This window comes from Nuphar pumila, chromosome 12 (assembly GCF_984573655.1).
Source record: "Nuphar pumila chromosome 12, dmNupPumi1.hap1.1, whole genome shotgun sequence".
NCBI classification, from domain to species: Eukaryota; Viridiplantae; Streptophyta; class Magnoliopsida; order Nymphaeales; family Nymphaeaceae; genus Nuphar; species Nuphar pumila.
Window position 1 is genome coordinate 90,400,223 of NC_143260.1, and position 72,089 is coordinate 90,472,311.

At 36.3% G+C, this 72,089-nt stretch overlaps 1 protein-coding gene across 1 annotated transcript; it reads right to left on the minus strand.

Annotated features, from left to right (window-relative positions):
- Positions 1 to 7,994: 7,994 nt before the first annotated feature.
- LOC149821174 (putative glutathione S-transferase DHAR1, cytosolic) lies at positions 7,995 to 37,115 on the minus strand. Its single transcript, XM_089983884.1, has 6 exons — positions 36,999 to 37,115; positions 36,810 to 36,900; positions 36,554 to 36,697; positions 36,194 to 36,311; positions 29,001 to 29,141; positions 7,995 to 8,230 (listed from the first exon to the last, which is right to left on the minus strand). Exons 1-6 carry the CDS (start codon positions 37,072 to 37,074, stop codon positions 8,144 to 8,146), a joined length of 657 nt encoding a protein of 218 aa, XP_089840010.1. The 5' UTR covers positions 37,075 to 37,115; the 3' UTR covers positions 7,995 to 8,143.
- Positions 37,116 to 72,089: the final 34,974 nt, after the last annotated feature.

The window sequence follows — 72,089 nt, forward strand, 5'->3', positions numbered from 1 at the left end:
CAATATAATGGTATACAACTTTATCTTACTCTTAAACTTTTTCAAGAAAATTATTGCATTGTCGTCTCGTGGCTTTTCAGGTTGCACTCCATTAAAGTACACCGAGTGGTGAATCAATTTTTTTAAAAAAATTCTTTGTCAAATGTTTCATGCAATATCCAATATGACATGTAGGTTATATGAGGGGGACAAAATGTTTTATCCCTTCATGCCCATTTGAGATAACTGTAAATTGTACTCTCTTTATATTCGCTGAAGATGAACACTTCCTTTATATGCTCAAAAAACATGCCTATGAATCTTTTGACTCCTTATCCACAATTGTAAAATGCTACCGAAAATATTTGACCACAAAAATCAATACTATAGGCTAACAATAATATACCCATGCATCTTCCTTTTAGAAATGTGGTATTTATCATAAAAACTGCAAGACATCATTTCAAAAATCCATTAATGCATAAACGAAAGGATAAGAACAAGTACTTAAATTGATATTTCTGATCGATCTTAATATATGCTAGCGATCATCGATTAGCCTTCATCAAATGATCCAAATAGGCGAGAACCATCCTAAACGACTCTCCAAATGAGCCATATAGCGCCTCCTTTATCTTTTTTTATCGACACCATGCCTATTTGTAAGTAACTTTTACACATTCTTTATGACTAATGCCATTCATGATTTTTCTTAGAGTCTATCTTTGGGTTATCATGCATGCATTACTGAATAACACCTAAAATTCATATTAAAGACACTTTTTCTACTATAAGGTTGTCCAATGATTCACCATACATATGCTCACTTTTATACTTCTTTACTTGAAAGAACATTGCTCTATATACCTTTGTGCAATGGATATTCTAAGGGCAATTAACCATAGCTTGCAAGTTCTTTATCATGCATACTTCATAAATTTTTGCTTTATAGTTATTAATGATCACATGATCTTTTAAAAACTCGTGACAATGCTGAACATCATTAAACCTTTTGCTAAAGCAATTTCTCTATAGTTTGAACCTCATATTTTTAGCCACTAAAAAGATTCACAAACATTAAGTTTTTCATTATGCAACTCATCATACAACTGGGATGCCTTAATTTCAATGATTTTCAATTGCCCTTCATTATATGAGAATCCATTTAACAAGAACCTATTTAACCACATCTCATTAGTGTAAAAACATAAAACAGATCTACTGCACAACAAATGCTAATATAACTTATATAACATGTAATACTTAAGAATTTTATATAAATTTTTCATGATTGATAAATAAATAAAAATAAAATTTGGTCATAATGGTGGTTTGAAATTGTACTATGTATTTAAATTAGTATTTGATTTTAATTTAAGTTTAAATACCCATTTGGAGCTTAATTGGGTCTAATATGGTGTTTGGACCCAAGTATGGGATGCTCAAAACATTATCATTACTTTTCTAGTGAACATTTTGGCCAATCATTAGCTCATCAATTAAATTGAAGTTGACCTTGACTTTTCATATTTAGAGAGCATTAAAATCAACTATCCACACATCCAAATTGGTGTTCATTTGAGCATTTTATTGTCGGCCAAAATTCATTCATAATTGCAGCCTAAAAATCAATATTTTTTGATGTCGACTAAATTTTATAAATGATATGTGCACATATAATTAAATCTAAGATCACCATGATGAGCTATTTCTTGAGAGCTATCAGATCGACTATTTAAACGTCAAATTCGGTTGAGTTTTGATGTCTCTAAGCCTCTTAGAATGATAGAGTTATTATAGAAGTAGGAGTCTTTTTCAGAAAGAGATTCTAAGGAAACCTATAAAAGGAGAGGAGGAGACCCCTCACTCAATTTTGTCCCTCCCTCTCTTTCTACCTTCTTCTTCCTCAAACCTTATGTCCAGACCTCCATTGGAGATTAGAGGTAGGGTTGTACATCCATTGGTAGTGAAGCTACACATCTATATCGAATATCCAATGATTTTTTTGTTTACGCGATTTCAGGTAGGGAACCTTCAACATGTGCGTGTGTATGCTGGAGTATAGTTCCAGACATGTATTAGAGGTGAAACCCTAAAAATATACAGGCCCCATAAAAATATTTGACGGACCACACAAAAATATCTTATGGGCCCTACATAAATATCCCATGGAATTATTAAGTAGGCCCCATAGGGATATATATGTCATTTAATTATTTTGCCATTAAGTTTGGATCTTGGACCAGGTAGGCAATCTGGATCAGAACCAGATCCCATGTAGATCCAAGATCGACTTTTTTGTGTATAAATAAGAGGAGACCTCTCTTAGAAAATTGTCCCTCCCCCTCTCTCTCCTCTTTCTCTCTCTAGCCACTCTCCCCTCTCTCATCTCTCTTGGTTTTAGCCTAGACCAAGCCCACTTGTAGTGAGCTTGAACTTGCCTAGCCTAGGCTGAGCCCAATTGGGTCAAGTCAACTTGACCTACTAGGTTATCCTTTCTCCCTCTTCTCTTATTTTGGTTTTAGCTTAAGGTCAAGCCCACTTGACCTAGACTAAGCCTATTTGAGGTGAATTTGGACTCACCTGACCTAGTTGAGACAAAACCCCTTAGCCCTAACTGATTAACCTAATCTACCATTTTCTTAACTAGGTCCAACCCATCTGACCTAGCATAGCCCACTTGAGGTAGGTTCAAACTTAGTTTGACCTAAACTAGGTCCAATCTGTTTTTTGTTTAAATCTAGTTGTTTCACTGCACCGTTGAGTTTTGCAACAAACATTCTTGGTTGTGACCGTACCGAATGTAAAGGATGTGCTGGCCATGACTTAGGAATGCCTCAATGCCGCGTTGAGCCACCGACATCGATCCTTAATAGGTTTACGCACCGAACAGTGCCAAGACTCCTACTTTCCTTAATATATACTTTGCTTATGCATTTTGTCTTGCCATCACACTCTATGATGCTAAGGCTTCTGCTTTTTGTAATATATATGTACTTTGCTTATGCATTTCATCTTGCCATTACACTGAATGATGTCAAGTTTTCTGCTTTCTGCAATATATACGTACTTTGCTTATGCATTTTGTCTTGTCATCGGGTCGAACGGTGCCAAGGCTCCTATTTTTTGCAATATATATGTACTTTGCTTATGCATTTCATCTTGCCATTATGTCAAACAGTGCCAAGGCTTTTCCTTTTCATAATTTACTTGGCCCGGTTTCACCCATTGGGCCTTGCTTATGCTTTTTACATTGTCATCACGGTGTTATGTGCACATGCTCCTGCTTTTACTAAATATAACTGCACAAAAAAAAAATACAAATAGAGACTGCTCCCTATTGCCAAAGCAATTCCAAATAACCTTCCTCGTTCAAGATGTTGTTTGGTAAAGAAACTCCTATTGAAAAGGTTTCACAATTTATGCAAAATAGTTGTTACGTAAACATCCAAGTCACTAGCATATGACCTAAATAAGGCTTGAGTTTCCAATAAACTAGGAAAGATGCAAAGTATGCACAACGATACACATCTATTCTCAAATGAACGTAGCACTTTCTCTATCAAAGAGAGGTGTTGCCAAAATTTTTGACAAGATGCAGGACCTCGCTCTCAGCATCTATGACCAAAGCATATGAAGTTGTTTGTCTGAACTCTGGCACAATTCTCTTGTTCCAACCCAGGCTGTCAACTGGTAGTTGAGGTTGCCCCAAGGAGGTTGGCGTAGTGGGGGTGGAGCCTTGGCTGCTAGACTGGCAGTCAAGGTTTGATTCTCACGGTTTTCTCCCCTTTGTGCAAGCCGATGTCCAGTATGGGCCTTAAGAACGGGGCCCTAGCCTCGGAGTTTTATGCTGTCAGCATGATGACTGTAGGTATGGCGGGCTGAGGTCAGGGCCGGTAAATGAGCTAGACAAACCAAACACACTGTACTGTTCAAGCTCGGCTCCTTTACAGTTGGGCACTGCATGAGCTCAGGTCATCTGCCTTGTGCAAGTAGAGCTGGGTTCGAGCTCCTACAACTTCAAGCTCCTCTTATTTACAGTTGGGCACTGCCTGAGCTCAGGTCATCTGCATTGTGCAAGTAGAGCTGGCTTCAAGCTCCTACAACTACAAGCCCAAGCCAAATCACTGGAGCCAGGCTAAGTTGGCGCATTTAAATAAAAACAACTTTTTTTTTAAATAGCATCGACAGTGACAATGGAACCCCTAACCTGTTGGTTTCAAGCATGCCCATCTAACTAATTGAGCAACCATGTTCATTTTAGCATTCATAAATACTAAATAAGTATTCTAAGCAAGCCCGAATGGGCTGAGTCAATTGGAACACTTATTGTTGTGCTTACCTTACATTATATAAGCTGCATGTAGCTCAGCTCACCAAGCTCATTTAACGAATTAAAATTAGCTTCCTATGAGCTAAGTTGTCAGCAGTTCAGTTTGCAAGCCTTAGTGGAGGTAAGAATCGAGGAACTGGGTTGGAGTTGGGTCAGACTATTTTAGCTATGTTTGTTTAGTGAAAGGAATTGAAAAGCCATTTAAAGAGTTAAGAAGGTGTTACAGCATTTGCTCGCTCAAAAGTGGAATTAGTGCCATTTCCAGGAACTCAGGGCTTTCATATTTTCAATTCCATAAGCTCACTCGGATGCCCAATTCCCAGAAAAAACCACTCATATGCTTTGGCCACAGGTGGGATGAGCAATCACCCTTGAGAAAGTTCAAGCTGTGATTGTTGATTACTAGGTCAGCTTGTGACCAACTGTCTCAAGATTTAAGGGAGGAGCACTTTCAAGTGAGAATCACAATCACAACTTGCACTTTCTCATGTTTCACTGAACATGAGAAACTTTTGTGGCTGTGATTTGCATATCACAGAAACTTGCGAGAATCAAACTTTCACAGGGTATTGCAAACGTGTAACCCTAAAGGTTTTTGAGAAAGATTACACATTAGATCTTTTAAGAATTGCCTTAGCTTGATAAGAGTCTATTCATGGTTCTGCATCCCAATCTGGTTGGCGTCTCTTTTGGGACCAAATTGTGGAACTGATAATGCAAGATCCAATCAGCTTGGATTTGGTATTTCCTAGATCCAAACTAATGCAGACGAGGTTGACAGCCAAGGATCCTACATAAATTCAATTACTGTAGAATTGCTGTCTGGAACAGCATCCACACTTGCTTCACTATCCAGATCCAATTCACTAAATCTCACATATGGACCTGTTATTGTTGGGCTCTAATGAGTTCTGAACCACATCCAGACCCCTGGCAGCCTGCAAATTGTGTGTGCCATTCCGCTTTCAATATGGTTAAGGCTCTCCTGCTGAAGTCTCAAGCCTGGATTGACAATGGAAGATCTGAGCAGCTTGGTTGTGGTTGTTTACGGTTAAATATTTCCGGCTGAAGTCTCTAGTTTGACCTGATAATGCAAGATCCAATCAGCTTGGATTTGGTTATTCCTAAATCCAAGCTAGTGGACATATCACTATCTTCCATGGGAACCAAGGAGAAGAAATACATGGTGATTTTCATACTTAATTAAGCAAAGTCCATCTCAAAGTACCAAACTCAGATGCCTACAAGGGCTACATACACTTGGATTGGTGAGTCGGCTAAAAGTGTTCAAGTTGGATGTCGCGAGTTCGACACGTAGGGTGTGCATCCATTGCATCAAGGTCGCAACCAATGGGAAACTATCTCCAATGACTGAGAAGGGGAGTACTTGTTACACCTCAGATACCTTAAAGGGCCACCATCAATGTGGTACCTCTTGGCCCATAAAGGGGTGTTTGATTGCGCAGACAAAACTGTGTAGAACAGGTCTCTCTGGACATTGCTGGCCGACAAGTCAAATTTTGGTCCCAAGTGCTCTATTTTTTTTGTTATTGTCCTAGGTCCAGATACCACTGCTTCAAGGGGAGGGGTAGAACACCACGGGACACCAAAAAGGTGCCCGGCTGGATGCCTTAGACACCATGTTCCAAGTGTTCCATGAATCAGCCATTTGTCTCAGGCATGTGACGGGTGGACAGCAGTGACCCGCAGACGCTGCTGTTCGCGCAATCAAACCCCCCCTAAAGGGACATTCCAACCATAATAGTGGTTTCTCTTCGTTGTTGACAAAAAAAAAATCTTCGAACAGTGAGGCCTTGGCTGGGGGAACTTTTCAATAATAAAGCTAGGGATTAGATGGATGCTGTTTGGCTCATGCAGGTGGGTTTTCCTTTTCTCCATATTTTGTCTTCATTGCTGTTCCAACCAAACGAGAATAGAGCTAAAATGACTGGAACCGGTGATTTGCTAATCCTTAACTTCTTGTGCATGTTGTTTTTTTCCAGTTGGACCCAAGCCCTACGTGGAGCAGAAAAGCATGACTGCCTCATTTTTGGTCCCCTACAACTAGCCCCTCTCAAGAAAAGGGGCCTCCCCAAAGAATGCAGGACAAGCACCAATGAGGACTCTCCAAGTTGAGTGACGAGGTTGGAAGAACCAGGCAATTGCTAGAACAATGTGTCTGAATCTCCATCATCAGGATTATTGCTTTTAATGACCATATGTGGAAGTGGACAAAAAATAGGAACCAGGAAACATGGCTTGAAAGTTGACCAAGTTCATGAACATTAATGGATCCTGCTCCATGACAAAATTGAGCTAATCATGTATGTCTTGGCAATTCCCTTTGAAAGAATGGGTATTTTTTAAGTTGGAAGATTACCATGGAATTGTCTTTTAGGAGTCTCATGCCTAGATTTGATTAAAGGCAAATTTTCAAAATCTCAAAACTTTTTGGTCCAACTCATGCACATCCCAAAAAGTTCTGAGTTTGCAAATTACCGTCAAAGTTTTCATATTGTTTAATCAAATTTTCTCAATCATAAACTGACATTGTGTTGACAATAACTCATGTTTTGAAGTTATCATTTTACCCCCTACAAGTCTAAACAAAGTATACGGGACTTGAACCTGTAATTTCATATGTACGTAAAAAAAAATTAACAAAAAACAATGATACTCGAACCCTGACTTCCCTAACAAGAAAAACAAGACATTAACCACTAAACTTCTTATTGGCAATTTATAATAAAACCTTTATATAATAAAGTTTAAATTCCAGCAAGCCAATCAACCCATCATCAATCCAACATGTTGATGGCAAAACTGGTTCCGGGTTCAATCTAACTAAATGTATCCTGTTTTGACACAAAGCCAATCTCTTATAGTTGATAAGACTTGTACTAATTCAAGATCACTTAGCTATTGTCATATATGCAAGTTGTGTAGTTTTCACTTACACCTTTAGAGTCTAGACAACCGAATCCGCTTAAGGGAGCCGTTGGAGAGAGAGAAGTAAACTTTTCTAAACACTAGAGCCTCTCATATGGATATATGAGTAGCATGGTCATTTTAATAAATATATAATCAAATTCGATGGAGATAACCAAACCGGGGGTGTTTGTTTGATGATTAACTCATGGAAATTTGCAAACTCTGTTTTCCTGATTACTGTTTTTTTTTCCTTTATTGGGTGAAGTCGATTTGCTGAGGCTGGTGAAGGTTCAGACAGGAGCTGGGCTATGGAACAATTGGTGGGATGTCCTGGAGGACTGGACTGGTTCACTGTTTTCTGTTTTCATGTTGTTCGCCTCTTCTCTATGCATTTTATGTTCTGTTGTTTTTTCTGTTTCTGAACTTGGGTGACTGCTCGTCACCGTTTCCAACCTACTGTTACCGTTATCACTTATTAATGCTATTACAATTTCTCTCAAAAAGAAAAAAGAAAAATTCCCTTTGATTAAAGCAGGTAAATGCATGATTAGTGAGTGAGTGGGTCAGATCAGAGCCTCAGATCTCAAGCCTTTTTGACAGTACACTTCTCAACATGAATTTCAGCCGCTCTTCATTAGTTTAAGTTACCCATGTCAGGAGCATTTTTGTTTGAATGCTTGTGTGTGTGTGTGTGTGTGTGAGACAGAGAGAGAGAGAGAGAGAGAGAGAGAGAGAGAGAGAGAGAGAGAGGTTATCTAAACATGAGTTATTATAAATATTAAGTCCATGCAGGGCAGGCTACACAACGATAACGATTCACACAAAGTGAGAACAAAATACGTCCAACAAGCACACATCATTTAAATTCTATCTAGGAGGTAGAAGACATGATCGTGTCCCTCAAGCATTAACCTTGGGTGCCCACCCTGCCACGACGTGTTCCTTTGCAGCTTTTGTCTTCTCGAATGGCTCCCGAGAGAAGAGAAGCTGAAAACCAATTGAGCAGAAAAAATGAATGACAACAGGTAAGTAAAGAGCGCATTTGGTGACCATTAAGGTTCAGTGCAGGATAAAAGTGACTGCTCATTTTCATCAATCATCTTTTAAAGGCCAGATTGATGTCCACTTACATCAGCAATGCTTAAACAGTAAGTCTAATTTGATGCATCTTGCATCAGAGTGAGACCTGAAGCACCTACCCGGTTTAGTGACTTTGGCATTTCAACTATAGTTCTGATTCACATTGGCCAGTAATCAAGAAAGTGAGTCGCATTTCAACTATGGTTCTGATACACAGTTGCCAGTATTCAAGGACCTGGGGTCTGTTTGAAACAGTACCAGGTGGTCCATCCAGTTCACTTGGTTTTATGGTTTGATTTGCATTCCCACAAGTGTCAAGATGTACAAGCAAGGTGTGTGCATATCAATCTCAAGGACTTGTCAGTATCTTGAAAGGAGTCAAAACTTTTGTTTTTCTCAACAAAATTTCAGGACGGTTTTGGCAGATTTCTAAGCCAAAAGGAAAAGGATAAATCATAGGAGATATCCTTATATTTAGGGAATCTGCAATCACAGGTGTAGTTTTCAAGGATCTATCAGCAAGTGATATCTTGGGAGATTTCAAAAAAATTTATTCTCAACAAAATCTCAGAACTCGTTTGGCAGATTTCTAAGCCAAAAGGAAGGAGACAGAACATAGAAAAATCAGGTATCTCTATATTTACTTTTACAATGATCCCGTCAATATGAGGATGAGTTCACAATGTTATAACGAAGAAAATCAGCATGAAGTTCTATCTTTGTTATCTGCAGTTGTCAAGGTTTCAGGATTTCTTTCTTTTGGTAAATCGCAGCAAAATAATGCTATCATCAAAAAATCAGAGAAATTTGGGACAGGGTAAATGCCCATATCTACTGGGTTTGATACCCACAAAAACCAGATCCAGTTTGAGTCATATATTTATATTTGATAAGATATGGATCCAAACCTGTCACAGTTTTGCCAACTATATTCAGGCACAAACAGCCACAATGATTCTGTATGCATCTAACATGCTTTATGTGCAGACAATCAAGGATTCTTCAGAATATTGAAATTTTAGGGCCAATTAAGATGTTTACTGAACACAAGATTCTTATAATCCAAATTTCTGTAAATTCAAGGATCCGCGTACACTCAACTTTCCCAATCTCCTAGAATACAGAAGTAATGCATGTGACATGTTTCGAGCATTCCCCTTTTAAAAGTCCATCTCGCCAACTAAATCCACATGAATCTTAACACTGATGTACTTTCTGCTTGAATTTCCTTCAGAGCTTCCATAGTTCCATTACCTATCCCTTGTAGCTGTAGAGTATAATCCTCATACTTGCCCATACTTGTATGCAGCATTCTTTTACAGATAGCACAACAGCGTAAGGACAACCTGCTTCAACTATATAATAGCCTTACCTAGACTTCTGTTTCATATACACACGCCAATCTAAGGTACACAAGTTTGTTTCTAATGTCTTCTCAATCCCAAAACCAATAACTTTTTGCTTGCATTTATATTGTCCTTTAGACCTACTGTCAGAGATAAGCCCACAGCTAATGATTTTCTACCCCTCAGAAAATGTGATTATGTGTTGGGACTAAAACATTTTTTACCAGAAAGAAGGCTGTTGCTGCAAATGGTTCTTGAAAGGTTCTGAACAGTAAGATATGTCTTGAGAGGTACATGGTCAGTGAGAATGTGTTTCTAATTATAGGACTACTGATACTCCTAGACCACTGAATACTAAAAACAGTGATATTTGTGCCACACTCTGATCCAATTGTGCATAGCAGTGACGGTAAAACAGATTATCTATCCAAAGGAAGAACCTCAAAAAGTAGTGACTGGAGATTCTGATTTGTGAACAACTGCAACAGGAACAGAGAACAGTGTAATCCAGATTATCATAAGTTTGAACACATATAATGTAATATCTTGTAAAAAAAAATCACGGGTTTTAAAATTTAATAAATATAATTTTTACTTAAATAAACAAAGCTTTTGATGTCTTGGTTTAATATAATATATAATATATCCTTAATAGGGGCTGACACAACTTTTGATCCCGATATGGATCATGGACCCATTGGCCGAGATCCATGATCCATCTATGTTAAGATAAATTAGCTTTAATAATAAATTATAATAATAACAAAATAAGATATATATATATATATTATTTTTTTAGAGTTTTGTTAGGAAGGGACTTTTATTTCCTAAGAGAAATAGAATTCCTTCTATTTCAGGAAATAGGGACGTCCCCTCCTTAGTGGGGATTCCTATTTCTTTAAATAGGCATGACCCTCTCCCTCTCAAGTCATGACTTCATCGTTTCCTTCTTCTTTGTTAAGATATATATATATATATATATATATATATATATATATATATATATATATATATATATATATATATATATATATATATATTCAATGTAAACCAAAATACCCATCAGGGGTATTTCGGTCTTTTGCTGTAATAGGCGTCAGCCCATTAGGGGCTGACTATTCTCCTTTTTATTTTTTATTTATTTTTGCTTTTGTCAGCATTTTTCAGACTGAGGGGACAGCTCAAACTAGCTGTTGGAGCTGCCCCAAACGGTCACAAATGTGACCGTTGGGGGCAGCCCCAACAGCCACTTGGAGCTGCCCCCTCTCTTGCTCATATATAAATGAAAAAGTGTATATTGTTTCGGGTTCAGGTCTGGATCCTATACCAGACCCGAGTTCATTGTAAAACTTAAACTTAAATGTTTTTTTTTCTTCTGGGTTGGGTTCGGATATTATATTAGACCCGACCCGACCCATGTACACTTAAGTGTTTTATACAATGCATTAGGTCACGATTTCTGATATACAGAAATCGTGACAGCCGCAGAGTCCCCTTTTCGGTTTTCTCTTCTCGTCTCTCTCTCTCTCTCCCTCTCTTTCTCTGTTTTCTCTCTTAATGCAGGTGCAGATGAAATTCTAACATGGTATCAGAGCGTAGATCCTTCTAGAGGTGACCACGATCAAAAAAATTTGAGGTTTTCCCCTTCTCATTCTCTTTCTGTCCTTCTTTCCCTTTCGCCTCTTTTCTTTCCCCCTTTCTGAATCTCCCTGTGTACTCACACCTCACGTGAGTTGCATTTTTGTGAATCTGTGATTCACGGGCCCCCTATCCACGTGAATCCAGATCGTTGATTGACTACGTTTCACGTGAACTGGTTCACGTGAAGGATCGGTCTTCTCCCAGATCGTGGGTTAACGTCTCTTCACGTGAATTCGTGAACTGATTCACGTAAAATGTTAAATTTTTCCTATTAATCGTTTGATTCTCTTTTCATTGTCTTTTCCAAAATATCTCTGCATATTCGGATGTTATAGTGCTTCCCTTTGATTCCCTGTGCTCTGCTGCATCTTATCATTCCTGATTTCCCTTTGCTGAAACAGTCAAAGGAGGGGTTTCTTAACGTGTGATTATTTTTCACGCAAGTTTTTTTGGTGCACAGAAAGGACCAAAGTTTCTTCATATTCTGATTTCAAGAGACTACGATTCTCTGACAGCAAAAAAAAAAAAAAAAAAAGAGTGTTGGGAGAAGGTTGATTTTTTGTCTGTTGATTCTTATTCTCTATGGATCCCTACCATCCTCAATCAAATCTTTCCTCAAGTTTTCTCAACCAACTTGTTTCTGAGAAGTTGAATACCTCAAATTTCTTGATCTGGAAGAGGCAGATTATTCCTTTCATAAGGAGTCAAGGCCTCTTAGGTCACTTGGATGAAACCACTTCAGTTCCACCAGAATTTAGCCCGAGAGAAGAAAAAGATGACAAAGGGGTGAGTTCAATCGTGTATGTCAAAAATGTTGAATTCCTCAATTGGGAAAGAAAAGACCAATCAGTTGTTGCATACATCACATCCACCCTGTCTCAAGAGATCCTACTTGCCATTCCTGACAATTGTACAGCTCTACAACTCTGGGAACGACTGGTTCAGACGTATTCGCAGGTTTCTCAAGCAAGAGTAGTTTTTTTAAAAAGAGAATTTCAGTTGTTAAGGAAAGATTCCATGACCATCATGGAATATTTGAACAAGATGAAGACCATTACAGATCAACTTGCAGTTATAGGGTGTGCCGTTAGTGACAGTGACATGGTGCAACAAACCCTGAGTGGATTGGGATCTGACTACAACATGATAGTCACTTCACTATTGTGTCTCCCTGTTCTTCCTACCTTTGATGAGCTACGAGCCAAATTGATCCAATATGAAATGACTCTGAAGGGATTCTCTGAAGAAACTCATAATCATTCAAATTCTCAAGAAGTTTTTGCTACAGGAGTGACCTATGGTAGAGGACGAGGACGAGGAGGACAAGGGCGAAGTGGACACGGAGGGCGTGGTTTGCTTCCCACTCCAAACACGTTTACTCATGCGCAGGGAACAAGATCCATCCCTACTTGCTTCCTTTGTAACAAAAAGGGACATATCAAGGCGAACTGTTGGCATAATCCAGAGAATAAAGGAAAGAGTCCACAGACAGAAATCAAGAGAAGGTTCACAAATACCAGAGACAGTAGAGAGATTAAAGATTTGCTAATATCTGCCTTGTCAGAGTTAAAATTGAAGCAGAATGATGAAGGCACTTGGTTTGTCGATTCCGGGGCAGCGACTCATGTGACAGGCGATGCAGGTAAAATTTCTAATCCTATTCCTTATTTTGGAAAAAGTAAGATTGTCACTAGAGATGGATCCCACCATCCTGTTTCCCATGTTGGAAAGACTGTTATCCCCATGTCACATTCCACTCTTACTCTTTCTGACGTTCTTCATGCTCCTGACATTAAGAAAAATATTGTCTCCGTCTCTAAACTTATTGATGATAATAATGCTTCAGTTGAATTCACTCCCTTCTCTATGCAGGTCAAGGACCTACGCACGAGGGAAACATTCGCTGAAGGAAAGAGACGAGGCAACATGTATGTCTTTGAAGAAGCTCCATGTCGTGATGTTCGCCCTTCTCACTTGGTTTCGAAGTCTTCATCAGAGTCATGTTCCTCCTCTTCTGCTAGTGTTTTTAGTATCTCTGAATGCAATAAGCCATCCTTATGGCATAGTAGGTTAGGACATTGTGGGAGTCATTTTATTGAGAAACCTGTTTCTAATAATCTCATTCCAAAAGAAAGTCTTAAAGGGGATGAGAGTAGTCATAAATGTTCCAGTTGCCTTTTGTGCAAGAGTCATGTATTGCCTTTCAATTCAATTAATAAGAGAGCTTCAAAACCTTTTGAGATCATTTGTTCTGATGTGTGGGGACCCGCCCCAATTGTCTCTGGGTCTGGAAGCAGATATTATCTAATCTTTGTTGATAGCTATTCTCGATACACTTGGATATATTTCATAAAAAATAAGTCAGAAGTCTTCTCTTTGTTTCAAAATTTCTTTTCCTTGGTCAAAAACCAATTTTCTGAGTCCATTCAGTTTTTCCAATGTGATGGAGGTGGGGAATTTTCATCCCATGACTTTGTTTCTTTTCTTCGAGATAACGGAATAGGAAGAAGGGTGTCCTGCCCTCACACTCCTCAACAAAATGGGATTGCTGAACGAAAACATAGACATATCGTTGAAAGTGCCATGAGTATGCTTCATGACAACAATCTTCCCACCAACCTATGGACAGAAGCCTTTCATTCTGCCGTGCATGTGATAAATAGATTGCCAATGGTCATTCTGGAAAACAAGTCTCCTTATCACTGTCTCTTTGAAACTCATCCTAGTTATCATGATCTGCGTGTTTTTGGATGTGTTTGCTATGTGCATGTTGATCGGTCTCTGAGAAACAAGTTTCAAGACAAGGCCCAAAAGTGTAGGTTTGTGGGATACGCAGATGACTACAGAGGATATAGGTGCTATGATCCCACCAACAAACACATCAGAATCTCAAGAAATGTTGTCTTTGATGAGCAAAATTTCGATGACAAAGTTGATGCAACCAATATACCAACTGAAGTTTACTATCCTTGGTTGAGTTCAGAACTTTTTGCTAGCGCCAGCGAAGCATGTTCACCAGATTGCGTGCAGCAAGAAGAAGAGATGTCTGAAAACACTGAGACGTCGGGGTCACAGATTTTAGAAAAAATACCTGGTAGATACAAAGGCATTGTCTATTCCAGACAGAGACCGATGACATCAAGCCATTCAGATCATGCTTCAGTCAACAATCTGACCCCTTCTCACACTCCTGAGATCAGAAAATCAAGCCGCATACGACATCCCATTGACAGGTGGGTCAGCTATAACAACTTCTCCTTGGATCTTCAGCTGTTTTTAACTGCTCTCAATAAAGAAGATGAACCCACTATGTACCACCAGGCAGCCACTTCTATCAAGTGGGTAGAAGCTATGAATGATGAAATGCAAGCTTTGCATGAATGTGGAACTTGGGAAGTCGTTCCCAGACCGCCTGACAAAAATGTTGTTGGATGTAAATGGGTCTACAAGATAAAGTACAAGACAGATGGAACTATTGAGCGATACAAGGCAAGGCTCGTAGCAAAAGGATTCACTCAAGAAGCAGGGCAAGACTATGATGAGACTTTTAGTCCGGTTGTAAGAATGGGAACAATTCGGATTATTATCTCTCTGGCTGTTGAACATGGGTGGAAGTTGAGTCAGCTTGATGTAAAGAATGCCTTCTTGCATGGGGACTTGAAGGAGGAAGTGTATATGGAGCAACCCCCTGGATATCAAGAACAAAATTGTAAAACCCATGTGTGCAGGTTAAAGAGAGCTATCTATGGTTTGAAACAAGCATCTCGCTCTTGGTTTGATAGCTTCTCACTAGAGATTCAGAAACATGGATTTTCGCGTTCCATGTTGGACCACTCATTGTTCTTTTTTAGAAGCCAGACTGTGACCACTCTGTTATTAATTTATGTTGATGATATTGTTATCACAGGAAACTCTGTGGTTCACATCCAAGAAGTGAAAAACTTACTAGGTCAGAGGTTCAAAATGAAAGATCTTGGAACTCTACGCTATTTTCTTGGTGTAGAAGTTGATAATCAAACTCATGGCTTGACACTCACACAGCACAAGTACACTGTAGATGTTCTCCGCAAGGCAGGTATGAAAGACTGCAAACCTCTGGGAACTCCGAGTGTGCTGCATCAAAAACTTAGTGCACATGATGGAGATTTGTGTGATGATCCCACTAGGTATCGAAGCATAATAGGAATGTTACAGTATCTGACCTTCACTAGACCAGATATTGTTTATTCAGTTAATCAAGTATCTCAATTTATGCATGCGCCACGTATTGGACATATGGAAGTTGTCAAGAGGATCCTTAGATATCTGAAAGGGACTATTGGGGATGGATTGACATACTCACCATAGTCATATGGAAAAGATGAGCATGGACTCACTGTATATTATGATGCAGACTGGGCTGGGGATCCTGATGAACGAAGATCTACATCAAGATATTGTGCCTTCATTGGAAGAAATTTAGTCTCTTGGAGCAGTAGAAAACAAAAAGCTATCGCTAGATCAAGTACTGAGGCTGAATACAGATCTATGGCTGCTGCCACTGCCGAAGTCACATGGATCAGACATCTACTGACTGAAGTAGGAGAAAAGATCTCCCACACTACCTTGCTATGTGACAACCAAAGTGCTATTAACATGTCATTCAATCCAGTACATCACAGTCGTGCTAAACACATTGAGATTGATCAACACTTTGTGAGACAGAAAGTTGAAGAAAAAGAGATTGAGCCTGAGTTCGTCAATACTGAACAACAAGTTGCGGACCTATTTACGAAAGAATTAACAAAGGATCGTTTTTGGACGCTCAAAGGCAAGTTGTGTATGGTTCACAACCATGCTCAACTTGAGGGGGGGTGAAAAAGTGTATATTGATTCGGGTTCGGGTCTGGATCCTATACCAGACCCGAGTTCATTGTAAAACTTAAACTTAAATGTTTTTTTTCTTCTGGGTTGGGTTCGGATATTATATTAGACCCGACCCGACCCATGTACACTTAAGTGTTTTATACAATGCATTAGGTCACGATTTCTGATATACAGAAATCGTGACAGCCGCAGAGTCCCCTTTTCGGTTTTCTCTTCTCGTCTCTCTCTCTCTCTCCCTCTCTTTCTCTGTTTTCTCTCTTAATGCAGGTGCAGATGAAATTCTAACAATAAATAGGTCATTAAGGCCTTGCATTGAATGTATCTCTTGGAGAGTTCCTCCACTTCAATAATATATATATATTTTTGACCCTTGTGAGGGTGGTTTGGATGATTCAATCAAGTATTCTACTTGATTCAAGTGTGTTCTTGTTTGTCAACAAGCGACGTTCTTGGATTTAATCCATTTCATTACATGGCATCAAAGCTTTGGTGCTCTTGAAACGTTGTTCCAAGAGGAGAATCGTGATAAGCATTAAAAGAAGGAGGATCGTGAGCTTGGAGAAAACAACGAATTGTTGCATCGGGAAGCGCACCATCTCTCAAGCAAATCTTGTATTTTTTTCCTCTCATTTCCCTCTCTACCTCTCTCTTTTCTTGTTGTAAAAGAATGGAGAATGAAAGGAAAGTAATCGTCTTCATTCCCGTTCCCGTACGCCTAAATGATACAAACTAGGTGATGTGGGCATCCCATAGTAAAGCACAAAATATGGGAAAAAGGCTTATAGGTTTGGTGGGCGGTACCAAAAAAGAACCCAAATTCATTCTCACCAAAATTGAGAATGAAAAAAAAGTTGCTCTTCAAGGAGAGGAAATGTCTAAAACCGTTTCTGATTATGATAGAAAATGGAAAGAATGAAGGATGGGTCATTCCAAGATAAATGGATGGCTCATCAATAATGTGGATATTCATAAATGTTCTAGTTTAGCGAAATTTAATTTCTTTAGTGATGCATGAAAATATCTTAAAGACATGTATAGTCTTAAAGATATTGCCCACATATGTAATGTTCAAAATAAAGTGATAACTATGACTCAAGGAAAGATGAGTATTAGAGAATATTACAATGCACTCTCTCTCCTTTGGGATGAATTGGCTCTTATTGAGCCAAAATGACATAGGCCTCAAGATGTAGAACTCCGTGAAAACCAAATTAAAACGAAGCATTTCTACCAATTTGTGAATGAGCTTAGGCCCGAAATTGAGAAAACTAAGTTTGTTCTCCTCCATAGAAGAGGTATACCATCCATAGTTCAAATCAGTGTTGTTAAAAACGCGCCTCAAGGCACAAAAAGCGCGCCTCGCCTCGAGGCGAGGCCCTTTTCGCCTTGAGGCGCACTGAAAAAGCGCAACAGCCTCAAGGCGTACGCCTCATGCGCCTTGAGGCGTACGCCTTGAGGCGAGGCACGCATTAAAAATCGAATGGCCCGGACCCGAGTTCGACCCGGATCCGGGCCCGTATTCTCGAAAGATCGAGAACCTGTGTCTTTAAAAAGACACAGACGCTTCGGGGCGAGGGAAAGCCCTTGCCCCTTCTCTCTCCACTCTGTCCAATCTCGTCCACGGCCACTGCTATCGCCGGCCACCACCCGTCGTCGATCATCGCCTCTTCCACCTTTTTTCCTCTGCTGAGAAGGCATCAGCGACCCACCGCGCCAGCGACTCACAGCCACCGTCGTGCGACCACTCGGCGCTGCCACTGCTGTCGCCGGCCACCACTCGCTGCCGGCCACCACCCTTCGTCGATCATCGCCTCTTCCACCTTCTTTTTTCCTCTGCTGAGAAGGCATCAGCGACCCACCGCGCCAGCGACTCACAGCCACCGCCGTGCGACCACTCGCCGCCGCCACTGCTGTCGCCGGCCACCACTCGCTGCCGGCCACCACCCGTCGTCGATCATCGCCTCTTCCACCTTCTTCTTTCCTCTGTTGAGAAGGCATCGGCGACCCGCCGCGCCAGCGACTCACAGCCACCGCCGTGCGACCACTCGCCACCGCCACTGCTGTCGCTGGCCACCACTCGCCGCCGGCGACCTTTGCGTTTTCCGGTGATAGGTAAAGTTCTGGGTTTTTTGAAGGTAACGATTTTCTGGGTTTTCTTCTACCCTTTTCATTTTTTATTTTGTTTCTTTGTCTTTCTTTCTAGTTGCTTTTCGTGATTTATACGTAGATGTGTTTGTTTCTGAACAATATGTTTCTTTGTTTTTATGTTATTTTGCATCTAAATATGAATGAAATGATACCATTTTTATCTTTAAATGTAATTGGTATGTTTTCTTTCTCTATTGACTGATTTCGTTCATTAGAATTAGTGGGTTCCTCTTTTTATTAAGTTTCATCTTTCTTTTTTTTTGGTGTTGATTTGTGTGAACTCATCTGATTCAGATATTTTAAGTTTCATTAAAATATGTATTTTTTATCCCTGTCGAATTGCTGGAATCAAAAGATCTCAGTCCTCTGAGTGAGAATTTTCCATATATTCCCCCTTTCTTATGTTTTCTTTCCCCTGTTGACTGATTTCGTTCATTAGAATTAGTGGATTCCTCTTTTTATTAAGTTTCATCTTTTTTTTTTGTGTTGAATTGTGTGAACTCATCTGATTCAGATATTTTAAGTTTCATTAAAATATGTATTTTTTATCCCCTGTCGAATTACTGGAATCAAAAGGTCTCAGTCCTCTGATTGGGAATTTTCCATATATTCCCCCTTTCTTATGTTAAGCATCTGAAATATTCGAACATAATGGTGACCTCTGTTTAGCATATTCAATATATGTTTTTTTTTCGGCATTTTCACAATTTCTTGGGGTTGATCTCCGGAGAAGTTCTTGATATACCTTCTTGTTGAATTCTAGGGATGGTTATTTAGTTGGTTTAACACGCTCTTCTTTCTTCGAAAAAAAAGGAAGACAAATTTCGTTGGTGTTTTATTTGTGTTTTTAAGGATATTTTTTGTCTTTTGTGGTGCTTTTTTGTGATGGTATTCATTTCAATCGATGCAAAATTTGTTTGGAGGGCCTTGGAGTTGGTTGGTGTTTTCTTTTTGTTTTTGAGAAGAAATCTGGTATCCAAACCACCTCCACTCTATCTCTACTATGTGTGTGTGGCTACAAGTGTGTATTATTGAATGAACTTTGAGACCCAATTAAAAAACTGACCTAATTATATTTATTATTTTTTTCTAGTCAATTATGTTTTTTTCTAGGATTCGTATATAACTTATACACCAAGATTGTCTATTTTACATTTGTTTTCATGTAATGTGGTCAGCAGAATGCATGATGTTAATATATATTTTGTGTTATGTATTTTTGCAGTTGAACAATGGCAAAAGATGTAGGATGGGATCATGGAGTTAAAGTTCCAAATCCTACTAAAGATCCCAAACTCGTAGGACATGTAATTTGCAATTACTGTCATAAACAGACTACAGGAGGCATCTATAGGCTAAAACATCACTTAGCTGGCACAAAGCATGGTGTAAGCACGCGCGAAGCGGTTCCACCTGACGTGAAAAGATTTTTTCAGAATCATGTAAAGGATCAGGGGCTAAAGAAAGAAGAGTTAGAACAAAACAAGTTGGATATCGGGAGAAGTGTTTATTTTGGATCATCAACCGGCGATAATGTGAATAAAGAAGCTAGTGGATCAGGTAGTGATGCAAAAACAAGTGCAGCTGGTCCTATGAACCTTTTTGTGAAAAAAAAAGCACGACAAACCACAATAAACACTGCTTTCAAAAGAGATGAAAGAAAAAATGTATGTCGTGCCATTGGTAGATTTTTTTATGCAAATGCCTTATCATTTAATCTTTGCAACAGTCCATATTTTGGTGCAATGGTAGAAGCTATTGCAAATTATGGGCGAGGGTTCAAACCACCTTCTTATCATGAGATCAGAACGTGGATTTTGAAGGATGAGGTAGATTGTACTCATGAAATTTTGAAAGAGTTCAAAAAAGAGTGGCCAAAGGTTGGTTGCAGTATTATGGCAGATGGTTGGACAGATGGGAAAGGAAGAAACTTAATTAATTTTCTTGTGAACAACTCATCTGGGACAGTATTTTTGAAGTCCGTTGACATCAGCGACATGAAAAAAACTGGTGCAAATTTGTGTAAGTTGTTTGAAGAAGTTGGTGAAAGTAATGTGGTGCAATTGGCAGCTGGAAATATGTTAACAACAGGAAAAACATGTTTTTGGACACCATGTGCAGCCCACTGCTTGGATCTTATGTTAGAAGATATTGGAAAGATATCAATTTTTAAAGATACAGTGGAAAAGGCAACAAGATACATTTATAGTCATGCATGGGTATTAAATTTAATGAGAAAATTCACAAAGAAGAAAGAACTTCTGCGTCCAGCCGTCACTCGTCTTGCCACAACATATCTTACACTTCATAGTATTGGATGTTATAAGAAAGAGTTAAAGTCGATGTTCTTATCTTCAAATTTTAGAACATCTAATTACTATAAGAAATCTGATGCTAAGAACATTTCTTGTATTGTTCTTAATGATCATAAGTTTTGGGTTGCCATATCATATGCAATTAAAGCTACACTACCTCTCGTGAAAGTGTTGCGACTCGTTGATGCAGACGAACCTGCTATGGGATTTTTGTATGAGGCAATGGATAGAGCGAAGGAGGAAATTCCTTCAAACCTTGACAATGTCCAAAGAAAATATAAACCTATTTGGGATATTATTGATAGACGATGGGACTTGCAACTTCATAAGCCTTTGTATGCAACTGCCTATTATTTAAATTCACATTTTCATTATGCTGACAACTTCAACCCTAATGGAGAAGTTATGGGTGACTTTTATGATTGTGTTGAAAAATTAGTTTCTGATGCAAATATTCGGTTGAAAATTACAACACAAATCGATGCATTTAAAAAGGCAAAGGGCTTGTTTGGCAGAGAGGCAGTTGTTACAACAATAAAATTAAAAAGTCCTGGTAAGTTTGCAATTATGTTGTTATTTGTCAATATTTTTTTATGTTTTTGTTAATTATTACATTTTTAATGTTTTTATCAATTTTTTATTATTTTATTTGAATGGAGCTGATTTGTGGAGTTCATTTGGGCACGAAAATCCTGAGTTGATGAATTTTGCAATTCGAATTTTAAGTTTGACATGCAGTGCATCCGGCTGTAAGAGGAATTGGAGTACTTTCTCATTGGTTTGTGACTTTGTATTTTATTTTTGAAATACATTTTTATATGTTTAATTATCTTATATTTGATTATCAATGATTTGAAATTATAGGTGCATACAAAACGAAGGAATAAACTTAAACAAGAGAAAATGAATGCATTGGTTTTTGTAATGTACAATATGAAATTAAGAGAGAGAAATATGAAGAGGAGGGCTACCAAAGGCCCTATATGTCTAGATCATATAGACTCAGACGATGAGTGGATTGTGGAGAAGGAAGATCATGTGTTGCCAAGTGATCCCAATTGGTTGGAGGATTCATGGTTGGATCCGAACTTCAACATAAATGCCATTGAGCATGTGCCTATTGAAAAAGTCACTTCACCTCATGTTTCACAAAGTGGTTCTAGGCAAGACATGTCTTCAAGAGATCGAGGTAAAGTTATATTCCTTTTACCTAGTATGAATATAAATGTATTTTTTAATTACATAACATAAATATTTAATACATGATTTTTTATTGAAGAAAAAGAAAAGCAAAAGAAGTAATTGAGGACGTGGATGAAGAAAGTGTAGATGACGAAGAGTCAGAGAATGAAGATGAAGAAGAACCTATTTATATGGATTCTTCAGATGATGATATTGAAGACTTAAATATTGATGATGACGAGACACAACAAGAGCCTAGGCCCTAATTCATATCATAGAGCTATTGGTCATTTATATGTTTTTTGGGACTTTCAGTTGTAATTGTGAATGTTAACACTCTCATTTTGAAGAATTCTGGACAAATACATTAACATTTGGTTGTTAATGTTAACATGCATTTTTTAATTATGACATGATGTTGTTAGTGCTAATATGCATTTTGTTGTTAATGTTAGTTTTTTATTGAATGAATGCTCATATTTATGCAATTAGATACTTATATAGATCAAGTTGTTGCATTAATGTTACTTTTACATATTAATCTCATATTTTTTTCGTATTATTTGAGATTTTTTATTTCGTGTTGGTTGGCGCTTCATCAATAAAGCATTTCTTGTTTATTTATAATTTTAGATCATTTTTATAGTTTTTTTAAGTTAAATTTTTTTTTTTTTAGGCTTACGCTTTGCGCCTCGAGGCTTACGCCTCGCCTCAGATTTTGGTGGAGCGCCTCGCTATGCTTCAACGCTTTTCACAACACTGGTTGAAACTATTGAGGAATTGACTATGTAAGAAAATAGATTAAAGAAGCCATCTGCTTCAAAGAATGAAGAAACCGTGCTTGCTATGTTAAAGCCCAATAATCATACTAGGAGTTATAAACCTCCTCATTTTATAAAGAATGAGAATAGGAGAAACCCCAACAACTATGAAAAAAAATGACAAAAGAGGTGATCATGAGTACAAAAAGGGTGGCAAGATCATATGCTACCATCGTTATGAACCGGGACACATCAAGCCTTTTTGTCCCAAAAGAAAGAAAGAGGATCACCGAGATGATAAGAGAGTTGCTTCGGTTGAAAGGAATGATATAGACGACTCCAAATGCATCGGCTCACTATCCTTGGCTCAACTAATGGAGGCGGTATAACCAATGTTCAAAACTCAAGCCTCTTCCTTCTTGAGGACGGCCGTATCCACAAATGGTGATCCTGGTAAGACTTCTTGGATCTTAGATTCCGGAGCCTCTTTTCATATGACTCCAAATGAGTTCATATTATCCGAATGTCATTCTAACCCAAATATTTTTAATGTTTCAACCGCCGATGGAACATCCTTAAAAATCAAAAGTTTTCAGATTTTTCAAAAACAACCAAAGTTTCACATACCAAATATTAGAGTTGTGCCAAAATTAAATTTAAATTTTTTATTTGTTTCACAAATTACGAATCATGGTTGCAAAGTACTATTTTCATTTAATGATTGTTTGATACAGGATCTTCAGTCCGGGAAGCCGATTGGGCAAGGCTATAGAAGAGATCTCTATGTAATGGACAATCTTGATTTATCAAAACAATCTTTTTGTAATTTTATAGAAAAAAAGATATAGAAAATTAGTACAAAAGACTAGGATACCCTAGTGTGTCCAAATTACATTTGTTTTTATTTCTTACTAGTTATAAAGAAAAAGACTTAGTTTGTGAAGATTGTATTGTTCGCAAAATGAGGGCTTTACTCTTTGGGCCAAGACACTTTATATCTAAAAATCTATTTGAGTTAGTACATTCGGATGTATGGAGACCGTCTCCTGTTATATCTAAAGGCGGGGTATCATACTATATTGTGTTTGTGGATGACTATAGTAGACATTCTTGGATCTTTTTTCTTAAACAAAAATCAGAAGTATTTGACTGCTTTAAAAAGCTTCATTACTATGTAAAGACTCAATTCAAATCCAACATTCAGATTTTTAGATCCAATTTTTGGGGAGAATTTATATCAAAAGAATTCAAAAATTTTCATAATCTAAATGGGATTATTCATAAAAAATTTTGCCCATACACTCCTCAACAAAATGGACTAGCTGAAAGAAAGCATAGACATATTGTTGAGACCATTACAACACTTCTTATATCAAGAAATGTTCCAAAAGTGTTTTGGGCTGAAGCCGCTCTTACAGTAGTTTATAAATAGAATGCTTCAAAAAATATTGAAAATATATCCCCTAATGAAAAATTATTTAGAACATCGCCCGATTATAAAAGGTTGCAAGTCTTTGGATGTAAATGTTTTGTTCTTACTTATAAGAATGACAAACTTTCCCCAAAAGCAATCCCTTGTGTCTTTTTATGCTATCCTGAAAATCAAAAGGGATATAGATGTTATGATATAGAAAGGAATAAATTATATGGTTCACGAAATGTTATTTTTATTGAAAATAAAAATGATTTTAACAAAGGAAAAATCCAAGAGAACTATGATTATCCATTCCTTTTTGACCTTGTCAACGAACATGAAAGGTGTGAAAACATTCATGATGAGCATGGGAGTGAAAATGAAGATACTCATGATGCAAGTGAGAATGTAAACGATGACCTATCTCATAATAACATACAAACCTATACTCGACGTACTGAAGATCACCCACCATGTGCTTTAGAAAGATATTCTTAAAATCAAGATGTAGACTCTACTAGTATTAGAAAATCGGTAAGAATTTCAAAAGCCCCTAGTAGATTTGTATCCTATGATTCCTTTGAACTTAGGTATAAATCATGTCTCATGGCTATACACTCATATACAGAACCATCATCCTACCATGAAGCTAAAAATCATCAAGAATGAATTAAAGCGATGAATGATGAATTTGAAACTTTAGAAAAGGCAAAAACTTGAAAAATCCAAACATTACCTAAAGGAAGAAAAACTATAGGATGTAGATGGGCTAAATGTGATAGGACATTGAAAATATATAAAGCTAGACTGATAACTAAGAGATACAGTTAAGAATATAGAATTGACTATGATGAAACCTTTGCCCCAGTTGCTCGAACGACGACTTTTAGAACTCTTATCTCTATAGCATAAATTAAAAAATGACCTATATTTCAAATAGATGTAAAAAATGCCTTCTTGAATGGTAATCTGGATGAGAAGGTCTATATGGATCCTACACCAGGTTTGAATTTAGCACATAGAAAAACTCTTCGGCCATGAAAAGCCTTGTATGGCTTAAAACAAGCTCCCAAAGCTTGGTATGATAGGCTCAGTAATGTGATGACCCAACTTCATTTTAAATCTTGTTTTACTGACACTGCGTTATTTGTTAAATCTCCAATGCAAGGATAGTTATACTGCTACTGTACGTAGATGATATGATAATCACAGAAGATGATAAACTGGGAGTAAATCATATCAAAGATGTGCTTAAAGACAACTTTGATATGACAGATCTTGGCTTTTTACGATATTTTCTTATAATTAAAGTGGCTTACTCGCCCTCGTGGTTATTTTTTGTCACAGATTAAGTATGCAACTGAGATCATTGAGATATCAAGACTCTCAGATGAAAAACAGGTTGACACTCCAGAAGTCATACATGCAAAAATGAAGAAAGATGATGAAGAACCTCTACAAGATCCAACCCCATACAGACAAATGATTGGAACTTTGTCTTATCTTTCAATTACTCGTCCTGATATTTCTCATGCTATTAATTCTGCCAGTCAATTTCAGCATGCTCCAACTACAGTACATATGAGTACTGTAATAAGAATTATTAGATATATTAAGAATTTAATAAGTCATGGATTGTTTTTGTCATCCTCTTCCTCGTTAGAAGTCATTGCATACTTTGATTCTGATTGGGGAGGGGATGTGAATGATAAAAGCTCAACTACGGGTTTATGTGCTTTTGTAGGTGACTCCCTAATCTCATGGCGATGCAAGAAGCAATAGATGTCCCTTTCCTCAACTGAAGCTGAGTATCGCGTTATGGCAACGACTACATCTGAGTTAGTATGGTTGCGACAACTACTGGAGGATTTGGGAATTCACATCACAGAACCCTCTAGATTATGCTGTGATAACAAGAGCGTTGTATATATTGCAAGCAATCGTACGTTCCATAAGAGGACAAAACACATTGAAATAGATTGTCACTATGTTCATAAAGAATTTTTGCGGAAGACTATCACATTGCCTTATGTTCCATCAGAATATCAACTCGCGGACTTCCTCACCAAAGCGCTACCGTCACCTAGATTTCACTTTCTACTTGGCAAACTCTCGGTTGTTCCATCATGAGTTTGAGGGAGGGTGTTAAGATATATATATATATATATATATATATATATATATATATATATATATATATATATATATATATATATATATATATATATATATATATATATACATATGTATTTATATTCAATGTTGAGGTCTGAATTTGTTTACTTATGAGATGAGATAATACCCTGTTATCGCATTCACTTTGCGATCTGAATTTGTTTACTTAGGATATTCACACTATAATCAGATTTTTTTTCTTTAGGCATCGTGAGACCGCAGCCATTGAAAATAAGATGCGAGAGAATCGTTTACGGTGGTTTGGACATATTCGGCGAAGGCCTAATGATGCTCCAGTTAGAAGGTTGGAGAAATGGGAAAATATATTAGTTAAAAGAGGTCGGAGTAGGCCTAGGAAGACTTGGATGGAGATGATAGGAAAGGATATGAATGCTTTGAACCTCACCAAGGACATGGCATTGGATAGAAATGATTGGAGGAAAAGGATTCATGTGGAAGACCCAAAATGAATTTCTTTTTTGGTTCATATCGCTGACCCCAATTGTTTTGGGATGAAAGCGTAGTTGTAGTTGTTGTTGTTGTTGTTGTTGTAGGCATCGTGAGACCTGAAATCACTTTTGACCGCAGCCATCCTATGGTCCAAACTTTCCATTGTGAGTGGTTACCTTTCAAAATAAAAAATAAAAAACTGACGTGTGCATATGTTGATCACGATATGCTAATATTAGGATGGGCATACATCTTGATTTTCTTTTTTTTTGTAACGTCAGGCTGGTTCCGTGTTCTTCACGCCTGTCCTAAAATTTCATTGTAATGGTTAAACTATGATCCACGTTAAACTGAATTGATGACAGTTAGATGGGAGTTAATAAATCTGGAATTTTTTAAGAAATAAAACCCGAACTTTCATGACGAATCCCAAACGGTTTTGCTTGAATTTAATAAACTAAGCTGCAAATTGTGTTCAAAATCTGATTTTTTTTTTAAATTTATTAGAAGTCTGAATTTAATTGGTTCGACTAAATCTGAGTTTCATTTAGAATCATTAAATCTGATTTTAATTGAAGAATAAAATTGATTCTGGCTGGTTATAAGAATATTGGTTTTTGGTCTTGTTATTAATCGGATTTTTTGTTGGCACTATAAATCTAATTTTTTGTTTACAATATGCATTCAACCATTAGCCATGAACATGCTTCAGTGTTATGTCTCATATAAAAGTCTTGTGAACACAAGTTGGTATTCCTTTATTTAAGTGAGTTTAAGGTTCACTTAAATTTGCAATGTTATTTAAACATATTATATTTGCATAGTAGTTTTGGTTGGACCACTTGCGGGCCTTTGAAGGCCAGATGCTTGTACGTTGTTCTTAAAATGACAAGTTTTGAATGCATGGAAAGATAACCATTATGCTTTTAAGTTAATTGTAGCATATGCATTACACTGTTCAAATTAACAAGGCAAAGACCCAAAATTAGATAATGCATAAACGTTCTTGTGCAGAAACTTCAATAAATTAAAAATGGTAAAAGAGACCAAACAGTGTAATAATTGTTCTTCCTTGATTGCCCTCTGAAAAGGTGGGATCCTTGGATGTTGATCATAGAGGACCATGAGGATATTGAACATCGTGTGCACTGTTCTCCCCAAGAACCCGATGAGTGGTTCATGTTCCCAGCCATGGTTATAGGGAACTTCTACCATTTTGCCTAAAGGTGTTGTTGTTTAATTCAGTTGTAGTTATTGGTATACCAAGAAAAGTGACGTCAACGAGTGATGATGCATTTGTCATCCTGACATTAGGTGATGATTCCTAATGTTCCGATTTAAGGTAATGATTCTTGATATCGGTCGAGAGACTTGTGTGGGACCCAGTTAATAAAATACAATTGTATGATAAGATACTACGGGGGACTCTGCCTTTGACCTCAGGACTTTGGCCTGTTTTGAGTACCTGCAAGTTTTATACAAGATGAAACTTAATATGTTGCATTAAGTAGGGAAATGCATTCAAAAGCAATACTTGATAATTAAATTAAAAAGTCATTCATGCAAGTTGCATTGGTTCATGCATCCCTAAATGTTTATGTGGCATGTGGTGTTTTGTTGCCTGCAATTGAACTGTTTATATTGCAAACTTGTTCTGAGTATGAATTGTTTGTTAAAGCCCTCTCTTAAACTTATGTTTGATTTGGTTTATGTTATCTTCCTTACTGTTGGATTTTGATAAGGTCTCATACGAGAACTTCGGTTCTTACCTTTTTTTAAAAAAATCTTTTTTAGGTACCGAGTCTCATTGATGGCGGGACTAGTTTGCAGAAGGGAGCGATGGTTTATGATTTGGTGGACAGGATTCTAACCGTTTTAAGAGTTTTTAGTTTTTGGAAAACTTGTTGAACCCAAAATGAGGACTATTCAATTAATTTAAATTCAATTTAAATTTATGGTTTGAATAATTCTATGTTTGGACTGTATGCTGGATTGTGAACTTGGGATATCTTTCTGCATTATTTAAAATTATTTATTCGTTAAAAAAAATCCGCATTTTTTGAGGGTCAGTTTGGGGTCGTTACATATAAGGAACCACAATATCTTCTTTTAAGGAAAAATCCCCATCTTTATTATTTCATGGCTAGTTTACAATGTAGGATCTTTCTTTTGTTCATTCCATTAGTATGATGTGGCTAACTAAAAGATTTCTAGTGTATAATATCTATAATGATTTTAACCATCAAAATTAACAATAAGAAAAGGACTGTTTACTACCAGTCAATCAGAAGTCTCAAAGTAATCTGGGTAAAACTAAATGTTTGATTAGCCAGATACATCAATTAGAATTTAGCATGCAAAAAATATCAAAATAATTACCTTGATGTAATTATGAACATAGGTGAATTCCTCTGGGATGGTCCAGCTTTTGAAGTGGCCAAGAGCAACTTCCAAATGATAAAGCTTAGGTGCAAGGCTCAAGTCAACAGCACAAACAGTTTCACCATTAACATATGGGCCCTGCTACCAATTTAAGTTAAATTGCTTCGAATGAATATAACAAATGTTAAGGAATTGGGAACATGAATGAAATACATAATGCATGAAATGTAAGCACAAAAATAAACAAAGGAACACAAAGCATGGGCAAGATGTGGGATACATCACATGGATATGGATATGGGAACGGGACACGATGCAGATACGTTTCATACGATACGATAAATTTCAAAAATTAGGATATGGGGATACGGCCATACACACAGATAGATGTATGGATGTGTATAAAAAAATAAACTTAAATCACTATAGTTAGAAACATAAAAAATGAAACTAGGTTGAAACTGGAATATGATGTAATTGGTGACAAATTTTAAAATAAAAAGAACTCAGGTGAATACAAAATAAGTATACAAGATCATAAAAGGAAATAGACAAAGTTAATAACACAATGTTGACTATGTATGAAACTAGTTTGACTATGTCCATGAAGCATCCAAGTGTCGTGTCAACACAGGATACCCATGCTAAATAAAGTGTCCGTGTGACATAGATGTGAGGCCAGCCAAAAAATAGCATCATTAAAAATCAAGTTAGCATATGAAATACTAAATCATGATGATAATAAATATCTCCAACCTTCAAGATTTACAAGAAAATATTAGAACTCACATGTTAAGATGAATGTATTCTTTTGTGTGTGTGTGTGTGTGTGTGTGTATATATATATATATATATATATTATAATCAACTTAGGTTGACTAGTTGACTTTTTATAGCCGTTGCACCCTCTCCAACAGCTAGAAAGGGATCTCCCCTTTTCTCTCTTCTCTACTCTCTTCTTTATAAATATGTGGGCATGTGCATGGGTAGGGGTTGAGAGAGTGACGGAAAGTTTTTAGGCTTTTGAGTGTTTGTAGTGAGGTTGTTTGTAATTTTGTAATTTTTTTTTTTTAATTTCATTCTTAAAAAAATTATTTATTTTATAATTCTTGTGTTTCATTGTTACTTCTATGGTGAGTATATTAAAATACATTGTATTTTTTATTCTTGGTATCCATTCTGGAGTGCATAGGGATTTGTGTCATTTTCATGACATGGTATCAGAGCAAGGCAACATGGTCTTGAAAAAGATTTGTATGGTATGAGTTCAAGTTTTCGCATTCTGGTACATACCTTTGGCCCCTTTTGGTTTTGGTAAGTACTTTTAGAGGATCATATTAAAATATCTTTTTTTGAAATTAGAAATTGTTGTCCTTTGATATATGAAGTATATGTTTTAGATTATAGATATATAAGTTGAAAAATTATATTTTACAAGAATACATGGTTTCTTAAAATCTTATATGTGTTTCATGTTTTGCAAAACTTTAAATTTTATGTTGTATTTCTTTTTTGAATGTCTCTTAATGTATGTGTATACAAGAGTATGTTTGTTCTTATGCCCATATGTGTATACATGGTTTATCTTTAAGATTTTTTTAATGTATCATGATGTTTCCTTAAATGATTTTTAATTGTGTGACAAAAGCATGAATTTTGTGCGAACTCCTTGATTAAGATTATGAATCTTAGAGATTTTTGAATAAGTATTGTTATTAGTGATAACAAAGATATTTTCTATGCTCTCATAAGATCCTTCTATCAGCATATGAATGTATTATTCCATGTATAAGTGATATAGACCCCTTTTAAAATACCTTATTAAGTAAAATTTATTCTAAAAAATTAATGACTTGTATATTAAGAAATTCTTGCATTATATTCTGAGGTATATGCCACGAGTAGTCTATATGATTATTATTGATGGGATAATTATGGTTTGTCATCATGTATCCAAATGCATGTTTAATTTTGGAACGTATGATGCATTTTGTGTGCATTCATCTTGAATAAAGATTATACTTTTTAGTGTTCTTTTAAGCTCCAAAGTAGCTATTGTGCTTATATCTCTTTCTTTGTGAGTTCATGTTTGCCTCTTGTTTGAGGTGTGTGAGTGAGAATCTCTATATGTTTGTCTTCAATTGTCCCATAGTAGACTTATGATTTAGATCTACCTTCTTAAAAGCTTCTTTTTAATAAGATTATATATATTGTTCTTGTCTCTTTATTAAGAGTCATTGGATCTTTTGTATATGATGTGCCTTAGTGCACTTGTTACTTGATTGGTGGATTTATGATTTTATTTTGAAGAATTCTCAAACTTCATCTCTTCTATGTACATTGCTTGTATTGAGCATGATTCTTGTTTGCTTATTCAAGGTTGTAAAAATTGTCATGTGATATATTGTTGTGCATATGATTGCACTATATTTATTCTAAGATTTCATCTCCTTTATTGGATTTAATTTGAATATTTGTCTTTTTAAATTGGTTCCTATACATGAACTCACTTATTTGAAAATTGTTTTTCGTGAGTATGTATTGCCTTTTTATGACATTTGTTTTGTCTATCACAAATTTTTATATGCATCATTTTTTTTTGCCTTGTTATTGGGTCAGGGTTAGTCGTTGAGGTGAGTTATGTGTGCACCTCATCTTATCAATCAAGATTCTCAAGTTTATAAGTGACGTAATGTCATTTGCCTTGTATCTGATTGATGGTTAATTAGCCTCTGAACTCATTGTTATTGAAAATCTGAGCGAATCGTTAGGGTGAGTTATGTGTGCACCTCATGTCATCTTGTCAGTATAGGTATGTGATTAACAGGCCGGTGATTAACCTCAATTTTTATGAGTGTGTTTTATCACTCATTTGTTTGTGTGGCCATTGTTACAGTATTGAATGCTTGATATCTTGTTTTTCTTGTGATGGTTGTTATGTTTTTTAAACCATAGAGTTTCGAAAGATTGATATTTTTATTCTTCTTTATGACATTAGTTTGTTTTCATTACAAGTTCTCTTACCTCTTTTGTTCTCTCTTATTATGCCTCGTATCTAAGTGGGTGAGTTATGTGTGCACCTCATGTCATCTTGTAAGTATAGGTATGTGATTAACAGGCCGGTGATTAACCTCAATTTTTATGAGTGTGTTTTATCACTCATTTGTTTGTGTGGCCATTGTTACAGTATTGAATGCTTGATATCTTGTTTTTCTTGTGATGGTTGTTATGTTTTTGAAACCATAGAGTTTCGAAAGATTGATATTTTTATTCTTCTTTATGACATTAGTTTGTTTTCATTACAAGTTCTCTTACCTCTTTTGTTTTCTCCTATTATGCCTCGTATCTAAGTGTCATTATATGTAGACAAGAGATGTTTGTTCATACTTTCGTGTTTTTGTTTAGCTCATAAGTGGCATTGAGAAAATACTCTTGTTCTAGTAGTTGATACACTTATTTTGAGTGTCATTATATGTTAATAAAAAATGTTTATTCACACTTTTGTGTGTTTGTTTCCCCCATAAGTGACATTGTGATTATACTGTTATTCTAGTAGCTGATACACTTATTTTGCGTGTTATTATATGTAGACAAGAGATGTTTATTGACACTTTTATGTTTTTTTTTTGCCCTTTAGTGGCATTGTGGTTATGCTTTTGTTCTAGTAACTGATACACTTGATTTTTTAGGATTAGAGGTCTAGTGAGGTGATTGCTTGTGGTGGTCAAACTAGTGTTAAGATTTGTAAATACCATTTATTGTATTATATGAGATTTTTTAAATCGCTTCATAATTTTTCTAAACTCATTTGCTCTTATATGAAAAATGGTTATTGAAATATTTTTATGCATTTTGCATTAAATATGCTTTAGTTGCATAATCAAAGATATTTTAAATTTGTTTCATGATTGATTGTCTTGCATGTTTTGCATAAGTTTAATTAATGCTTTCTAAGCATTTGTTAATGAAAGATATATTAATTTTACCTTGTGAGTTGTTGGTGTGTATTTCCGTGGTCCATAACTGACCACTATCGTATTCATATCTTATTGTAGCCTTTGTGGCATTTCTTTGAGATAGTTTTGGTTTCATTAGTTAGTTTTCTAAGCATGTGTTCTTGAAAGATTTTCATTGTTATCGCTTAAAATTGGTCCATAAGTGACATTTTTTTGTTGTATTGCTAATATTGTTGCTAAAGTGAAATTGGTCTATGTGTATTTGACTTTTCTTAAATCTTTATTGAGTGATTGAAATCATTTCTTATCTTCCGCTGTGTAAAAATAATTTGTTATTTATACTCCTTTGTGAGTTATTTCTTCATGGTATTGATAATGTTGAAAATCCATGCATGTTATGCATTAATATGTCTTTTATGATAGATATATGTGCACATGATTTTCATGAATGAATAAAGTGACTAATGACTATTGTGTTTGAAAATAATGATTTTTCAAAAAATTAATTCTTACTTTAAATGATTTTGAAAAATGTTAAATTGATTTATTAAATATTTTCTATATATTGTATGTTTGTGTGCTTGGCCACCCTCTCTCCATAATATATAACTAATCTTTTGAAATCTTCTTATGATATATGTGTATAATTGGGATGTTTTGTTAGCTCTATTTATAGGTTTTCAAGAATCAATGATATTGAAGGTCCTCTATATAATTGAGCATATGATTGAGCATCCTTTAAAGAAGCACCAAATGGAAGAACTTGATGAAGTCTATGGAGACATTTTCCGTAATGTGTTTCTTCTTTTGTAATTTCAAACTTACAATGAGTCACTTTAAGTTTGAGGGAGGGTGTTAAGATGGATGCAATATTTTGTGTGTGTGTATATATATATATATTATAGTCAACTTAAGTTAATTTTTTATAGCCGTTGGACCCTCTCCAATAGCTAGAAAGGTATCTCTTATTTTCTCTCTTCTCTACTCTCTTCTCTATAAATATGTGGGTGTGTGCATGTGTAGGGGTTGAGAGAGTGATGGGTAGTTTTTAGGCTTTTGAGTGTTTGTAGTGAGGTTGTTTGTAATTTTGTATTTTTTTTTGCATTATTTGAATTTCATTCTTAATGAAATTATTCATTTTATAATTCTTGTGTTTTATTGTTACTTCTATGGTGAGTGTATATTCAAATACATTGTATTTTTGGTTCTTGGTATCCATCCCGGAGTACATCGGGATTCGTGACATTTTCATGACAACCTATCCTTCTCTAGAATAAGCACCCACATGGGTTTGAAGAACACTGGAATCTGGAAACTAATCTCAGTACTAATCACAGGAACAACATTAGAAACTCTTCAATGGAGAAAATGAAAGAAATCAATTGTGTAATTATCATCCGAGATTCATTTGTGTTAGTCACGTCACGTCCCCTTATCTCTGGTTCATTGAAATGCTATCCTTGCCACACTTCACCAGTAACATCTGAAACTTAATGTTTGAATACACCCAATAGCTTATTTTAAATTTTATTACTTCCTTTAATTATTGGACTGATTTAGTTCATAACCAACTCAATTTTTTTTTTTTTTTGTGGATTATTCTTTTTAAGAGGAAATGAATCTTTCAATAATAGAAATGAAAAGGGTCACCAAAACTGAGTGCAAAAAGGAAAATAATAAGAAAAAAGAAGAAAAACACATAAACTCCTATTCTACTAAGCAAATTCAGCTACTGTCAAGTCCATTTGTCCCTAGAAAAGAGAGAAATAGAGGACTGAATTCTTGAAGAACCACAATGAGGTGCTCAATATGGATCTTAATATAGATCCATATCCAAACCCTCTTTTTCTTTCTTTATATATATATATATATATATATATATATATATATATATATATATATATATATATATATATATATATATCCGTGTCCCTGTACCCTCATTTTTTGAAATTGCCGTGTTGTACCCTCCATACCCGTACCCATGTGACATAGGGCACAACTAACCCTTTTACTTTCTTTTCTTTTCTTTTATAGAGCTCCAATCTTCTGTCAATAGCTTTCAATGCTTCAATTCCATCAACTGAAGCTTAGGAGAGCAAAACCTAATGCATACACAAGCAGAAGGCAGGGAATATCACAACAAAAGTTAAAACAAGAGCCTTGGACCTAACTCTTCCTCAAATTTCCTGAATTCTGTGATCATTATTGCCCCATTTTTTATGGTGACAAGACCATCTATGAACTAACAAATCCACAAGCTTCAGCGCCACTTATCGTCTATGACACCATTACATCAAATCACTTTGTTATGGCTTTTCTAATAACTTTTCCAAGTGAGAATGCATTGAACTATCCATGTAAGATTTGATTATTCACAAGCATTTGCCCTATATAAAGCATATACTTTCTGTTGGTAAGTCGAGTTTTTTCAAGCAATAGTACAGATTTTGAAGGCCAGTTTAAGCAGGAGACAGTGCTTCTCTAGAAACAGTTTGCAAGTCCAGTTTTTGGCCTTTTTGAAGATATTGATCTTATAGGGAACATTGTATTAGACATTTGTCAATCATTTTTTATAGTGGAATGTGATGCCAACATCAATCTGTTTGAGTTTGAACTTGGAATTGCATTTTCTCAATGAATGCTTCGGATTAAATTACATTGCAGAAACAACAAAAAGACAAACATAACTATAATTGAATAACACATATTCGCATTTTCAAGTATAAAAAGGACCCAAACAATAAGGGATGGTTTATCAAGACAACCAGCCATGTTCAAGCTGCTGAAATTAACTGAAATTATCAAGGATGGAATGGAGTTCATGGAACACCAAACCCAAGAAATCCAATAATATGGGTGCCAATTCAAGAAATCATTTGAAATGTAACAAGCAATAACCACAAAAGGGGTACTAAACGTAATCTAAAACTATAAGAATTGATCTCAAGGATGATAATATCCAAACCAAAACACACAAAAAACAAATCTGCAGACACTTCAGTAAGAATGTAGCGTACCATTTTCATTAAAAACGAATAAATTTAGCAAAAGTCCAATAGAATCAGGTGCAGCATACGTAGCATCATGGATCACACTAATGCACTAAAATCAGTTAATATCATAGACTTCAACGTTCTGCTACACAGATGATGAACCACAGAGAGAAATTAGCAATTAAACATATGCTTATAATCGAACGCAAGTCATCATGCGAAAAACCAGAAATCGTACATGCTCTTTGAGATGCTCATTTAGTGAACGAAGTTCATCCAACAGCGCCTGCTCCGTGACATCATTTGGGTCATTACTTTTCAAAAACTTGATGAAAGAGATGAATATCTTAGACCCTCTGCAATACCAACATAACAATATCCCCGTTTTCAGAAAGAAAAAAGAAATTTCTTTGCAATCCAGACGTTAAACAAATAATTTGATCTATAACCACAACTTCAAGAGTCAAATAGATGTATTTTTCGCATATTTCTGCAATGATTATATGTGCCGAATGCAAAAGCATTGATAAAAACATCAACCAAAAACACTTATATACACGAATAGGAGAATATATCGAGCATGGGGATGGACTCATACACAGAGGCGACCTCCGGCGGAGGCGCAAGCGGAGGATTCGGGAATTTCTCCTCAAGAATCTGCGTGATCGCGTCGGAGTCCGGCACCCATTTATCATCAAACTTCAGCACCGGCACCTTCCCTTCCGGGCTGATCTCCAAAAACCTGAAACCCCAATTATGGGGGCGGAGGGGCGGAGAAAGGGTCAGAAAGGAGGATGGAAGAATATGGGAGTTTCCCGCCACCCAACTCCATTTAAAGCAAAGAGAAAGAGTACCAATCTGGCTTGTTGGAGAGGTCGACCAGTTTCAACTCGTATGGGACGCACTTTTCCTCCATTGTGAGCAGCACCCTCTGGCAGAAAGGACCTGTTGGTCATTTCCAGTCTCGTGAGAGAGAGATCATGTGCACCAACAAGCACTGTGAATTGTGCTAAACAGAGCTGATGAGAGAGAGAGAGGCTCACAGTCTCCCAAGACGTCTGGTGCTCCGGTTGCAGCCTTTACACATACCTCCACCGACGCTACTGCCTCCGTCGCCATTGCTCTCTCTCTCTCTCTCTCTCTCTCTCTCTCTCGGTGCGTTTCAATTGAGCGTTTGGCTATTTACGGTCATTTATATGCTTATTTTGTGCAGCAAGACGACGGCTCCAGAAGTCCGAAAGCGAAATGAGGAATTATATGGTACGGGCATGCACCAGTTGACCTCATGGGGTGTGTCATACCAAAATTCTCTTGACGTTAAGGATATTACAGTAGAGGCCTAGAGGGAAATTGTTTTTGCCCAGGAACCACGGGCTATGCAGAAATTACGGAAGGGGTATCTTGGGTATGTTCAAAATTTTGTACATCATCATCAGTGTGATGATGGTGGTCACCATGTGAGCATGTGATGAGATCATGGGCATAGCTATGTTAGGCATTATATTTCTTGCTATCCCCCTGATTCATCAATTTATGAAACTTTAACAAGTTGTTCTTTAGTTTACATGGAGGCCAAAGATATGTCTATGCTATGGTTTCCCCCACCAAATCTTTCAATGACTAGAGATGACATTTGAAGCTTCACCTGATCATCTACACGAAAGTTTGGCACTGCTGCATGTGATCTCGTGGTGTTGACCAGCAGGCCTCTCAAGAGCCCATGAACTCTCTTTCAAGTAATTAATGCCAACAACATTTTTGGTAGCTCCTCGTTTCACTATAGTACAGTCATGACTTGTAGGTGGATTGAAGTAACACTTGTTCAAAAGTCAGCCAACATACTTGTAAGGTGACACCTTGTAGACTAGCAAACATTTTGGTAAAGTTGTTTTTCCTTCGAGTGTTTGACAATGTTCCTGCTGAGAAGGGAAAAGCACAAAGAGACTCTGCAAGTTTGGGAAGAAGGGCAAGGAAATAAGGCTATGTTTATAGAGCAGATCAGGTGATCTGTCAATCCCAAAAGGACCTCATGATCCTTGGGTACATTGTGGACGGTGAGGATGTTTTCTAAAAGTGATTTGGCAGATCACTTGATCTGCTTTCCTCTGTTTGGGAGACCAGCCAATATACAATCGGTGAAGGGATTTTCTTTTTGGATTATCCAAAAATAAATAAAGTTCTGTTTGGGAGCCTCAGTTGCGACTGGTAATGAAATCAGTGACAACCTCATGAAAACGTTTATGAAGTCCACCAATTTATATTACAATCTCCCCTCAAACACCGCTCGCATTATTGTCTCCCCTCTCAAAACTGTGACTCCAATCAGTGGAGATGCTTGCGATTTGGTGAATCCCCGTCACGGCTCCTAATTATCGAGTTGGTGTATCGGTTAACGGTAACAAAAATGCAACATTTATGGGATATTGTTCCATTTTTTTTAGATCTACCACTGATATGATATTCAGAAACTATCAAGATATTTTTGTGTGCGGAGCTTGTTTGCGCAACTAACCTTGGCTAGGTGGGTCAGCTTAAGCATTCAAGTTGAATGGCATTATGAGTTTGATTGGCCGTGGTGTGCGTCCCTTGAGCGTCCGTGGTGTTCTGCACGTCTGTGGGATGCATTTTTTCTGTAACAAAACCCTTGGAATGGTGGGGATATGGACGCTTTAAAACAAAAATGTGCTTAGTGCTTAGGGCAAACTGAACAGTGTGTCCTGGACAAGACAACTGTCCTGTCTGTCCTCAACACATGTTTTGTCGAAGTTTGGGCAAGCAGTCATATGCACTCCAAACCATAATATGGTATCTCCTCGTTATCGAAAAAAATCAGCAGCAATTCAAAGAAAGTGCACTTGAGCTGTTGTGACCACACGTTCAGGGTTTGATACTTTGCTTGGCACAATTGATGAAAAAGTGTTCCATGGACAAATGTGTAGCTAAATGCACATTGGATCAATTATTGCATGGTTATTAAAGAATGGAGCCATTCACTTATGACAATGAAAGATGTTGAAACTGCACTCAACTTTTTTTTAATGACAAAGAAGCAACGGTTTCCCGATCTTTTCTAGTTAGTGTGAGCAAAATTTCTGCCAATCCATTATGAAAAACACTACTTTTAGAGCTATAAGGTGTGAAATAATCCCCATTGAGCTTAGAGATTGGGGTTCGAGTTAAAATCTCACCAAATCCGAGTCAAGCAGAAAGTGGAACAGAAAGCAACTTGAAGTGAAGTGAGAATGAAAGCAGAAGCAAGATAAGAATCCTACCAGAAGCAAATATGTTACGCTTTCTTTAACTAATAACAAGGATAACATTCAAAACCTCATAACACTAGACTAAATAATATGCAATATAGGAAATAAATAATGATATTAATTCTTCACGTAACCAACATGGAAATGTTCCAATTCAACATTATCAATGGCAGAATAATCATTAAATTTAATAATAAAATAACATAATCCCCTTGATGATTTCAAACAATTATAACAAAATCTCTCTTTTTTTTTAAGAAAGATAAAAATAATTGGCAGGTTTTTAAATGTGATTCTCATGTTTGGGAATTTTGATTCTTGGGTTTCTCAAAAATAGAGATATTCTTATAATTGGGGAGTTGTATTTCTCACATAAAAAAAATGCCTGTCCAAATGTTTTAAAAGCAAGGCACTGTAATTGCCCTTTTTTTGGGTCTTCACTGGCATTTGGAAATGACCTAAGATGCATACATACACTTTCAACGTGCTAGAATATATTTTATTTTATTTTTATGTATTCTTTAATTATTTTTTTCTAGAACTGAACCGACCTCTAAAACTGGACAGACCTAGTTCCCAATAGGGACGAGTCTGATCCATTCCAGGGACTCGGTTCTAGTCTGATCCCTAAACAGATCAGACCCAGGAAATCACATTTTTTTGTCAACTTATCTTACACTAAAAATAAATAAATTTCTAGCATATAAAATTAGAAAACATACTTGTATTTCAAAGAGGGCTTTCTAATTTCTTTAATATTTCTCTTTGAAATACAAGTGTTTTCTTACACCATATGTTGAACACATCACAGTCTTGGTTCTCTATACAAGTATGTGTTTTTGTGATAGCATGCACGTTTCTTCAGTATGTATGTATGTATGTATGTATGTTGGATGTTAAACTTAAGGATGGAGTATATGAAGAAGGGAACTATACAACCAGCACTTATTAAAATAAAACTTAAGTTCACATAGAATACAATGAAAACAAGGTCATATCATCCCAACTAAAACAACACAAAAAATGCATTCCCCACAAATTGGATACCCCTCTTTTTTTTTTATTAAACACAATCATTGATCAGTCTTGACACAGCTAGGGACTGATCTAAATATGGTGTCTTGCACATGCGCATGATTGATCCTGGTATAGATTAGTCCATGCATTCGGTTACCAGTTTTGCAACCGCTTTAGCGCCTAATGGGTCTGAACCGATATCGAATCCATCGTAAGGTGAGTCTGATATATGGGTTTAGAACTAAACACACCCAAACTATGCTCATGCATACGAGCATTAGCCTATCGGGTTAGAACCCCTACCTTGTAAATCTTTGAGATTAGGGATGAAACCGGTATGCCAAAAACATCGGGTTCAGTTGGTTGTCCTCCTACCCAACCCGCTCTCCATGCTTCAACGGAGCCTCCACCACACACGTGAGGAAGAAGAAGAGAGAAGAAAAGAAGAATAATAGAGAGAATAAAGAGAGCAATAAAAGAAAAGAGGGTGTGTGTGAACCCCTTCTCTTTAAATAGCTTTGATTTTCCCAACCCCCCTAAGACCTTCCATATTCTAATCCCCATTCCAGTCCAAAAACTTTCTAAAAAATCTCTTGTTTTCCTATTTTTATTTCATGCTCATTATGAAGGTATATATATATATATATATATATATATATATATATATATATAGTAATGCATTCCTTAGCCCCCCTTTGTTCGTTAGGTCTCATTAGGCTCCTTCAAAAATTGTAGTTTTAAGTTTTTTTCTCATGTCTAACACCGTAGATGTGATCTATAGGTTTTTTTAGTGGGTACCTCTGAACACCCCAAAAATTTTAAAATATTTTAAATATCTCTTTTTTGCCCCTGATTTCATTTTCTGGGCAATTGAGTCACTTTTAAATCTAAATTCCAGTTTATTTTTTCAAATTTTTCTGAAATTAAATTCATTTTATACATCTGACTCAATTTCGGATTTGGATCCAGATAAAAGATCCAAATCTGAGCTTCATTGACCAATTTTTGAATCAAATTCTCAAAATTACCAAAATAACCTTTTTACAGAGCTCAGACACTTCGTCCGGTATCCATTTGGATCCATCACATTGTATCTCTCGATTCGAGTTTCAAAACTCGAACATTTTCTCAAAATTTGGGTCCAAACTCATTTTTTCTGAAGAAATTTTCCCAAAAATAACCTTAAAAATCTTCTTTTGTAAATATTTCTCAAAAATACAAAAAAAATAGTTTAAATCCTTGTTTTTTTATAAATTTTAGAATTTTATTCTAAAAATATCAAAAAAATGTAGAAAATGAAGATATATATATATATATATACATAGAAAAAGAAAAATAGTTTTTTTTAAGAATCACTTTTCAGAAAAACTCGTAAAGAAACCGCCTCGTTGTAAAAAACCGGAAAATAAAAAGGCCCCCTTTGAAATTGTTCTTTTAGGGTTTTCGGTGAAGACAGGCCTCTCTCTCTCTCTCTCTCTCTCTCTCTCTCTCTCTCTCTCTCTCTCTCTCTCTCTCTCTCTTCGAGAATCCTCTCGAACTCCCTTTCTTCCAGGAAGCTTCCACCGCCTTCTCCTCCCCTCGCCCGATCATCCATGGCCATCTTCTCTTCCCTAAACCCTTCATCGCCATCCCCGTTCATCTCAACCCTCGATCCCTAACTGCTCCACTTTCATTCAGGAACCTTCATCCCTCTCTTTAAGAGGGGAACAATGGGGAAACCCCCAGCATCCGTTTTCACCCCTCCATTTTGCATTCTTCTCCTTGCTTCTTTTATGATTTTTCGATAGATTGGGGAGAACCCTACACGGAGTCAAGCAAATCTGGTGCTCTCCTCTCATCGGCTGAAGGAATTGGATGTCGCCCGTCCCATTTCCTCCTGATCCTCTCTCTTCTTCTCTGATCGAGCGAAGGAAATCTGAATCTTTGTTGAGTTACAGGCGAGTAAAACACTTCCCCATCTCATTCAGTCTTTTCTGTTTTTTTTTTCAATTTCATTGGTGCACCATAGGTGGTGTCGGATTGCTCATAGCAATTTCGACCCATCTCATGCAAAAGCGACAGGATCTTCTAAATCCCAACATTTGTTTTAAATTTTACAATCTATTTCATCAGATTTCCTCAACCTATATAGAAGCAAATTCATGTTTATATTGCTTCATAGTTAACTTTCCTCTATTAGTTTACCCTTTTCAACCCCCCCATTTCATCATCTCTGTATTTTCACGATCAATAGCATTCCATGATTCCTATGCATTGTCTCTTTTTCGACCTTGTTTCCCCATTAACTCATTTCATTTGGTTTGCTCACCTTGCCAGCCATAGTTTTCCCAAGGCATGCGTTCATTTTAATTCATGTCATTCGTTTTTTTTTTTTTTTTTGGGGGGGGGGGGGGTAGTTCAAATACCAATTTGTAGAACTGATCTGGTTCTGTTCACGGCTCAGCCAGCCACCATAGCCCACTCATTTATCTTTTGTGTTGGATTCCTTGGGGTATAGCTGCATTTGATTGTTGTTAGAACGTTATTCTTTCTTGCATCTTGTATGTGTTTTCTTTCTTTTTTTTATTTATTTTACTTTGTTGTTTCACTGGTTTCTTCCCCTGTCTGGATTTGCTTGTTTTGATCTGCATGAGAAACCGAGAATGAAGAGCTGGAGAGTTCGATGATCTCTGTGAATTACAGAGGGATAAAAAAAAGGGGGCTGATGGATATTGAACCTTTCTCTGTGGTACCTGATAAATTAGCTGCCTGAAGCATCCTCGCTCACTGTGGAATATTCACTTATGAAGATTGGAAGCTGCTCTGCAAAATGAATATTAGTCCTACCTCCGCTACAACCCACTCGAGAGCCTTGAATTGAAGTTTGGAAATATATTTTTTTCTGACGGAGTGAAGGCTATGGTACCCAACATTCTAAGGAGCACTAGGGAGCCGATGATCCCAACTTTTTGTCTTTATTTATATTCATTTTCATTCACTCACAATTAGATTCATGGATGCCTGTAGGGAAAGAAGTGATGTTGCCTTCAACTGACACACACGAGAGCATGTGTTCCTAGAAGAATCACTGATCCAATGTGAGTACCTGCCCACTTCTACAGGATGACCTCCACAGAAAACCGAAGAGCAATAGCAGCCGGTGTATTACTCTGGTATTAATTTTGTATGATAGGCATCTTTACATGTTTTCATATGTTCAAAACCTTTTTCTAAAGTCCCTTTAAGGTCAATTTTTGTTTTCTGTAGCATTATATTCCTTGGAGGTGGGTTTAATGTTATATTCTGAGCTTCCATGAATAGTCTATGCATTGCTCACAATGTTGTTTCTAGTAATGATAACCTTTTCAATGTATCTCCAAATGTGGGAGTTGACCAACTTGCAAAAATTGTTGGTGGTCCCCCAAAAGATCAGGAGCCTAGAGCATGCTTGTACACGGATAAGCAATTAGATTCACTTAATGTAGACATCTTCTTTTGTTCCTGCATTAGTATCTATAGATTTTCTTTAGTATTTTTGCAAGTTCACCATACATTCCATATATACTCTGCTACATCCTCTGTGTTATCACTTTGTGTTATGTTTGTTTCATCATATCATATAGCATTCAGGTCCTTGAACTTAGGAACATGCTTATTTATATTCCTGCTGCAGCGCATAATCGATATCTATTAGGCCTTATGGCATCCAATACCTGTAAATAGGAAAGGGGAGTTTAGACTTAATATTCGATCCAACACCTAGAGAAGAGCCTGGGCGCATAGTCTGAATTAAGTATCGTGTATCATTTCTCCTGTTTTGCTATATTTGCACAACAATCCACCCTTGTCATATGACCATAACCACAATAACATATGATGATTAGATGTTCAGCCTGTCCCCTGCTAGCTATAATGTTACATGATGGGTTCCAATCCGTTATTCACACTTTTGCTTCACTTATAAAGACAGTGCCAGGTGAAGATTTGGTCGGAACACTACACTTTTCGGGTCAAGCAAGCTCCATGAGGATTAAATCTGATGTTTTTCAATGCAATCCTTGCAAAAAGCCTATTTCAGGGTTTAATAACAAATTGTGGGAAGTTGCTTATGCTCATTTATCGGATTATTCATGCTAAAGAATAACAAAAAAAAGAAGATAAATATGGCTTGTCCCTTTATTCTGAGCAATTAAATGAGTGAGCCATGGCTACACCATATTCAATTTCTTGGAATTTGACCAACGAAATATGTGGGGCAATGAGATTGCTTGTTATATTTTCTCGTCTTCTTCACTGTCACCTGGGGTAATCAACTTTCTATGTTGTGCATCAATTGAAGTTGAAATGAATAGATTATTTCCACTCTTTCCTTATAATGGCCAATTGATAGTTCCATGTTCTGATGCACAAGTAGGTTATCTTTAAGACCCTGCTTTCAGCAGTAATTGACATAAAATTATCGTTACCTTTTTTTTAGCATGTACTAACAATATTTTGTATTAGCTTCAGCGTAATTGAGCTTATTATTGGGCAGATGCACCTGGGAAAAGTTCAACCTGATCCTACTATTTGTCATTATGTTTTCTTTTTTTCTTTCTCTCATAGGAGCATGTGGCTGTTGCATTTAACATTCATTGTACTTACTAACATGTCCACCCACCTCTCATCTTTGCAGCAGCATCTTCACCATTTCTCATCATACTATCATATATTTGTCAGAAGCATATCCATTCTCCCATATACTATGTCCACATCTTTCACACATCTAACCTATATATGTCGTCAATTTAGAACAGAAGTTGTGAAATTCTGTTGATTTTACATAGGACCTATGTGATTTGACAATAGGTAATAAACCCTTTTTTTTTCTTTTTTTTTGGAGGGATTAGATGCAGCCATATTAACCATGATGATTTCTTTGTTTTGGATTCAGAACAAACAGTGCAATCTAATATTCACTGGATGGAGGTGGCATTACCAGCTATCTGGTCATCGGTCACCACTTCCCAGCCAGAACAAACAGTGCAATCTAATATTCACAGGATGGAGGTGGCATTACCAGCTATCTGATCATCGGTCACCACTTCCCAGCCAGAACAAACAGTGCAATCTAATATTCACATGATGGAGGTGGCATTACCAGCTATCTGATCATTGGTCACCACTTCCCAGCCAGGTACGTTTGGTAGTTACATTTTTATGTCTGTGTACAGGATCATGGTGATCAATCATTATATCTAAATCATACCATGCTTTACACCATTCTTCCATTGAAATTTCACTGCCATGGTTCTTCTGGGAAGGTGGGGAATCAGTCTCTAGCAAATCACAAGTAGTTATGCTACTCAGACTCTAGTAAACGATTCTGACCCATTGAAATATTTTGATCTTCTAGAAGCAAGGAATGTCCAAAACGTTAAATACTAGACCCGCCAATAGTCATGTTGACCGAACAGTTGGATGTTCAACTCAGCTTGAATGATATACAGTCTGAATCAAATGTCATTTTTTTTTATATCGTTGATGGGCTGGAATGAATGTTAGATTAGATGGTGTATATTGCTTGTTCAGGTAATTTTTGCATGATTTATCTTAGCAAGTTAATGTTAAAACTGAATTCCGGGAGGTGTCAAAAAGTAAATAGGTCAGTCCTAAGTTATCAGTTAGCATGGGCATCAATAGTTAGCATAGAGCATATCTAAGCATTTAGCATATATCAGCCCTGTAATTAATATTGCATCACATAGGTCCTTGCTGCCTCCTTCCACCTACAGTAGGTATCTCAACAACCCCTGCTATTACCAGCAATAACATCGCATCCCCAGCCCTCCTCTCGGGGTAGTCCCACGGAGTTAAAACTTTCTTTTTTTTAGAAACCCACAAGGAAAGAATTATCACAAGTCAGTGGCTCACAAAAGCCACTATGATCTTCCATTTTCATGAACAATTCATCACAAGTAGTGATGGCTGTTGTGTTTCGTGATGGTTTACCTTGAACCATCTGGGCTCTCGTCTCCATCCGTTGCATATCCCCTTTCACATAGGTTTTCATTTACCCATAGTGCTACATATACACATATATGTACATATATGCACATAAATATACATGTATATATACACAGTCTCTCATAAATACAGTACATGCCATTGCCTCTCATATATGCATTCTCTTCTTAATTAAATATAAATACCTATTTAGGCATGTCTATCTAATTATCGGTATCTTTGGGTTCAATATAAATATTTTGTTGTTTCCATTTTCTTTCTCTCTCACTTTATCCTAACTAAGTGATTTGCAGAAAATGTTCAGGAATCGTTTAAATTGCCTTAGATCTAGGATTTTATTATTTCTTTGCACTCCCAAAGTTGTAACAGGCTAGATATAAATAATTCTACATTTTCAGTCTTAGATAAAATGAATGAGTATTATAAATATCATGAATCACTTGTTCTCATATTTTCTCCTTTATTTTCAAAAAATCATGAATGAAAACATGAATGACACGTGCACCATTTCGTAACAGGTAATTAATCCTAAGTTGATGATTTACATCAATGGCCATAGTCAGGATGTAAACAAAACTTAAGATTTTTATCTTTTATAAAATAACACTGGGTCCACACTGGATCCGTTTCAAAATTCATCATATTTTCTTTAAATATTTTTTGCTTTTATCAAATTTGATTTAAAATTAATTCAATATATATACCAATGGCCATAGTCAAGGTATATTGAGAGTTAGTTTCATTTCAAACTCTATAAAAGCACCAAAATATGTTTTCATTCTTCACCTGAATTTAAATATAGATTATCATATAATACATTCAATGACCATAGTCAGGGATGTATTATATTTTCAATCTTGTTTTAATTCATTTAAAGAATGTAATAGCTTTTCAAAATCCAATTTCAAGATTCTTTAAATTCATTCATCATAGAGTAACATCATATTTTCAAAATTCCTTTCCTAAATCCAAGTTTAAAATCCAAATTTAAAATCCATTTTTGACTTTGAAACTTCATTTCCTTTCATTTCAAGCTTCAAATCATTTTTTCTCAAAATCAAGATTTATTCTTCCAACTCTGATTTACTTCAAAGACTTAGAACTTCTCGGATCCATCTCAAGTCCTAAGTTAAGATTTTACCATTCAGAAACCAATTCTTCACTCCATTATCAAGTCTATCTCAGAATACTTGAAAGTTTTCAAAAAACATCTTTCAAAAGAGCATACATCCTTGCATTGCACAAGCATGATTTTTTGTGCATTTAGACTTAAAATAAATTTTTAGATAATATTTAGGCAAAGCAAAAGGCATAAATTCGATCCTTGGTTCGATTACCCCTGGTAAAGGCGCCAGGAACGGTCGAACCTCGTACCGATGAGCGAATCCCGTCTCTTAATTTTCCCGCAATATATTTCAAAACGGAGGCAAGTAATTTTCTAAATATTTTCAAATCAAGGTCAAGTGAGACCCCGCAAAAGAGTTCCTCTTCTCTCTTCTTTTCTTTCCTCTTCTCTCTTCTTTTTCTGTCTTTTATTTTCTCCCTTCAAAAAGGAGAAAATAAAAGTTGGAAAGGAAAAGAGAAGGAAGAGAGAGAAACCACAAGAGATAAATTTTTTTGCAATGATCACAGTACCAAATTTGGATCTCCAAAATCTGACATGTATACACATTTTTTTGATGATCCAAAATCAATGGCAATGAAGGTACCCGTTTTTCTTGAATCATAAAAATATATTTTTTTCATCAAAAAAACATGATCCAAGAGTCAATTCCCACTAAATCAAACATACTAAACACATCTAACGGTTTAGATCTATCATAAAGCACTTAAAACCTATATGGCAGAACGAGAAATGGGGCCTAATATATTTACTTCTCTCTCTCTCTCTCTATCTATCTATATATATATATTTGTGTAGTTTTTAACTTTATATCAAATAGGTTATGTCATAATATATACATGAAGATAATGGCTTGCTTCCTAAGGAGGTTCTAGCCTTGTCAATGGATCCCACTAGAGTGGGATGTCCAACCTTAGGGTGATCTTCTTGCCTTAAACCTTGACTTAGAAAGAAAAAATCTAAGTCTATGTACAAGGTAAGTTTTCCCTAGGTTTTAAAACATGTACTTTTGAATTACATTGACTTGGGTTCAAGAGAGTTTCTTAATAAAAAATTTTCAAGATTTTATCATCATTTTAGGAAATGTAGAGTACTCATTAGGCTGGCCCACATGAGTTGTGTGGAACGTCCAGCCTATGGACTCCTACCTTTTCATTAAATTGTGTTTTAATTTAAATTTGCATTCCACGGATTTAATTAGAATTAATTTTCATAGGGTTTCTCTTTTGGATTTCAAATCCAATTGGGATCCAAACCCAATTAAGAAATCCAATCAAATCCTTAAACTTATCCGAACTCAATTATCAAGATCCAAATCCAAATTAAATTATCTTTAAATTGTAAGTGAAATTCAAGTTTAATTTAACTTTGAATCCAATAAATTTTTAAGCTCTACTATAATGGTAATTTGATATGTAATTTAAATTCCATATTGACATTAAATAAAGAATCTCAATTTTACACAAATTAAATATTAAAAAATATATTTTTTATTATTTAACTATTTCAAAAAAATCTTAGTTTTTATATCCTTCTCCCTTTAAAAAAAATTTGTTCGTGAAATTTAACTAGGGTTACTTACCGAATAGATCATCTTTATTTCTTAGAAAATTATCAAAAACTTTCAATGGTTACATTTTTTCCCACTTAAAAGAATTGTGTTCTCGAAATTTGATATTAAATCTTATAACCTGAGAACTACAAAAAAAAAACATCATGCTTCTACTACATAGTCTAATTAATTAATTTAATTCTCAAAAACAAGTTCCTAGTTTCCACAATCAAGCCTACTAAGTGATGTTTCTAGCAATATTCTAAGTTCTTGATTGCACAACATACAATTTAAACAATACCATCATAAAATTTTATGTGTGATATCTCGATATACTCGGCCAACCTCGAGCATCACCACCCTCGATTGAGACATTGGGCTTCACCACCCTATGCCACTGTCAGAGAATCACCACTCTAGATGGCTTCCGTTAGAGAATCACAACTCTAAACATCACAATTTTGTAACCTCAGACATCACTACCCTCGGTTGGGACATTGGGCATCACCACCCTATGCCACTATCGTCAAAGAATCACCACTTTAGACAACTTTTGTTAAAGAATCACCACTCTAAATGGCCATCGTTAGAGAATTACTACTCTAATGACATCATTAGATAATCACCAATCACTACCCTGATGGCATCGTTGGAGAATTATCACTCCAATGACATCATTAGAGAATTATCATCCTAATAGCATCGTTAGATAATCACTACCCTAACAACATTGTTAGAGAATCACCACTCTAATGGCATAATTAGATAATCACCACTTTAATGACATCGTTAGATAATCACCACCTTAATGGCATCATTAGATAATCACTACTCCAATAGCATCATTAGAGAATTATCATTCCAATAGCATTATTAGAGAATCACCACTCCAATAACATCATTAGAGAATTATCACTCCAATGACATCATTAGAGAATCACTATCCTAATGGTATTATTAGAGAATCACTATTCCAACGACATCATTAGATAATTACCACCCTAAACGATATTGCTGGCATCATAAAAAATGACCACCTTAGCCAAACATTGCTTAACATACCAAGGTACCTTACTACCATAGATGGGAACATGAACCCCCATATCGGGTTCTTAGCAAACAATACCATAGAGTTTTAGTACCATGTCTCTCACGACAACCTTCCCAAGAGACGACCATCACCAAAAGGCAACCTAGGAGAAATTTATTAGATCTTTATATATTCTCATCATTAAGAACAAGTTTGGATCCACAGTATCCATAACATGCACTTGTGCCACATGAGCTCTACATCTAGCTCAAGTGTGCATATCACTATGCATCGTTATCCAATTCAGATATGCACATCACCACATATCATTATTTAGTTCAATCATGCACATCACCATGCATCATTACATCTAGCTACCCTACATTAGGTATTTGACCAAAATCAATATAAGTTGACCTAGATCTCATTGTCAGGTCGGTTATGTGTTGTTCGTAGAAATTTTCTAGGTTCTCATTTACACAAATAAATCTTTATCAAACAATAACATTATAATTATATAAAATAAAAACTAGAACTTACTCATCGAGCGATGTTGGAGATGTAACAACTCAAAAAAAAGCTGATACATTTTTTATAAATAAATGATTAATTTCAATGTTAGAATTGTGTATGAATTGAATATTGGTGATGCATATTGAGATTTTTGTTTTGAGCGACTTTGGACCTTGGATCCAACATTAAATCGTATTTAGACCTTATTTAAATTCTAGATCTTGTTTTGGGTATGGATCTAATGAGCACAAGTGCGGATCCCACTGGGTCTACAATATGGCACATGGGGCCCAGGTGACATGGCATCCACATAGGATGATGGGTCCACTTGAGGTGACTCATGGGCTGGATATTTTCTTCCCCTCACTTAATTAAATCCTAGTTAACTAAATTAGGGGGAGACACAAATTAAATATAACTAACCTAAGAAGTTTAGGATAAAAAAATATAATTATAAATGTATATAAAGATAAAATATATAAAAAAATAGGAGGGTTGGGATTGACTAGGAGAATTGATCATAGAGTGGTGATCAAATGAGAGGTAATTGGGATTATATATATAGGGTGAGGGCCACACACCCCCTACTCTTCTCTTTCTTTTCCTCTCATGCTCTCTCTCTCTCTCTTTTCCCTACCTCATGCCCCTTTCATCTTCTTCTCTTTTCATCTTGCTCTCCTTTTCTCCTCCCTTACATATTGGGTGGAGCTACCATTGAAAGCGGTGTTGCACCTTTGGTTGGTGAAACTTGAACTGACTAAGAAGGTGATCCAATATCTACAGAAAAAACATATAAGGTAGGATCTTCATAAGACTTGTAGATTAAACCTAGGATTATGGTATGTACTCATATCATGAGTTGTTTGGAGGCTGATCCAACCATGGATCAGACTTACCAACATGATTAAATCAAGGATGAAGGCTGGATTTAATCATCTAATGGGTTAGTTTGGTTTTTGAAACCTTTTATCAAGGAAATTGATTTTTGAACATCATAAACAAGATAATTTGTTTTGGGGAAATCTAATAGGCTAGAACTGATTTTTGTAGGTATGACTAGATGCAATTACTATGTTGTTATCAAGTCATTTGATATGACCATGCATCTGGAATCATGATTAGTATTTAAGAGATGGTTTACTCATAGGTTTTAACCAAAAATATCAGTTTTAAAGAGCCATAATAGCAAAAATGTTTTTTCGATCCATGATTATGGCTAATTTTAAATTAGATTAACATGTTAGATTTTATCTACTTAATGTTTATCTGTTATGTAGCATGATTATATGGCTATGAGTATGTTTAGCAAAAGAATCTATAAGTAATATTGATTGTGTTGTCAAAATATGAGTTTTGGTAAATTCAAAACATGAGAAATGAGTTTTAGGAGTTTAATTTATTAGATCTAATTAGGGGTGGCAATTTCTGACATGACCCGCCAACCCGACCCGCCAACCCGCCTCTTAGGCGGGTTCGGGTTGGGCTTAAGCCAACCCGTTTAATAAACGGGTCGACCTGCGTAACCCGTTTATTAAACAGGTCGGGTTCGGGTTGGGGGTATGCCAACCCGCCAACCCGGCTGACCCGTTTAATAAACGGGTTAGGCGGGTGGGTCAACCCGCCAACCCGACCCGTCAACCCGACCCGCCAACCTGCCTACCTGCCAACCCGATCCGTCAACCCGCCAACCCGACCCGCCAACCTGAAAACCCGTTTACCTGATCCAACCCATTTATTAAATGGGTTGGCGGGTCATGTCGGGTTACCCGTTTATTAAACGGGTCGGGTTCGTGTTTGCCACAGCCGACCCGTTTAATAAACGGGTCGGGTTCGGGTTGAGGTATGCTGACACGCCAACCCGCCAACCCGACCCGATTGCCACCCCTAGATCTAATGCATATGAGCATATGTAATATTGTTTTCACATTGATTATATGTCATCTAACATGTGCATGCATTTAAAATCATGATTCGTGTTGCATGGATGGCTGAATTGCATGATTTGAATGCATGTGTGGTGTTTGAAAACTGGTTGCTGCCCACATTGGAACCCTAACCAGTTTCAGAAATAGATCATTTTCTCCCAAATTTTCTAAACACTTAATAAAATGAAATATATGACAACGTTCTACACATCCAGAGGATGCCCGTAGAACTTTGTTTTGTCCAAATCAGATATGTTATGGGGGAGATATAGCTGCTGCAATAGGAGATAGGTTTTCTGACCTCTCTGCTAGCCTGATTCGATACCCATTTTTGGTGAGGATCAAAATCCCAACAAAAATGAATGTTTTGAAGAAAAAAAAATTGAAGTGACTTCTCTCATATAGGAAAACACCTCCATAAAAAGATGAGTCGATCAAGTAAATCCCACAAGTTGAGAAATTTCCTACTATATGCATAAATCTGTTTTGTGTTGGCATAAAATAGGGGCTGGTTCCAATTTTTTTTTTTCAAATATTTGGGAAATGATTTTGGATCATGGTCTTTTGGATTTGATTTTACACTTATTGGGCTAACTCAGAAAAATTAGGAAGGTCGAAATTCCTTGGATTTGAAATTTGGTGATTTTCGCAAAGTTGTTTTGATAGAAAACAAGTTTTGTAATTTTATGTTCTTTGTGATAAACGACATATGTTCATGGGTTTGTATCTTTAAACTTGAAACAAAATGGGGCAGAGAGTGTCTAAAGTGAACATATAGAATTGTCCATAGAGATACTAATGAGACCAAAAGCCTTCCGGATGAATTCACGATGAATGACTGAAGTCTGATAGAAATGAGGTTTCACAGTCATAAAGGTGGCTGAAAATGGCCAAGTATGAGAATCTATGGCCAAACGATTATTATGTATGATGCTATGCAATACCTATGGCCAGTTGTATGATGTGACATACATGTAAAAATGAGGTACACCATGCTGGTCAATATATGTAATTATTATCTGCATTGTGATACTTAAATGAATGTCTATGTAAGTCAATGCATGTCATGAAGTTATTTTGATCACATGTAAATACCTTGTACTAAATGCATGAGAGCATGCAATGATGATGCATATACAGGCGGAAGACATGATCAGCCATGAATGCATGGCTATGTGAATGAGATTTATGACATAAAAGGTGCTACCATGAATCGTCCAAACATGAGGAAGATGAGACAAATATGCATGTTACCTATTTAATGTTATGCATGTGTTTTGTGATATATTCATATGCGTTCATGCTGATAACTTGTGACTATTATGAACATGTGTTACATGTTGAATTTCAGAAATGTTATATCATGAGATACATGCTGATTTTATGATTGAAATGCATGCTACATTTTGCTCTATCTTGTCACGTCATCATGCAATTGTGAAATTAATTATGCATGAATGCAATGTTGTATGCATGAAGATATGTGAATGCATTAATGCATCATATAAATGAATGCATCATGCATGAATAGTATACGTCATGTTAATAAAAAAGACTACGCATCCCTAATGTAACATGATTGAGGATCGTGTGTAGTGCCACAAAGGACTTATTTGGATGCTTGGCTTGAGAGGCTATGTTGTACATGTAGAAAGTGAGCTCTTGGGCCAGTTATTACCCCAAAGGGGTATTTGAGTAGTATCCTATGCATGGCTTGATGAGGCATTGAGTAATAAATTGTATATGCATTGAGAACTTAAATAATAACATTCATATGTTGTGCGGTATCTGGTTGCTCCTGAAAGATGGATGCCTAAGTCCAGATGTGCTTCAAGAAATCCTGGTTGTGCCTGAAAGATGGTTGCCTAAGTCCAGTTTTCCTAGGTCTACCTTAGAGGGTAGGAGGTACAAACCCCGAGTGACTATGATTATATTTTTGAGAGCTTAGAGCATCTCTTTTGGTCTCTTGTCCTTCGTAGTTAGCAGACCTAGATTGCCATGTGACCTAGGTGGTAAGTTCGAAGCTCTGCTGATGAATCTCTCAATTAATAAACTGCTATAGTGGGTTCGTGTGAACACCCCAAAATTTTCAAAATCTTTTAAATATTCCCTTTTTGCCCCTGATATCATTTTTTGAGCAATTGAGTCACTTTTTTTTAGTTCATTTCTCAGGTTTTACTAAAATTAAATTCATTTTATATATCTGACTCAATTTCAGATCTGGATCCATTATCAAGATCCAAATCTGAGCCTCGTTGCCCAACTTTTAAATTAAAATTACAAAAAATACCAAAAATAGTTTTTAAATAGCTCGGACAGTCCATTCGGCTCCCGTTTGGATCCATCATGTTGTATTTCTCGATTTGAGTTCTAAAACTCGAACATTTTCTCAAAACTTGGGTCCAAACCCATTTTTCTGAAGAAATTTCTCCAAAATAACCCTGATTTTCCATAAAAAACCCTTCTTTTGTAAATATCTTTAAATTTTGTAAAATCAGTTTAAATTACTTTAGCTTTTAGAGTTTTATTTTCAAAAAATACAAAAAATATAGAAAATTCAAGAAAAGAGCAAAAAAATAAGAAAATCGAAAAAAGAAAACAATAAAAAAATTCCAAAAATTCAGAAAAATATACAATTAAAACTCTTTTTGAAAACTGATTTGTTAAAACCCTCTATTGAAAGCCTCTTTTGGGAAATTCTTAAAAGGGAGCCCCTCTTAGGAATTTTTGAAAAATGGCAACGACCATCCTCCGGCGTGCATCTTCCTCTCAGTTTCCACCTTCGATCACCAACCACCTGGGTTCTCCTCCCTCCATCTCCAACCGAACTCCTCTCTCGAAGGCTCCTCTTCTTCTTTAAAAGGGGAGCACACAGATGAATCGAAGATCCGCTCTCACCATTCCACGATGGCTTCTTCTTCCCCTCTCATCTGAGTTCTCTCAGATCCCCTTTTCTTCCGCTCTTACTCATTCAATCTCTCTTTTCTTCAGAAAAATGGACACATCTGTGATTGAAGATTGAAGGCACCTACAACTACAGGCAAGTAACCATCTTACTCTCCTTTCTGATCCTCTATAATCATATTCTTTGTTTTTTTTTTATATCATTTCTCTATTCTGCCTTCGTTATTTTCCATATCTTATTGCATTATAAAGCACAAATGGTGGGAATCAACTACATGTAGTAGGATTGATCCACCCTGTGCGACATTAATGGGATTTTACATTCCAACACCTTTTTTTTTTAATTTCTTCAGTTGATTCATGTAATATGCTCAGCATTTTGCCTCTCATTCGCACCATTTTTTTTCCCTTTTTTTTAGTTATTGGTCTTCTCTCTGATCGTTTGTTGATTTTTTTTTCTCTATTGATTGTAGTGAAGATTTAAATTTCTGTCTATATCTTAGCTTCCTTTCTATCTTTCAAATCCATGTCTACATTCTAAATCTCTTATTATTCATTTTCTTATTAATATCTTAATCTCTTTTGGGCGATCTCCTATTTTTATGGGTGACTACTTGTTTGTGTCCAGATTCCAAATCTGCACCACTGATTCACCATCCATGATATCTATTGCATTCATGAATCAATATTCAATCGGAGGATTTTGCGTAGATGTTATTCACAGACTTCATCTGAGTCGATCTCTGCATCCGCTGGCATTTGGGTTGGTACGCTATAGTTGAACTGTATAGGATAGACAATCATTATAGTTTATAACATTTGTAGCAGCAACCAACATGAACGCAACATTCCACTTTCTTTAAGAATTTGTTTATTCACCCTTGCATTATCATACGGTTTCCTGCAGGTCGTTGCATTTTATTCATACATATAACACCACCGATGACCTTCAGAAGGTCATAGGTAAAAGAGGATTTGTTGTTAATTACTATTGCTGCCTTCTGTTTATTTATTTTCTTTTTTTCTAGTCATTATAATTTCCATTTCCATATTTTGCTTTATGTAACCTTATAATTTGATTTCATTAGAACAATACTATATTTTTCTCAGCATTGATTTTGTTGGTATCATCATCTGATCTCTCATTGTATTTTCTTTTTTTTTATCGCATAAACAACCTTCTCTGTTCTCTCATTCCATGCATGCTAGCAGTTGCTCCAGTGACATGGCCGCATGTTGTTTTCTTTATTTCATCTCGTGGTATGCCATTTAGCCCCTTTTGATCTCACGTCAATGCTTGGCCAAAGGAATTCTGCTGTGAAACCATCTGTGGATCCTACAAAGACTATCCCTTGATAGAAGGGTGTAGAATGTAAAGTAGCATTTCTTGTGGCAAAACCTGGAAGGACGAATTCTTCTTCTTCTTTTTTGGATAAAATGGAGTTCGATCTGCAGGAGGATAACTTGAAATAGTGGCCAACAAGGAGCTGCAACGAGCTTTCCATAGTCACCAAGAGGCCTGAAATCTATAGGTTATCTGTTATATATGCTATTCATGACTGAACTATCAATTGTGATTCTAAAGAGCAAAAGCCTTCATGCTCTTTCACATCCCCGTGAATAGCAACCTCTTCTTCAAAGGAGCAGGCAACTTGTTAAAAAAAAAAAGCTGAATGCCTAGTCGACTCTCCCAATTTGAAGCAGCTGCTGAGAACCAAGGCTGATGTTTTCCTTTTAAATGCTTATTTTGAATCTGAAATTGTCTGGATGTAGTTGGGCTCTAAGCCAGATGCTACCACTAGTTCATAGGAGATGTACAAAGATACATTCTTTGGATATGAGGCAGTATTTGAAGCATTCATAGGGTTAGGTGATGATGCTGCAACTTCCCAAATTGAGCTCTCTGGTGGTCATTGGAAAGATTTGGAAGGCAGTTTCCCTTTAGATAATGTGTCCATGTTAAAAAGTTTTTGACATACGTCCACCTGTATTCTATTTTTGTCAAACATATCAACATCTTTATTTCATCATAGTGTTCAATGGAAAGATTTGGAAGGCAGTTTCCCTTTAGGTAATGTGTCCATGTTAAAAAGTTTTTGACATACGTCCACCTGTATTCTATTTTTGCCAAACATATCAACATCTTTATTTCATCATAGTGTTCTATTCATACAATACCTATTATATACTTTATACCTTGTAATTCAATACCTTAACGCTTACCTACATCCCACCTGTCAATGCTCAACATCTCCCAGGACCTGTGCACATTCATTCCACTGTAGACATTCACATCCTACTGCACATCACCTGTGCATTAGCATTTCCCTTGTACACAGCCCAAACAACACTATTCACCCCTGCTGCTGAAGCACCCATTCACAACACATACCCTACACTACTTCACCATTAATCTGAATAGTGATGTCCACAATAGTCACCTTCCTGTTAATTTCCTGCAAGTGCGCATTTACCTATATCCAACTTGTCGTGTTCTCCTACACACCATGTCACCATGCACTATTCACCTACAACAACACGAGCTCCAACAACATCTCAGCAGCCTGCTGCTATAACTCCATCCCAGCATTCATCTTCCATGTCATTGTTTTATCTACACAATGTCACCCTTCATAGCAAAAACCACCTGTAGATCATCTCAATACATATGACAGCATCATATTAATAACCTATGCCCATCCTTTAGGCATCCATATTCCATCTTCTCACAGTGACACTCTTGTGATTATAACACCCATTTGTATCATTATCAAGGTATCTTGATAGACCCTCCCCATTCTAGTTAAAATAGTATTTTCTCTAGGTTTTCTTTTTTTTTTTGGCATAACACTTTGTAGATACTTTGCACTTAGTCATCTATATATTAGTGGTCCCATATATATTCAGATAGTAGGCTTAGCAACATTGCTGAATGTTGTCACGTATCATTTATTAAGCACGGGCCCCATCATTGGCATACCCTTGTAAACCTCCATCTTCATATCCTTCATACACAACATATTGCATTCTTCACTATACCACTGCATTAATACATCCCTCATCCTGCATATCATAGCACCTGCTGTGAGTATCTCAACAGCCACCTGTGCATCTTCTTCATCATTCCTATAACATCTCTCTACTGATGCACCTTCATAGCATCAACCTCCTATTACCACTTAACCAATCCCACACAGCATCATCCATCCATCCTGCTGCACAGAAACATATCCTTCCCCCTTCATTGTTATCCTTTCCATCCTCACTATCATACAACCAGTACTATCTTCAAATCCTAGCTCTTCAAACAACTACCCTGTTATAACCATAGATTTTTCTTTACTCCACTTGATGTCCAGCATAACCCTTGTACCACTTACCATACTCATCACCTCCTTCACCTTGCAGCGTACACATGCATACACTTGTCACCTTTCTCCATTGCACCCCTGCACCTACCGGGCCACCCATACATATAATTCTTCATTGTAGCCATCCAAACAACTTGCATCAACAAATTATCACTGCCAGTCACCTATTCTACATCCATGTTATATATATATATATTTATTTATTTATTTATTTATTTATTTATATATATATACATTGAATGGCTATCCTTCCATGCCTTAGATCATCAATATTATTTTTGAGGTATTAAGCACAAGGTAGGTATATGAATGTCTCATAATTTGCATCTTTGAAATCAATATGATATATGCAAATTCGCCTCTGTTTTTATACTAACTAAGTGTTTTGCAGGGAATATGTGGAGTTGTAAATTCAATTTTATATGTTGTAATAAGTTAGGACTTAATGAGAATTTACATTTTCCAGCTTTTAGATAGAATGAATGAGCATTATAAATATCATGAATTACTTATTCTCATATTTTCTTCTTTACTTTCAAAAATTCACGAATGGGAACACGAATACCACGTGCACTATTTCGTAAGAGGTAATTAATCCTAAGTTGATGATTTACATCAATGGCCATAGTCAGGATGTAAACAAAACTTAGGATTTTTATCTTTTATAAAATAACATTGGATCCACACTGGATCCTCTCAAAAAATCATCATATTTTCAAATATTTCCTCTTTTATCAGAGTTTAGTTTAAAATTAACTCAATATATATATCAATGGCCATAGTCAGGATATATTGAGAGTTAATTTTATTTTAAACTCTATAAAAGCACCAAAATATGTTTTATTCTTCACCTGAATTTAAATATAGACTATTATATAATACATTCAATGACCATAGTCAAGGATGTTTTATATTTTCAATCTTATTTCAAATTCATGTAAAGAATGAAATATGGTTTTCAAAATCCAATCTCAAAAATCTTTAAATTCATTCATCATTTAGGATAAAATCGCATCATATTTCCAAAATTCCCCTTTCAAAAACCCAAGTGATGTTAATATCTTCTTCAATAAATCTTCAATTCTTGTAAAATCCTATTCATCTTTTCATTTTCAATTCTATTTCATTTTCAATCTCAAAGTCCAATTTAACTTTGAGATTTCAAATTCATCTTGTATTCAAAAATTCCAATTCAAATCATATTTCAAAGTTCAAATTTCAAATTCATTTTATATTAAAAAATTCTAATTCAAATCAGATTTCAAAGTTCAATTTGACTTTGAAATTTCAAATTCATCTTATATTCAAAACTCCAATCAAATTCAAAGTTCAATTTAACTTTGACAACTCTGATTCATCTTCTGATTCCAAATTCAAACTTCATAATTCAAGGTCTAACTTGACTTTGAAATTCATTTGTATATTCAAGATTCAAATTCTAAATTTCATTTTCCAAGTTCAATTCAAACTTGGAAGTTCTTGATTCATCTTCTGAATTTAAACTCCAAAAATCCAATTTTAGATCTAGAACCCAGTTCCACCTTGGATCTTAGACTTCAGATCCAAATCCATTTTAGGATCCAAAACCCAACTCTACTTTGGATCTCAGACTTCAGATCCAATTCCATTTTAGGGTCCAGAATCCAATTCTATCTTGGATCTCAGACTTCGGATCCAAAATACATTTTAGGATTCAGAATCCAATCCCATATTGGATTCCAGATCTTGGATCCAATTCTATTCAGGATCCAGAATCCTACTTCATTTTGGATCTCAAACTTCAGATCCAAAATCCATCTTAGGGTCCAGAGTCCAACTCTATTTTTTGATCTCAGATTTCAGATCCTAAATCCATTTTAAGATCCAGAACCCATTTTAGGATTCATAATCCAATCCCATCTTGGATTCCAGATCTTGGACCCAAAATTCAATTCTATTCTTGATTCTAGATTTCAAATCCAAATTTCACTTTCAAATCCCATCTGAACTTCTTAAAACCCATTTCTATTTTTAAATTCTATTTGGATTTCTCAAATCCATCCTGAACTCCAACTTTCAAATCAATCCCATTTCTCAATCCTATTTAGATTTCCCAAAATCTATTTCAAATTTCAAACTTCAAAGCCAAAGTTCAACTCCATTTCAGATATTCATTTCCTTTCCTAAACCCAAGTTTAAAATCCAAATTCGAAGTCCATTTCTGACTTTGAAACTTCATTTCCTTTCATTTCAAGCTTCAAATCAGTCTTTCTCAAAATCAAGATTTATTCTTCCAACTCTGATTTACTTCAAAGACTTAGAACTTCTCTGATCTATCTCAAGCTCTAAGTTAAGATCTTACCATTCAGAAACTAATTCTTCACTTCATTATCAAGTCCATCTTAGAATACTTAGAAGTTTTCAAAACATCTTTTCAAAAGAGCACACATCCTTGCATTGCACAAGCATGATTTTTTGTGCATTTAGATCTTTAGGATAAATTCTTAGATAATATTTAGGCAAAGCAAAAGGCATAAATTCGATCCTTGGTTCGATTACCCCTGGTAAAGGCGCCAGGAACGGTCGAACCTCGTACCGACGAGCGAATCCCGTCTCTCCATTTTTCCCGCAAATATATTTCAAAACGGAGGCGAGTTAAATTTCTAAATATTTTCAAATTAAGGTCAAGTGAGACCCCGCAAAAGAGTTCCTCTTCCTCTCTTCCCTTCTTTTCTCTTCTCTCTTCTTTTTCTGTCTTTTATTTTCTCCCTTCAAAAAGGAGGAAATAGAGGTTAGAAAGGAAAAGAGAAGGAAGAGAGAGAAACCACAAGAGATGGAAAATTTTGCGATGATCACAGTTTTGGCGACCGAGATGGGACTTGTCTTCGTCCGATCGAATTTGTGCCTTTGGTTTGCTTTGATATTATCTAAGTCTTTATTCTTTCAAATGTCAGCTTCATTTCCATGCAAACCTTAGGAGCCTAGACTCTGTCCTAGGCTGACATCATTGCATGTAGGATCTAAGTATGGTTTGGTAAGACCATATTGAGGAGATTATATCCATGTTCACATTAAGATTTTGGATTGAAATACAACTCTCCTCAATTCTAGGGATTGAATGCAAACAATGTATGCAAGTGTATGCTTCTATTTCATTTAAATTCTATATCTTTTAGGACTTGCATTAGAGCTTTCTGGTTTTATCTGCATGTTGAACATGTTTTTGAAAACATCCCTACCTATGTTGTCCCAGTCTTCATGTTGCTGGGCTGTCTCACTGAACCATAGTTCGGGGGAGAGCCTCACAACTGGACCACTTATTTGGGTTTGCGCCCCCCTACCACGTACCTAAGGGCCATAGTCCGAGGTATATTGGTAGGTGCTCAAGGATGTTGGGGAAGCCTTTACCTTAGAACCTGAGAGATATCTTATATGCCACGTATTTCGAGCTTCGGCTTGAGTATATCGACATACCTTGATTGAAATCAGATGATCTGAACCATAGAGTTAAGATTAAGGTCCTACAAGCTATTTCAAATATTGCATTTAGAGTCAGCCTTTTAGGGAGTGCTGTTTGCGCATCCTTGTTTGTACATCTATGATTTTATGATATTTTATATCTTTCTTATATTTTCCAAAACCCTGGATATATATTTCAAAAATTCCTCTTTGTTTGTAAAACCCAGGTGTATTTTTCTTTCTCTTCTTCTTCTACATTTCTTCAAAATTCTTCTGATCCTACCTGCAAGTTCTTCCAATTTTAAATCTTTACCATTTTATCTCAAATTTCATTTTTTCTCTTATTTTCTTCTGATTTTATATTCTTGTTTATATTTTCATAAAAATCTCTTTCCGTCAAGAGATATCCTTTTCAAAATGATATTTTCTTTCATATCTTTAGTTGGTTACTCTCCCTCGTAGAGTAAACAACACAATTGTCACAAAATTTGTGGCGACTCAATCCCTAGTAATGGGATACAATTTTTAATAGATTTCAACCTAAATCCTTCCTTTTGTCAAAACTTCTCGAAAAGTTTCTTTGGTCTAAAAACCTCCACTTTCCTCCACAGAGAGAGCGCTGATATTCAAAATGGTTCAGACCAGAGCTGGAAAAGAAACAGTTCCTCAACACAGCGACAGTGAGGCAGAAAGGATGAGCTCTTCTAAATCAGTCAGGGGACAGGGTTAGAACAGGAAAGATGTCATCGACCCCACTATGTATGATATGTTCCAAAAGATGATGGCAAGAATGATGTCGGAGCAAGCCGAGGCCAAGCTGAAAGAGGCAGTTCCTAAAAGCAAGCTAAGGAAGAAGCCTGTAAAGAAGCAAGTCAGAATCATCAGAAAGAAGGTACAACCAGACACGACTTCTGAAGAATCAGAGTCAGTCAAGGAAGAATCAGAAGAGGAAGAGCAGATTGTCTACAAACAGAATCCTTCGAGACAGTTCGTAAAGATAGCTGCAAAAGAGCCCAAATCCGTCAACAAGCCCAAGTCTGGGGCTCCAGCAGAGGACCTGATGAGCAAGCAGATGAAGGAGATGAATCAAGCAATCAAGGACATTCAAGCCAAGGGTAAGGGCAAGCAGATCTATACTGGCGAAGATTTTTACGATGGTCTAGATGGGGACGATAACCTGGAGAACCTTCCTCATAAATTTCTCAAGTTTGATGGAACTGGCAACCCTAAAGCCCACTTAGCCACATTTTATGCAGAGTGCAACTGTTTCAAGAAAGATAACAGGGCTCTGTTCATCTGTTTCCCCCGTAGTCTAGAGGGTGTAGCAGCCAGATGGTATGCTGACCACGTAAATCCTATCAAACTACGAGAGTTCGATAAGGTAGTAAATCTATTTATCGAACGCTTCTTATTCAACACTGAAGCCTCACTTACATTAAATCATCTTTACAACCTGAAGCAAGGAAAGACTGAAAGAGCAGGAGATTTCATTCACAGGTGGCGAAGCACCTGTAATAAGATGAAGGTACCCATTCCAGAGGAACACGCATTGCAGGTAATCCTCAACAATTTCTCAGCCCATAAGGAGCCTCATCGCCACTTCCCTGGCGAAATCCTTCATCAAGTTGATTGAGCGAGCCGAATGGCTCGAGGCAGAATTAGAAAGTGGGTTTTACGAGGGCACGCCTCTGGTCAAGAATATCCAAGACCAGAAGAAGAATGCGCAGTTCGCTCATTCAGTTGAGGCCTCCAGCAATAGTCTTGGCAGTAGCAGCAAATGAAACAAAAACAACAGTGGCAGTGGCCCGAAAATAGATCAGAGCAAGGGGCAGAAAGAGAGATCTTATAAGAACAATGACAAACCGCTTCCAATTGGCCTTCAGCAAAAGGGTGATCTTCAAGAGAAGCCCAAGTACATCAAGTGAGAGAAAGATCGAGTCTTCACTCCATTAGATCAAACTTTAGAAGCAGTTCTAGATTACCTTTTAAAGCATGGGATGATCAAACTCCCTAAAATAGCAGATCCTCCCATAATCTTGGGAAAGTTCAAGGACCAATTCTGCAAATACCATAGGGCAACAGGGCACAACACAGAGCACTGCTTCGTCCTCAAGCACATGATACACGACTGCATTGACATAAGTGAGCTGATAGAGGACGAGGAAGAAAAGCAGCCAGCAGTCCTGACAGAACCATTTTCGGATCACTCAAAGAATTGAGGATGCCCAAGTTTTCTGCATTGTCATTTCCTTTTGTTAGTCGTCTTGTAGGGGCAAGTCAACCCAGTCTTTTATGAATCTTTTTCTTTCAAAGTTCGTGTAAATATTCAGTTTCGTTATCAAACCTTTTGCTTATCAATGAAATGTCAATTTCCTTTATATCTTTTATATCCAATGCTTCTTTTCCCTTTGCCATACTGGGGCATTAAATTCCTGTTCTTTTTCAGAAGGCGGGACAAATCTTGACATCATTCATGAGAGAAATGATATTACTTATGAAGGTTTTTCAAAAAACATGAAATTTTGAAAGTCTTCGTTATGATAACCAAAGAAATCAAATATTCTTTGGTCCAACCTTTGTAAAAAAAAAAAAACAACCCTTATGTGTATCATATTTTCCAAAAGTGGTTTTTCAAACCATCACATGTAAAGATCAACCCTTGCGTTGGTCTTATCTTCCAAAATGGGTTATAAATCATTATATTCAAAGATCAATCCTTGCATTGATCGTATTTTCCAAAATGGGTTATAAATCATTGTATTCAAACATCAATCCTTGCATTGGTCTTATTTTCCAAAAATAGGGTTTTTAAACATTATATTCAAATATCAACTCCTGTGTTGGTCTTATCTTCCAAGATTGGTTCTAAAACATTTATATTCAACGATCAACCCTTGTATTGATCCTATTATCAGTTTCAAACTGTCATTTTTAGAAATCAGATCTATTGTTGATCTTCTTCTTCAAAAATAGGTTTTCAAACCATTGCCTTCAAAAATTGACCCTCATGATGATCTCTCATGTCTGATTTAAAGGATAAGATCTCGCGCTGATCATTCTTCTTGTGGTGGATTTTCTTCCCCAAAAAGATTTCTCACTTATCTTTTAAATAAACATTTTCCTTTCAAGATCCCATATGTAGGCAGGATGAGAAAAACTCCTTTTTCTCAAATCTTATAAATTTTCAGTTAATTTTGATATTTTTATCAGTTTCATTCATTTTTTCATATTTTTTATCAATTTTTATCAAGTTTTATCAATTTCTCCTCAATTCTATTAAATTTTATTGAAATCTGTACCCTTCCAGGTTAATGGATAAACCTGACCCTCCTTGTCCGAGGTGTTCCCACTCAGGTTAAGGGATAAACCTGACCCTCGTTGTCCGAGGTGTTCCCATTCAGGATAAGGGACAATCCTGAAACCCCTCGTAGGAGCAATAACGCTACCTATGAGGATTCTTTTTCAAATTTTCTTGATTTTGTAAATGTCTATTAAATTTCTCTTTATTTTCTCCCCAAATTCTATTCTTTCACATTACCCTTTCAGGTTAAGAGATAAACCTGATGCCTCCTTCCCATGAGGTATTCCTTTTATTCTAGTACCCCTTTTAGGTTAAGGGAAAAACCTGACCCTCGTTGCCCGAGGTGTACCCTTTCAGGTTAAGGGATAAACCTGACCCTTGTTGTCCGAGGTGATACCGTTTCAGGTTAAGGGATAAATCTGATGCCTCTTTCCCATGAGGTATTCTTTTATTTTTTATTCTCCCTCAGGTTAAAGGATAAACCTGAGCCTCGTTGTCTGAGGTTTTTCCATTCAGGATAAGGGATAATCCTGAAACCCCTCGTAGGAGCAATAACGCTACCTATGAGGATTCTTTTGTAAATACAAGTTTTGTCAATCTTTGTTGATTTTCTAGATTTATATCAATTTCCCTTCATTAAATCTCTTTAAATTCTATTCTTTTTCCCATTCAGGATAAGAGATAATCCTGAGATCCCTCGTAGAAGCAATAACGCTACCTATGAGGATTCTTTTGTAAATACAAGTTTCGTCAATCTTTATTGGTTTTCTAAATTTATATCGATTTCTCTTCATTAAATTTCCTTAAATTCTATTCCATGTTCCCATTCAGGATAAGGGATAATTCTGAGACCCCTCATAGGAGCAATAACGCTACCTATGAAGATTCTTTTGTAAATATAAGTTTCGTCAACCTTTATTGATTTTCTAAATTTATATCAATTTCCCTTCATTAAATTTCCTCAAATTATATTCTTTTCCCATTCAGGATAAGGGATAATCCTGAGACCCCACGTAGGAGCAATAACGCTACCTATGAGGAATCTTTTATAAATACAAGTTTCGTCAACCTTCATTGATTTTCTAAATTTATATCAATTTCTCTTCATTTATTTTCCTTAAATTCTATTCTTTTTTCCCATTCAGGATAAGGGATAATCCTGAGACCTCTCGTAGGGGCAACAATGCTCCTTATGAGAATTCTTTTTGCAAATACAAGTTTTATCGATCTTTATTGATTTCTGAATTTATATCAATTTTTCTTTAAATTCTATTCTTTTCCCATTCAGGATAAGGGATAATCCTGACCTCTCGTAGGGGCAACAATGCTACATGTGAGAATTCTTTTTACAAAAATAAATCAATTTCCTCAAATGTTCTATATTTTTTCAAAGTTCTATATCCTTCTGTCTTCTCAAAGTTTATTCTTTCTATATTCCCCGTTCAAGATAAGGGTTTAATCCTGAAAATTGGACCGCATACCTGGTCCATCTAAATCATAGATCATAAATTCTAAATCTTGTCATATCCCTTCTAAATTCAAGTCTCAGGTTATCTCTTCACAAAATCTTCTATTTCCTCTTCAGGTTAAGGGATAAACCTAAATCATTCTAAATTCTTATCAAATGTCTACTCTTCTCCCTTTCAGGTTAAGGGATAAACCTGAATCATCATTTTTCCTAAATTCTCATCAAGTGTCTATTCTATTTCCCCTTTCAGGTTAAGGGATAAACCTGAATCATTTTTTTCTAAATTATCTTCAAAATGTCTATTCTATATTCCCCTTCAGGATAAGGGATAATCCTGAAACCCCGACAATCATTCCTGCTTCAATCTCTAAATATCTTAAGAATGTCGGTCTCCTTCCCGACTCTCAATTGGAAAAACCCGGTGCTCGCACTGGTTATTTTGCTAAAATTTTCAAATCCAAAGATCAAGTTCAGTCCTCGTACTGGTTGTCTTTCAAAAGTTTCGAACTTAAATCAGGTCATTAAATGAAAAGTCCCAGCTACTTCGCTGGTCGTTAAATGATTAAATGAAAAGTCCCAGCTACTTCGTTGGTCGTTAAATGATTAAATGAAAAGTCCCAGCTACTTCGTTGGTTGTTAAATGATTAAATGAAAAGTCTCAGCTACTTCGCTGGTCGTTAAATGATTAAATGAAAAGTCCCAGCTACTTCGCTGGTCGTTAAATGATTAAATGAAAAGTCCCAGCTACTTCGCTGGTCGTTAAATGATTAAATGAAAAGTCTCAGCTACTTCGATGGTCGTTAAATGATTAAATGAAAAGTCCCAGCTACTTCGTTGGTCGTTAAATGATTAAATGAAATGTCCCAGCTACTTCGCTGGTCGTTAAATGAAAGGTCCCAACTACTTCGCTGGTCGTTAAATGAAATGTTCCAACTCCTTCGTTGGTCGTTAAATGAAATGTCCCAGCTACTTCGTTGGTCGTTAAATGAAATGTTCCAACTCCTTCGTTGGTCGTTAAATGAAATGTCCCAGCTACTTCGCTGGTCGTTAAATGAAAGGTCCCAGCTACTTCGCTGGTCGTTAAATGAAATGTTCCAACTCCTTCGTTGGTCGTTAAATGAAATGTCCCAGCTACTTCGCTGGTCATTAAATGAAAGGTTCCAGCTCCTTCGCTGGTCATTAAATGAAAGATCTCAGTTTACTGGTCAGAATGTCCAAAATCATAGATTCAACTCAAGGTCACATCAAAATCTATATTGAGTGATTATTTCACACAGAATTCATGAAAACTTTGCCAATTCGTTAAAAATATTCGTTGATTCCAATAAATCTTACTACACAAAAAGAATTACCTCAGGTTACCTTTAGTATTCTTTCCAAAAAGGTGAAACTTTTTGCGAAAAAGAGGTAAAATTCAAATCTTTTCCCTGTTGATCAACCAAAAGGATGAGAGAAATATCCTCGGTATAATTGGCGTAAGAAATATTCGATGACATTGAAAAGCCAGAAGTGAATTGATATTGATCATGGCTATGACGTATGTCTAAAGATGATTTTATGGCAATCAGACAGTGGAAATATCCTGAGCTATAAAAGAATTCACTCAATCCATATCTCTTTATCCATTCAAGCCGCAATCAAATATCTGTAAAAGGGATCTCTCAATTGTCGTTAGGATGAAGACAAATATGCGAGGAGACCCCCAGGGCTAAAGAAGATTTGGATCATCTCCGAGATGAAAGAGTTTGTGACGGATCCTTCCAGGGAAAGTTCAGATCACCATCGAGATGAAGGCGAGTGTGATGAACCTACCGACAAACCCTAAATGATATTTGATTTCTGCTATCATCTAAAGACCTTTTGAGTCAATATCATCAATACCTGAGATAAATAAAGGATCGAAACATCTCCAAGATGAAGGAGTTTGTGATGTACCCTTCCCTGAAAAAGAAGAGAGAAGTCAGGAAACATCCAAATGAAGGATGATGTAAAAGCCCGAAAAAGCTCAATAACTCAAAAGGAGTGCAAAAAGATCATCATGGGAAAACACCCAGATATCAAACTACCGAAATTGCCAGAAGTCATCTCTTCTCATGTAAAATTCTTTTATCAATATCTTTTTGCTACTTGCTTTTATGAAATTGAGAATATTTCTTCTCTTCTCATATTATGGAAATGGATAGCTTCCTTGAAGAAAATCATCAGCGCTAAAATTTTGAATTTGACTCTTAAAAGACCGAGGAGTTAACCTCGTTGGAGGAAATACTCTAGGTAAAAGAGGAAATGTCCTTTGCACATACATGCACATTTTCAAGCATTGAAGTCAACTATAAATTTATCTTATTGGCAAAAATTTTTCTAGATATTCTAAGAATGAAATAAATATTCAATATCCATTTTGATGCAACCTAGCGTTGTTTATATCTTCCAGAAGAGTTACCCCATTCAGTTGAAGTATCTCTTCTGTCCCATCACGGTTTCGAGAAATCCGTATGGTTGTTCCCACTCAGGTCAAGGGTCAAAACCTGTATTTTCTGCGAGAGATCATTTAAAATTCAAAAGCTATTTCGGTCTCATCCATGAGACGCCCAAGATCATCCTTTTTTTTCCAAAGCTTTAGGGAACTCCAATTTTTCCTCCTTTCGCAAACCCCTTTCGGATTTGTTCGTCCAAACTCCGAAGGTCCCATCATGGTCTCTTCACTCGAGGATTCCGTATGGTCGCCCCCTTTAGGTTAAGGGTTAAACCTGAACTTCGCCCCTCGAGGTATCTTTCTTTTTCAGGTTTGGTTTAAACTTGAGACTTATTCTGATGAGGTTCTCTTGTTTCGACAAGGTGTTTTCTTCCAGTCTCATCATGGTTCTTTCAATCGAGAAATCCATGCTTTGTATATCCATCCAGGACAGGATCCTATTTGAGCTTCATCTCATAAGGCATTTTCCAAAAATGTCCCATCAAGGTCTTCATATATTCCTTTCCCCATTCAGGTCATCTTGAAATATCTTCGTCCCATCCAGGTTAAGGGCTAAACCTGAGTCATTCCACAAGGCTGATCTTGTCTCACCCATGAAACGTGATCAAAATTCTTACCTTTTATCATGTCAGAATCTTTGCCCAAAGTCCCATCACGATTTCCTCATTTTGTACTCAATCATATCATTATCGAGGATTTCGTCCCCCCTAGAACCATTCAGGATAAGGTTTTTAAGCCTGAAAAGCCATGTTTTCGAAATAATTCTTCCACATCGAGCTCAAAGCTACTGACTGGGGCATTTTCAAAATTTGGAGTGTTATCTTTGCAACTAAGCTCAACTTTTGTCGGCTTAGTAGCAAATAGGGGCATCTGTGAACACCCCAAATTTTTCAAAATCTTTTAAATATTCCCTTTTTGCCCCTGATATCATTTTCTAAGCAATTGAGTCACTTTTTTTTAGTTCATTTCTCAGGTTTTACTAAAATTAAATTCATTTTATATATCTGACTCAATTTCGGATCCGAATCCATTGTCAAGATCCAAATCTGAGCCTCGTTGCCCAACTTTTAAATTAAAATTACAAAAAATACCAAAAATAGTTTTTAAATAGCTCGGACAGTCCATCCGGCACCCGTTTGGATCGATCATGTTGTATTTCTCAATTCGAGTTCTAAAACTCGAACATTTTCTCAAAACTTGGGTCCAAACCCATTCTTCTGAAGAAATTTCTCCAAAATAACCCTGATTTTCCATAAAAACCCTTCTTTTGTAAATATCTTTAAATTTTGTAAAATCAGTTTAAATTACTTTAGCTTTTAGAGTTTTGTTTTCAAAAAATACAAAAATTATAGAAAATTCAAGAAAAGAGCAAAAAAATAAGAAAATCGAAAAAAAAACAATAGAAAAATTCCAAAAATTCAAAAAAATATGCAATTAAAACTCTTTTTGAAAACTGATTTGTTAAAACCCTCTATTGAAAGCCTCTTTTGGGAAATTCTTAAAAGGGAGCCCCTATTAGGAATTTTTGAAAAATGGCAACGACCATCCTCCCGCGCGCATCTTCCTCTCAGTTTCCACCTTCGATCACCAACCACCTGGGTTCTCCTCCCTCCATCTCCAACCGAACTCCTCTCTCGAAGGCTCCTCTTCTTCTTTAAAAGGGGAGCACACAGATGAATCGAAGATCCACTCTCACCATTCCACGATGGCTTCTTCTTCCCCTCTCATCTGAGTTCTCTCAGATCCCCTTTTCTTCCGCTCTTACTCATTCAATCTCTCTTTTCTTCAGAAAAATGGACACATCTGTGATTGAAGATTGAAGGCACCTACAACTACAGGCAAGTAACCATCTTACTCGCCTTTCTGATCCTCTATAAACATATTCTTTGTTTTTTTTTTATATCATTTCTTTATTCTGCCTTCGTTATTTTCCATATCTTTTTGCATTATAAAGCACAAATGGTGGGAATCAACTACATGTAGTAGGATTGATCCACCCTGTGCGACATTAATGGGATTTTACATTCCAACACCTTTTTTTTTTTAATTTCTTCAGTTGATTCATGTAATATGCTCAGCATTTTGCCTCTCATTCGCACCATTTTTTTTCCCTTTTTTTTAGTTATTGGTCTTCTCTCTGATCGTTTGTTGATTTTTTTTTCTCTATTGATTGTAGTGAAGATTTAAATTTCTGTCTATATCTTAGCTTCCTTTCTATCTTTCAAATCCATGTCTACATTCTAAATCTCTTATTATTCATTTTCTTATTAATATCTTAATCTCTTTTGGGCGATCTCCTATTTTTATGGGCGACTACTTGTTTGTGTCCAGATTCCAAATCTGCACCACTGATTCACCATCCATGATATCTATTGCATTCATGAATCAATATTCAATCGGAGGATTTTGCGTAGATGTTATTCACAGACTTCATCTGAGTCGATCTCTGCATCCGCTGGCATTTGGGTTGGTACGCTATAGTTGAACTGTATAGGATAGACAATCATTATATTTTATAACATTTGTAGCAGCAACCAACATGAACGCAACATTCCACTTTCTTTAAGAATTTGTTTATTCACCCTTGCATTATCATACGGTTTCCTGCAGGTCGTTGCATTTTATTCATACATATAACACCACCGATGACCTTGAGAAGGTCATAGGTAAAAGAGGATTTGTTGTTAATTACTATTGCTGCCTTCTGTTTATTTTTTTTTCTTTTTCTAGTCATTATAATTTCCATTTCCATATTTTGCTTTATGTAACCTTAT

What these genes read in the sequence shown, in the direction of transcription:
- LOC149821174 (XM_089983884.1), bottom strand. Translation starts at nt 37,074, where the DNA reads ATGGCGACGGAGGCAGTAGCGTCGGTGGAGGTATGTGTAAAGGCTGCA. An exon ending in ACCAGACGTCTTGGGAGACT is followed by an intron (nt 36,901 to 36,998) that starts GTGAGCCTCTCT and finishes AATGACCAACAG; the next exon opens with GTCCTTTCTGCCAGAGGGTG. An exon ending in ATGAGCATCTCAAAGAGCAT is followed by an intron (nt 29,142 to 36,193) that starts GTACGATTTCTG and finishes AATTGGTAGCAG; the next exon opens with GGCCCATATGTTAATGGTGA.